The sequence below is a fragment of the Saccostrea cucullata genome, unplaced genomic scaffold (genome assembly GCF_032062105.1).
Source record: "Saccostrea cucullata isolate Sc308-1 unplaced genomic scaffold, CSIRO_AGI_Scuc_v1 ctg523, whole genome shotgun sequence".
Classification (NCBI taxonomy): Eukaryota; Metazoa; Mollusca; class Bivalvia; order Ostreida; family Ostreidae; genus Saccostrea; species Saccostrea cuccullata.
The window spans coordinates 85901-157989 of NW_026920820.1; the positions used below are offsets into that span (position 1 = coordinate 85901).

Genomic DNA, 72089 nt, shown 5'->3' on the forward strand with positions numbered 1-72089 from the left:
GGCACTTATTTATCATTTTTATATCTTTTATGATCTCTAATTGACAAGAAAATATTATATAAACATGTACTATTCAATACCTAGCAAATGTACATTTCTTTATGTTTATCTATATAGTTCTAATAAATTTGGTCAAGTTTACAGGAGGAAAACCATGGAAACTTGCCATACCAAATTCAATGACAATAGCATTGCAGACACATACTTATTTCGTTGTTCAACTAGCCTGAAAGCACAATTCTACTTCTACTAATGGATTTCATATGATTGGAAAGTGTATTCTTAAAATCTCTTATTCAGTTTACTACATGTATATAATGCACAGATTTAAAGAGAACAAAACAGTCAAAGACCTTCAATATTTTTACTTTCACATTCATCATATATTCATTTGATTGTACATGTATAAAAATTTATCCTGACAAGAATATATTAAGCACCATATCAAAATTCGTATTTTTGATGATGAAACACAAACAAAAATAGAGCGATGAAGTCTGACCATGAAATACAATACAATCCTTTTAGGCAACCGTAAGTTCATAAAATATAATATTTATTCAAATGCTTATAGTTGCACAACCGTAATAAAAATATTAAGTGGCATTAGGACAGTAAATTGTAGTTTTTAAAATCATAAATCATATGTTTGTTCCCAGAACTTCACTATATAATACAACAGCAAAAGTGCAAAAAAAAAATTAAAACAAAAACAAATATCTAAATAAAAATATAAAAAAAGAAATATACACGTACAAATAGGTTAAAAAGGGAAAACAATGAATCATGAATTAGATGTACATGATATTGAAAAAGTTTGACTTAACATATGAGCCAAAGGTTATATAGTATACTGTAAACCAACTTTTATTCGCGTGATGGAAATTTTCGCGTAGTTAGCGAGAGACTTGCCATCGCGAATATTTCTCGCCGCGAACCAGTCCTTAAAGCCTCTGTGTCTATTAATAACAGATCCAAAAACCTTGATCGCGAAAATCAATCATCGTAAACAAGTTTACCCTAGGTAAAACGCGAAATAAAGTTGGTTTTCAGTATGCAAAGCAAAACATATACAAAAAAAATAATTGACGGTAAAATTATGATTTTAAACTTGATAGATTCTTCATACTTAGCTCAAAATAAACATCATCTGACTACAACTAACTACATTCAATTCGAAAGGTACATTTTAATGGTTTTTGCCCTTTCAGTCTTGCTCTACAATTATTCACTTTACTGTGGCGTCACCATCAGTGAGAGTCAATTCAAATAATATTTTCACATCTAAAAAAAATTAGATTATTTGTTAGATAAAATAATTGTTTGCAGTTATTTAAAATGCTGTTCTCTAGAATTGGGTGATGTTTTATTTATTTGTTTAATATATTTTCATTTTTTCTAGTTTGATGCATAGTTGAATACAGATAAAAGTACTTTGGAAGGTAAGTAAGGATTCCAATCAAACGAAAAAGTCAATACATCCTCCTATGGATCATAGAAAAGTACTTCCTACTTAAAAAAGATTAATTAATTCTATGCCTAATGTAGAAATATATATATAATTTCGTCAATGAAATAAAAGAATTTATAAAAGATCGCATCAATTTTCACAAACTAAAATTGATTTTAGATGTATGTAAATATTTACCTAGAATTTTAAAATGGTAACGTCCTCTGAATTCACCATTGATATATTTGCTAATTAATTGATTGCCACATCACACGAAAAAGTTGAAAAGAATTTTGAATTTAATTTTTCCTTTTCATTTGTATTTCATAATTAAATAATATTTGTTGTAATCATTAAAGAACTGAAAAAGAGCAGACATCCTGATTAATAATTATTTTTTTATGACATGGCCAAAACCAAAAATTTTTCTAAAACGCACCTTAGCTGTAATGATTATATACTTTGATGAAAACGAAGCTCCAGATTTATACCTGATTTATATTAAACATATTATAAAATTTTGACACATATTATTTTGTTATTTTATGCAATTTTTTGCAATTTTCAAATTGTTTAAGATTTTTTTTATTCCTCTCTTTGATTAGGCGAAAAACGCCATTAACTTATCGTGCACATTTAAGTGATTTATAAAATATATTAAGTAGGTCACACTTTAATAGCCATTCTCTGTAAGCATTTAAACTCATATATAGGGAGTGTGGCACGCATTTTTATGAAACTTACATACATTCCTATATTGACGTATGTACCTAAAATTCATAATAAAATGGATGCTATGGTCCATGGTTACCATGGCAACCAACATACATTTTTCATGGCCTAAAAATCGCTAAATTTTTATGAAAAATGACACTTTTTTGACTTATTTAAAGTATTTAATGGAACAAGCTATTAACATGACCTTTACCTTTTTGCCAAAATACATCATTTTACAGTGCTTTAGAAAATTTTTAGCATTTCAGTAACTTTTTTCTCATAGAAAAAATATCCCTCCTTTATAGGTAGTATTTTTCTTGTGGAAAATTGTAGATTTTAGGCTCTTTTGAAAAGCCTGTTATAAATTTTTGCGGATAGTTTGGAAAAAATGAATACACTTGTTTGAAAGTCCATATATAGTTCTAATACAAACTACAAAGAACTACTTGGTATTCATATTTAGTTTTCATGTTACCATGGTTACAAACTTATGCTTTTTTAAAAAATCCTAAAAAAGTACAATACGTAGATACAATCAGGATTGTATAATTGCCTGAGTATTTTAAAATGGATTAAATCAAATTTAGTTATATGGTTAACAATAGCAAAAACAAAGCGAAAAAAATCTATTTTCATGACTAAAGGTCAAAGGTCAGGGTCAAATGGCCGATTTTCATAGATATTTAAGAAAACTAAACATTTTGTCTGTGTCATATTAACTAATACTTTTTTAAAACAACAAATGAAGAAACAAAATTACAGTTCTGGTCAACAATAACTAGCATCATCTGAATGTGTGCCCATATGGACAGAAGGTCAAAGTTCAAGGTCACAATGGTATATAAAGGACTATGCACGCTAACTGTCAATTCCTGCCTACATTTTGCGACCATTTTATTCAATATTAATAATGGCAATTTAGCCATAAAATCTTTATTTAATATAAAAAACAGTTCAATGGTATTTGAATCACTATTTTAATACCAGTGCTAAATAGTACATTATCCCTTATTCCAACTCTTGAAATAAGGGGGTGGGGTGGGGGAGGGGAGGAGTCGATGAAATAGGACTTTGAAGCTTTACCATATTTTGAAAAAAATCTTGGATGTAATTAAATGTTACGTAGATTTTTTTCTCATGTTTTACGCAAATAAGTAAAACACACTAGTATATATATATTAATAAAATACACAGTTTTAGCTGTAAATCACCTTGAAATTGGGTGAAAATAGGCCTTTTATTTCCGTTTTTTGTGTCTATAAAAATACACCCCCCTGTCTGTTTTAACATTTTATTATCATGGGATATCTTAAGAAGCCTATGATCTTTTTCAATTTGAGTTTATACGACAACTTGCTTTGGCTTAAAAAGACCCCTATTTATTTCTAGGTCAAAAGGTCAAGATAGAAAAAGACATTGTTTCTATGTAAACCACTCATTTCCGAGCGATATCTCAAAAAGCGTTTCAGTTAGTTTTTTTTAAATCATAACTCTCTATGGTCCAGCCCGCCCCACTTTAAGTGTCCCATCCCCTACCCCACCACCCTCCGACACCCCCCCCCCCCTCACTCCTCTTAATATACACAAATTCTTATATCCTTAAGCAGGGGACACATATTCTTTGAATTAGCTTGTTAATAATGCATTTATACTCTGTTATTCGGAATACTGGTATTGTAAATGTTGTATTCTGACCTCTATCCCGTATATTGAATGTATTTTATTGAAACAGCCATGGTTTTACATTCTCCCTTTAGCTTGATGCATAATGTGAAAATGCAGTACAGTTTTAAGGTTTTATTGTTAGGCAATTAAGAATATTGAACGACTATACACTTTACATACTTAGTGCAAGACTTCTTGAATGTAGAGAATTGCGCTACAAACATGTAAAGACACTCTTCTGCTGTTTTAGTAAACTAATCCCTTGCTCCTAAATGTACATTTTTAAAGTAAAACTAACGAACTTTTCAAGTGACAGTCAAAATGTGTTTCCAGTGACTTTTTTTCAGAGAAGTTGACGGAAAAATCTAATTTACTTTGAAATATCATTCTTTAAAAAAATTAGATCTTAGCGATGTTGATGGTAAATATTTCAAAACAAATATGCCTAGATCTACGCAAAAGATCTGATATTCCCAAAGTTTAATCAATAATAATCTGTTGTAAAAATCTGCTGGACCTGTTCAAATAATCTGCTACTGTGCTTTAATTATTTTTTTTGGGGGGGGTGGGGGGTGGGGGAGTGGGTGGTCAAAAAATTATTTTTTATTATTAATAAAATACTGCTAGACAGATTTAATATTGTACTGCTACGTATAAGTTTAAATCATGATGTATCTTAGTCCAGAGAAATGATAAACCATTAACTTTAAACTTGATTCACAGACAATTTGTATTTCTATGCAACTACCCCAATCATCATAAGTATATTTTTGACTGGTTAACAAAATATTTTATACTTGTTTATCCTGTTTAAAAACTACATAATATGACTGCGTTTACTATGGGTTAGGGGACGACCTTTGATCCAGAAAGTTAGGGGGTGTTAAGTTAGGTGTATTTTCATGGCAGGACATATCATTTATTTCCAAGATGATCTTTAGGGAAAATTATCAATTTTCTTCTTCACAGAAAAAAGTCTGAAGAGCAAAGAAAAAAAAACAATAACAATAAATAAAATGCCCAAACTCTTTTTCATTTGGGAAGGGGGGGTTGTATAGGTAACAATATTTTCTAACCCATATATAATACGTATTATACCATGGGTTTCAAAAAATATTGCTGAATTTGAAATAACGACCTGTGGATGGGAATTGTAGCTATTCTTCAGTATAATTTTTTTCATTTCAGCCAAGGACATATTCAGTTTTAAAAGAATTATTAGTCTCTATAAAAACATTCAGTGTAAAAATTCATAGGTTTTTAACGCCGTATTCATTGCTGTCCTCCAGTTTATCACTCTGACTCATCGTGAGACACAGTAATTCTTTAAAAAAACAAATTCATAATACTAGTAATTCTGATATTTCAAGATTATCTTGAATCCCATTTTGAACTCCTTAGACCTTGAGACTAATGCTTATGTACAGAGCTGATTTCCTGTACTATGTAGTCTAGCTTGTACATTTCACCATTTTTTCACATATCAAAAGTATTCTTTTGCATATAGTAGGATATAAACAGAGGATAAAATTTGTATGCACATTAAATAAACAGGAAAAAGCAGTTGAGTTTACTCGAATTCAAGGATATACAGAGCTGTATGCTGACAATATGTAAACAACTTCCAGTCATTTTTGTATAATGATTTTTTTTATCTCTCTCACTGAAGAGCTCACAATTATCAAAGGGAGATAATTCAATTTCAAAATTAATGTCTGCTATTTTAATCAAAGAATTTTCATATTTATAGAGAGAATACCACCAACGTTTTAACATGCCTTTTAAAGTTAGATGTTATATGTCTTATTTCTGTGAGTAGCATGAATTGAAGTAGCCGCATTTCTTCAAAAAACTTTCCCAAATATTGCATTTTTTCAGAAAAAATCAACTTTAGACACCGTTTCCATGGTAACTACTCAACATTCATATGATCTAACTATATTCTTTGAAGTAGGTTATGAGGTGGTACTTTCCAGCCAAATTTGAAAAAAATATGTGACTATGCATGCCAAAAAGTTTAAGTGGTTACAGAGAATGGGTATAAATTGTTACACTTAACCTGTAATTAAAATTTAAAAAGATATAAAATCTTGTGATTAAATTATAGATCTTCTTTTGTTTTCAAACAAGTGACAATTAGGAAAAAGAAAAGTAGGTCAATTAGCCGTAACCAAAAACGAAGTGATGATTCTAATATTAATATAAATTATACCTTTATTAGTCAAAAACAGTCATTCCAATAAAATGCTAGATCAAAGTCCTTTCAGTTCATGAAGTATTTCATTTATAATCACCTAATTTAATTGACTTTGTTAGTATCGACCGTCAAGGTCACCTTGGATTCTGTAGATCTCATGGAATGCAATATTATATTTTAGTCTCAAACGTTTTATTTTATCTACTGTGGAATCATCATTTTTCGTGAGGGGCCAATGTTCGTGGATTTCGTGGATCATCATTACTCTCGGATGAATTCACATCCTCACAAACGATTATTTTATATACCTTTTTATTGATTGACTCAACCATATTTTAACCGAAATAAGGACTCAACGAACAAGTGTACAAGTAAAATTTGGTTTGCCCACGAGCATTGACTCCAACGATTTAAAATGATTTTACAGCTGTACGGTACAATTTTTAAAATCTATAGTACTTGTACATGTAAAGAGGCACGTATAAAAGCAAAGCTGTCTGTTTAGTCTTGAAAATACTTCTGCTTGACCTATTGGATGGCTTGGTTGTACTTGATGAAATGCTTAACGCATTGGAACTAATGATAGCAACATCTGTGTTTTTCTTTATGTTGCAGTCGATACCATATACTATTGTTCCATTACAGTTTTGGAAAAGTGACTTTCTACAAATTAAAGTAATAAGAATAAATGACATTTTGATTTAGGATGCATTGAAAGGAAAACAATTTGTAATGTATTTTTTCATTTGAAGTCTCAAAATTACGAAAGTTAGTTTATAAGGCTAGGTAAAAGCGTTTCTTTGAAAATGAGTTAATAAAAATGCACAAACGATATATATCTCAAAAACAAAATGTTAACTTTGGTTGTTATTACGGAAATTAATGTTGCGGTTGCAGAAAAAATAAATAACCCTCGTAAGAGGATTATGTAAAAAAAAAATAATAATAAGATAAATACAACATCAATTTCCGTACTAGCAAGCAAAGAAGACTTTTAATTGTGATGTTTATATTCATATCTGTATAACTAATCATATAAAGTGGGGTAAAAAAAATCAATAACTGTAAATTGATATGTACGTCATAGTACGTTTCATTGTTGGAATAGCCACTGATAGAGAAATGTGTACAGTGATACCCGGTATGCCTAGTGTTGTTCATGAAATGATAACAATAGTTTACTTAAGAACAAGAGCAAGGGAAAAGATTTAGTGGTTATATATATTTCATAGATAAAGCTTAAATTCATTTTTTTAATACATTTAGCTCGGAGGAAATTTTATAGCTTGTGCATATTATGATCATTGTTCGTTAGTACTCAATAAAATAAAATTTATCACCAGAAAAATTTGGCACAAGGGCATACCCTATTTACTTTAACAAAAATAATGTATTGTTTGACATGTTTGACGTAAAATATTTTAAAGATGAATAAAAGTTATGCGCAAAACCTATGCACAGTCCTGTTTGATAAGAATTTAGGGCAAATTACGTTTAACGAGGCCGAGTCTAATTCGAGTGGGCATCACTTTGCGCAGCTTTCTAATTTCATGCAGTCATTTGTGTGACAGTACACCTTTGAAAATTAATTTAATTTTAATACAAAATTATAACATTATTTGTAACTCCTACTGATCTGAAAATGTGATTTTACGACAATAATTGGAAAAAGAACGTTGAAATGGCTCTAACAACGTCACCATTTTCGGATTTTGTAAGCAATGCATGACGCTGAAGAATGACGCTTGACTCGCCTATATGTTCAAGACGTCCATGGATATTATGATAAAAACTGATGACATATCTTCCCAAGAAACATACTAGCAATCTAAAAATTGCTATTTTTGCCGAAAAAAAGTATGCGCCGATAATTCATCTGCAAAGATATGTATTTATACCGTAATATGCCAATTTTAGAGGTATTTGGATTCGAAAAAATAAACTTAATAATTACTATCTAGACCAATCGAGATGGTGAACTTTTTTGAAATTTCACTGTTTGGTGACTTTTTACATTAACTTTCATTTACTTGAATGAAAAAGAAATCCCTAGGGCAAAAGTACAAAAAATATGAAAAAATGTACTGATTTGGCGATTTTCCAACAAATTCCCATAGGGTCCAATTGTAAAGTTTGACAACACTTGAGATGCCCCCTTAAGAAATCGGGGTGGTAAACATTCGATTTTTTAATCCTAAAACAATAAATATAACAGTAAAAATTAATTCTCAAAAAATTATCAAAATCCCTAGGTCAGAAATAACTAGTGCTAATTGTAACGGGAACCGTTACAGATGTTCCCCAAACGCTCCCCAACTCCTTTTTGGTGCCATATTCCCTGTAAGCTTCATTAAATAAGACTAACTCGATTTATTTGAGACTTTAACAACGTTTACCCAGAAGTGTACAAAGTTCATTCAAATTTTAGCATTGCACGTGTGCGCATGTGAATGCATGTGCGTAATGACCATATCATCTTGTCTACACAATCTATATATTTAAATATACTAAATATAATAAAGTATTTAATCCAAAAGTATTAAAAAGATACGCTCATTCAAGGTTTTTTTTGAGTTTGCTCATTTCACATGCACGCACGTGCATACATGAGCATGGTGACCATATCTTCTTGTAGATGTCCGTTACATCTATCTATGTTCTAAATCTCACCCCGTTTGGTTGAAATCCAAGGGAGTTATAGCTGTTAAAGTTTCAGTCAATCAGCGCACGTGCATGCACGTGTATGCATCTGCATGGTGACCATATTTTCTTGTAATAGTTCAGTATATCTATCCATTTTCCAAATCCCATCCTGTTTGGTTGAAAATCAAGGGAGTTATAGCTATTTAAAGTTTAAGCCAATCAGATTGCAGCGCACGTGCATGCACGTGTTTTCATGATAATTGCTATATCATGTTGTAGGATATACTAATGCATGGCTATTTTCAAAATTTCAAAGGATTTCGTCAAAAAACAAGAAAGATATTGAGACTTTAGTTTCAGCCAATCAGAACAAAGCGCACGTGCATGCGCGTGAGATCTTGCTATTTTGACCATGTCATATTCTCTATGCTTCTAATATGTCCTTATATTATAAGTTTCAAAATATTTCATCAAAAATTGTAAAAGTTACGCCTATATCAATTAAATCGGTCATTTCACATGTTGCACGTGCACGCTCTTGCAAGCACGTGCGCGCAAAATGACCTTCGTTCCGCAAATCTACATAACATGTCTACTGACCCTAAAAACATTTCACCTTAGTCGGATGTATAGTTTACGAGATCATTCCCGGACAAAAAAGTACCCAGGAAGAAGAAGAAAAATAATAATAATAATAATAATAAGAAACAGAGTAAAAACAATATGTTCCCCAACTTCGTTTGGGGAACATAATTAGACTCGGCCTCGTTAAGTTACCCTACACTGTGAATTTTTACCCGGTTCAACTGAAAACTAAACGTCATTACATAACGTCACAATGAGCATTGGCTATCACTTGTTGTCGTTGAGGATACATAACAAGTTTGTATTTGAACAAAAAAAACTTATCTGTATTATAAGTAGAATGTACATGCACAGGTGTATTACCCTTATGCGCTTTAGTAGATTCTTTCGCCCTAGCTCATTTGTCTGAGTTAATACCGTCAAATATCCATCTAAATTTTATTAAAGATTATAAAACCTTTTTTTCTCTATCCGAAGAGTTTCGACTTACCCTGCAGCATTTAATTGTACTATTAGTATAATACATATAAACATCCAATTACGAGGACCAACCTAGGGGAGAAAAAAATCAAAATCATTTTAGTTGATATGAAAATAATAAAATTTAACATCAAACAAAAATCTGGCACTAAGAAATAACCATAATATATATTTTGCAATATCACTTTTATTCAGATTTTAAAAGTTTTCTTAAATTACATTTTATTTTTATCTTTTTCCAAGTGTATGTCTCTCCTTTTGTTTTCATTTTTTTAGCGGGGAGGGGCTTGCAGAAATGCATGTAGAAGATTGAACACAATATTAAAAAATTACACTTTCATTATATCTTCGGTAATTTTTACTTGCATGACTTAGAACCAACACTCTTCCAAAATGTATACATACACGTACAAAGCCGGACATTCGTTTTCTCGTTTATCTCACGCCTTTAAATATATACATGTAACAACCTTTTATGAAGCAAATCTTAAACTTTTTATGTCGCATGGCAAGAGCATGAAAAATCAATTAACCTGCAATATCAGTCGCCCCCTGGAGCAGTGGTAACATCGTCTTATCTAAATTCTCGAAATAAGGAGTTTACCCTTAAGACACGGGTTTGAATCCCACAGTGGGACATGAAAACCGGTCCTTCAGATGAGACCGTATAAACTTCAGTCTCGTTTGTCGCAGTAGATGCTGACACGTAAAAGATCCCTGCTCAATGTCTGAAACTGCCAAGTATAGTACAAATTTTGCAGCTTTCCAACGGCAAGAGGTGGCGTATTCGAATGCGTGAAAATATTATCGAGACGGACGTTAAACAATATACAATTAAACGAAAAATACATGTACATGCTTTCAACAATTGATTTTTTTAGCAATCTTTTCTGGAGGATATTGAACTGTTAAACATATGTGTACCGATTTGATATCCTGTGAATCCATGGCAAGGGCACAAGAAACGTAAAAAATATAGAAATCTTTTTCCTTCAGATTTAATCCTTGGAATCATTTCCTTTAGCGCTAATCTAGTGCATAATAATATATTTTGATTACAAAAATAGTAGAAACAGCTATCCTTTTTTAATCCAAGCTCTAATCAATTCAGTTATATGTTGGACAAGTTTATCTGGTAATTCTACTATTTATAAAACATTAATATTCATTATGCATACATAATTAGTGTAAATACAATAATTACACAAACTGGTATAGTCTCAGTATTTGGAATAAATTATGGATGATATATTTGTGGATGAAGGTCACCAACTAATGTCTTCCATATTGAGCCACAATAAAAACTATAACAGGGTACGAAACATTTTATTATATTTTACATGTTTGAGCAAATGCTAAGATAACGCTTCTAATGCTACTCTTTACGGTAAATTATGCTCCATAGCAAAATTTAAAAACAAGAATTTCTTATCGGACTAGCATGCAAAACTACATGCAAACATGAAAGCAGATTAAAATATGATGCATTTGCTTTTATTGGAAAAATATTATATACACCTGTCAGACACTATGAAAAATACAGTTGATACCTTTCTTTCATTCGAATGTTTTACTTGTAACTTACCAAAATCTAGATCTAATTTATTTAAATAAAGAAGTCGTGAACTTTGAGTCATTTTTTATTTATACATTTAACTTTGATAAACACAGTACACAATTTCATATGAATGTAAAAAAATGATTACTACATATAATGTAGTACAAGAATCCACATCAAATGTATATACAAGTATATTTATTACATTAGCAATAGTACTGTGTATCACTCTATTTTATTGTTAAGACGCAATTACGTGACGTTGTGATTCGACTTTTCGGATCAACCCTAGCTATCGCTAGCGTTTCATAAATAAAATATATGCCTAGCTGCAAGTCTGTGTGATTAACACACCAGTAATTTACACTAAACTTAAAAACTTTATTTATATTTACATTTTACACTTTTAAAAGCACCAAAATATACTAAATATATGAACTTATTGTTGCCCTATATCGTTGTATTTTCACTAACGTGCCGTTGCTGTAACCTCAATGTGACGTCACATTAGCGCTAGTTTTTCCGCTTATATCTCAACGCTTGAGCAAACAAAAATTGGTATTCAAATTAATTTTACAATACTTGATATCGCGATTACTTAACTTAGCGGAACTCTTTCGCGAAGGAGGTAGGAATCGTCTGTTTGGTGGGGGCAATGTGCTATTCAATACAATGCAATTTCGATCGTTGTAGCATTTATAAGGACAGATAAGTAAAATATATTGGTAGAATACCTCGCTAAACAATCGCTGAACCAGCCTAATATATTTTTGAGAGGAGCTAATCCTAAATTGTCACATTTTTAACGATATTTTTAATTGAGCGGACTCTTCTCGTTAAATTTTCATTGAAAATCGTCACATTTTTAAGCAGATAAAATATTCTAAACTTTCCTTATTTGACGATCTACTATTTGAAGTTCAATATCTGGCAAAACGTCGTGATTTCGGAATTAAATTGTTCGAATCATTCGATTGTCACTACTGTAAACAATGTCGTTTGCCCCCAGAAATGTAGACTTTTCTCCACTCCCCCGCAAAAGAGCGGTAGTAAGTTAGATAACTGCGAGGTACTCATTGGTAGTCGCAATATTACGCATTGGCTTAGTAGAAAAATACAGCGATTGTAAATTTTATAAGATATAAATGATTATACATCGAATTCTCTTATCTTTCTCGTCTGTATGTGTGTCTGTGTACATGTGTAAGAGAGAAGATAGGTTCTTGTTGAGAAGCTCTCATTGTTATCATCAGATCAAGCAACTTCTTGTGAATTGTCTCTCGATAGAAAACCACTCTCTATAACAAATTTCTACATTCTTGTCTGTATGTCCAGGATGTCTGGTCTGTCCATTATATATAAATATTAGACTTAAACGTTTGAATTGATTAACACAGAGGTGATTATTTTTTTTACCTGCATGTGCTTCAAGTATAGTGTTGAAGGTCCCTGCAATTATTTAAGTTTAAATCAAATTGTTTCTTCCTCTGCTTGTGTCTTGCCAAGCTTGCCCGTTCATTATAAAATAAAACTTATTTTTTAAAGTTTCGTAAAATTGCATATAATTTACAGGTCAAGATCAAGCAGTCAAATCTCAAAATGCAATCCTAAAAGTCTTTTCTAAATGTAATGAATAGTTGAAAAGTGGGAATCCTGTATCTGCGGGAACAGGGTCATGTCAAATATGAATGCCCAATTTTCTCATATTCAAAAATTATTTCAAAGAATAATGAGCTTTGTTTCAGACTGAAAGACGAAGGATAGGTATTTTACTTTTCTCCTATTAACTAAATTAAACATATGGAGATAGCAAAAAAAAAGTAAACCAGATCAAAAGTCCTTAAAACAATGCGAAAAAAGACCTGAGCAAATACGGACCTCCAAAAAATCAGAGGTGGGATCAGGTGCCATGAAGAAGTGAGCATCCCTGCTGACCGGTCACACCCACCGTGTGCTCCTTATTTTGATCGGGAAATAACAGGAAATTGCGTCGACTATTTCAGTTTATAAATAATCGACTAACAATTAGTATGAAAAACTTGAGTCAACATTTGTCTCATGGTAAATTGTATTTGCTGACATGGTCATTGTATCGACCATAGAAATTAAAAAATGATGACTCTTCTTAAAGATATTTTGTTAGTCTCATCTGTTACCTTCATTTGGACGGACTAGAGACTAGGAAAAATTCCACTTCTTAGTATCTACTGTAACTTCTTATGCTCTGTAAAAACTGTGTCTTTCTGCAATGAAATTGAATGAATATCAATATGAGATGTAATAAAAATACAGAAATATCTCATGTCAAAATATATTTTTTGGAACCGTCCGCGGAAAAAAGTTCTTGTCTCATTTTGACAAATGAGCGTGGAAATTACTATTGAAATGATATTGAAATAATTATATCAATAGTGGTTGAATGTGCATTTCAAAAGCAAACATACACTGTAATCACCTTTAAAATAACGTTCACTATTGAACAAAGACTAAGTATTTCAATACTGTTTGAATGTGCATTCAAAGTTGCAACCATACATAACGTTAAATATTGAAATAATTATTTCAATAGTGGTTGAATGTGCATTTTAAAAACAAATACAGGTTGAAACCGCTATTGAAATAACGTTCAGTTTTGAAAAAAAAATTAAAAGTGGTTGAATATGCATCAAAACTGAACTAATATTACATGTACAACCTCTATTGAAATATATAATATATTAATAACTATTTAAATAGTGGTTGAATGTGCATTTCAAGACTCAACACAGGGTGTAAGCCCTATTGAAATAGCATTCGTAATTGAAATGATTATTTCAATATAGATATGTAGAGGGCATTTCAAAACCGCTGACAAATAATTATTGTAGTAATGACCATCAGTTCATGAAACTACTGTTAAACAATATCCAATACTGAAATACGTAAATGTTGGAATCAATTAAATTTTTATATTTTCAGCGAGGATAAGTGTCTAGTAGACTGTGGGACCAAATGTCCATAATAATTATTGCCAACACAATTATACATACATGAATACAGTTCGAATCGAAAAATAAGAATTTTTACAGTTTTTTTTTTTTGATGATTTTGTTGTTACTATCATAAGCTGCACTAGGTTATACAATATTGGGAACTCTTTTACAATTTTTTACATCATTTCTTATCATATTCTATTTCAAAGACAATGTAAAGGTAGTGTTTATTAAAAAATAATTTACTGAAGAGATTTTTACCCAAAAATATTCTTGATTAATGTATGTATGAAAAAGCAATGTCAAATATTTTGTTTAGGGGAGATAACCTTTTATTAAGCCTGATTCTCAAAGTGTTGAGTCAATGCATTCATTACATTCATGATAAATGTTTGTTCTATATTTTGAAATATTTACATTTCCGGTGTCTTTGTCCGAGATAAAATTACTAATTGTAAAATTAAATAAGTGTATTTTATTTAAGGAATATAGGTTTTATTTTTCGGTTTCAAGATGTGATTAGCTTGCGTGCCTTCGGCGTTTATAAATGCATAAAATTATTACTCAAGCCAACCGACTGATCATCGTCATGAAATCGAAAAAAAATCTGACAATTATTCCTTATACCGGTATTTAAATGGAATGGATTTCGCCAATCAACGTGCTTCAATTCCCGCTTCTTATCTCTATTTGTCCCGATCTGCACTTGATTTTTTTAACCGCGCCTATCGACGATCCAGTACAGTTGATGGAAAAATAAAGTACATAAAACATTTGCAATTTTATCTCGAACAAAGACATTGGAAATGTATATATTTCAACATCAATATACTGGTTACTCGAAAGGCGCGGGCGAAAATAATTCACGTGTGGGACAGACGGAGACAGTAACAGGGCTTAGAGCACGTTGATTTGCGGATTCAAGAGCATGTAAATATAATTATCAGATTTTTTGGTTTTGTGACAATGATCAAGCGATTGGCTTATCCTGATAGTTAAAAAAAAAGTCTTTTATACAAATTATCACACAATCCACTCGATTAATCACATCATGAAACCATAAAAAATTGTTTTGTTACAGTAATTATTCCTCTACTGATTTTTCACCATATAAAAGTAAATTTTTATAGTTTGCTGATTCCCTAAAAATCACCGGAAAAAAAGCCTGGGGAAAATAGACTTGCTCTTGGGGAACTGAAATAATGCAGACTCCCTCAGTCATGCATATACTTTAATTGTAATGTAATTTTATGGATCAATAAAGTTGAATATGAACTGATTATTGCATATAATATAAAAGTACCACATCTCTGAAATCTAATACGTCACACATGTAGTTCCTGCACAGGACAAAAACAATTTCCGCGATGGTTGACCTTGATGCAAAAAGTAAAAATTTTGTTTCTAAAATTACATCAGAAAAAACCGTTGTTTTTCGGAATTTATTTTTAGTGCTAAGTAATGCCTTTTTTTTATTATTTTTCTTGGATTATATTTAAAAGAAAATATTCCGGGGACATGTAATATAATTTATGACAGTAATTTATTATTTTAGTGCAATTTTAGAAAGGAGAAATTACATAATTATACGTGTTTTTTTCCATTTCTCATATAGGCAATTTAAAAGCATAGGGCTTGAAATTGTTCAAACTAGTTTTTTTTAAGTAAAATTGCGGTTATTGTTAAATTTTATGTTATAATTTGCTCATCTGGCATTTAAATGGGTATTCGAGCTTAAAAACAACATCGTCTTACCTACAGAATTTCCAAAAAGTTTCTGGGTGTAGTTTGAATTAAAAATGTGAAATGTAAGGAGCTAAAGCAATCTCAATAAATCCAAAAGCAATACAAATCTGGTGGGATCCGGTGCCTTGGCGAAGTTAATATCCCCTTACACATTGTATATAAAGCAGGTCATAAAAATGTTGTATTTGCAAAAGATTTGGAGATTAGTGCTAAATTTTAAAGACTGGGGTGTTTTTAAAGGTGTTGAAAAAGAAAAGATATTAGAATGGATTCCATTGAACTTTAACTCCACTACTTTTGATAAATAAAACCCTAGGGATTTATAAGAAGTAGCTTGACGGAAGAAATATCATAATAAAAGCAAAATAAATTGTAAGACTTAATTATTAGGCTGTATTTAATTCATCAAGTCCATGCTTCATTCAGTGCCCTTTAAAACCGATTGTTTTAATATCATGCAACAAGTAAAATAATAACTATCACGTCATATATTTTCTGCTACACAGTCATATATCTAAGATCTAATAAAGGAGTCGGACTTATAAATTTGAGTATTTTAGTGATAGATATCATTCTACACAGCGAAATGTGCCAAGTACGTAATATATGTGTAATATTGTAATGTGTGTAGAAATAAATAATATCTGCCAAGGTGAAATACTATTGAAATTAATATAACATGATCTGAAACCGGCTTGTATTTTTCTTTATGAAATGATCGAGCTTCCGGACTTGTTAATTTGTGGTACGTATCGAGCAAAGCAACTCTAAATTCTGCGTTTTGGTCAATTTAAAGATGTGCATTTTTTTTCCAGATTCACTGGCTATCACACTTTCTCTCGACACGTTTTTTTTCCTTTAAAGAATTGCAAATAATCAGTTTTTGAATGGAATTGTTTTATTTAAATCAAACAATTAAAACTGCACTGTAAAAAATTAAAAGTGGCGAATATTTTACTTCCCGACTGATTTATCTACGACGAGTGTTGAGTTTTTTTTTGTTTTTTTTTTTGAAAAGGTAACAGCTTATAAGATGTGTTTATTTCTTTGATGAATAAATATAATGCCTGACGAAATAAATCAGCTCAGGTATTATAATAAAAATGTTTGTCTTACCTATCAGATCGCCTTAACCTTCTGTCATTGATCATTTACAACTCAATACATTAAGGTAACACCTACTCAGATGTTTTTATTTAAATGCATTATTATCGTTATCGGTAATCAATACACAGGAATTTATGCTGAACCACTTAGCAGACAAAACGCCGTGAATGATCATATCTGATTAAAACTAATTACGTGCATTTGTTTAACTTTGTTTATCCTTTTTTTTTCAAATATCTTCATAGATTTTGTATATTGTGTAATTTAGCTTTATAATAGATTGATTTCTTGTAAGAGAATCAAGCCAAGTCTAAAGACTTTAATTTCTTCCTATGTATACATGATGTACATGTAGCTAATAGTAAAAACACATAGCTGACAGTTGCTACAAGTGCACCTACTTCTATTTCTTTAACAATGTACCTATCGTTGAAATAGATATATAAAAATAATCACTGTGATTCTTTATAACAGGTCTGACTTGTTCGTTATTTGCTTGTTGTGCATTTGCAAAGCAAACCTGGTGTTAAATACATTTAATATTACAGTTTTTAGGACCAAAGCCAAAATATGTTCCAATATTGAACAAAATATTTGATGAATTTCCCTTCTTCGTGCATAAATTCGTATACCATTCTTGGTCCTTCAACATGTTCAAGTCGCTAATTTTTTTTTCTCCCCAATAAATCAGTGGAACCCAAAACCCCCAGCCCACCCAAGTTTCTTTGAGGAACATTCAAAAGTTAGTCTTATACCCAAACAGTAAGGAAATACTTTTTTTCTTTAAAAAATTTAAATTATGAATTTGTCCACCTCTTTATTTTATATGAAAATATGAGGATTTACTAACAGTACATAAATCTCGTCTGAACGCATAGCAAATTAACTTTTACTTACGTGTGTAGATTAACGTATATATGTAAATTTGCACACATAAGCAAATTTTCGTTGTATGAACCCAGCAGGCACACAATGTTGTTTAAACGTTGAATATTCGTTGAAGTTGGGTTTAGACGTTGAGAAATCTAGATACAATATTGATTGAACGTTGACTTTTCAACGTTGAAAAAACGTTGAATCAACATTGAATTCAAATCGAGTTGATTTGCCAACATTGATTCAACGTCGGATCTTCGCTGAGCGGGTCAATCCTATTTTTCGCTGATAGATAATTTGGATTATGATAGTGTCGGACTATAACACTGTCGGACCATAACGAGGTCGGACTTGACAAAGTCGAACTACCGTATATCATTATTAACTATTTAATAACAAGGATGGTTAATATAGAAATTTTACACATTCAATGATACATGTAAATATGAATTCAGTACGAATTTGCCAAAGTACGAATTAAGAGGATATACGCAGTAGGACATCCGGAAAATATTCCAGAAGACAGCATAACACAACCCTCGGGACACAACACCAAGATTAAATAATAAAAAATACTCTTTAAAGAAAACATTTCGGTATGTCAGAGTACTAGTATCATTAAAGAGACATAATTTCTCGAAATGCATATCTAGTGCATCAAAAGTGGTACCGTATAAGATTTGCATCTTACCTTGGAATGGTTTCATATGTTCTGGACTTTTTGATGACCACATGTGAAAATACAAAACGTTTGTAAATGCTCGGGTTTTGTAACATGATTAATTTATAAAATGTATTTTGGTGAAAATTTTTGTAACACAATTAACTATTGATAGGAAATTAAACACTTACTGTTTACAATATATAAATTTATTTTTATATAGTGATATACCGTATGTTTTGATTTAAGAGGTCCCGACCCTCTGCTATAAATTTCACCTTAGAAAGTATAAAATTTGTCATATTGATTTTCATAAACAACAAAAACATTAGAGCCAAATGGAAAATAGTTTGAAGTATAAAGCGCTGCTTATTTTTTCAGAAATGATTTTTATGTGCAGATCATGAAATGAAGAAATTGAACACAGAGAATAGACAGAGTAACAATTTATTACCACAACATTAAATATAATATATGAGGTGCATATGAAAATAATACTTACTATTATACCTATTTAAGGTAGGACAAAACACACATGGATTTTATTTTAACCCATTTCTTAAAAAAGTACTGGAGGAAAAAAAGAGTAATATTACTATACTGACAACAATGAATGATCCCTGAAAGAAAAATAATAAGTTTTTGCAAATTTGTGTTATATTTTGTGAAAAAAATCAGAGAATCCTATATATTGGTCATTTGGGAGCTTACATTTTGGAATGTGTTTACGCTATCTAAGTGCAATAAACAAGCATGTAACAGTCTGTTATAAAATGCAGTGCAACTTTTGTTCCATAAATAATAGAGGGCTGATATTTGGACACGTATATAAGGAGTCTCTATTGTTTATGTACTACAAAGGTCAACGTCATATAAAGAGGTCAAAGGTCAAATATTGTGACGTCATCTACTGAATCCTTTAGTTTTTTGCCATTGAATTTTTTTAAATCACCAAAATATCTGAAACCATCGGTTCAATTTTCTTTATTTTTACACATTTTATTCTAGGACCTATTTGAATCATTCTGTTAATTTTTTGTAAAAATTGAATTATACATTTTGTCTTACGAAAACTTAAAACTGTCGGATATATACATGTGAATTTTCAGTTTCTGACACAATGTATATTCCATTTTACTTAATATTTTACTCAAATTTTCCAGTATCAATGTGACTTACTGATCTAAAGTGACAAAAAGGTTATCTTTATTAAAAGTATTACACAAATTTGCAATAGATCAATAGAAAATTCTAAAACAAGGCTCACTCTCCAGTCGAATGTCTGATTTCTCAAACTTCTTAAAGGGGTCTGAAAGGCCATATTTCAGACTATGTGGGCAAAAAATGTGCGGTTGAATTTCTTTCATATCATATATAAAGAGAGATTCTGTATCCAAGAACAAAATATCAAAGTTTCAGAAAAATTGAATTTGAGGAAAAATTTGACCTATCTATTTGGTCCTACCTTAAATCATGTTAGAAAACATCATGAAGCGATGTTTCCTAAGTCAGAAAATCACAATGTTGTATGTGGTTGTAAGAAAAAATAGATATCTGTGATGAGGAGTTATCTTTCTTCTAAATATTTCTTCATGTGAAAAAAAAGTCATTCTAATTAAAATACTGTATTAAGTACTTGAAATATTAACCCATTTTAAAATGGTACTTAAAAAGATAAAACTTATTCGATTTATAAGGCATTTGATGTTGAATTTAAATGTTTTATTGTTAAATATAATAAAACAATTACAAAGAATTTTGCAAAAAAAATAAAACGTAATGTTTCCATTATATGTGTGATCTCATCAGTTTGACTACTCAGAGGTCTCAGGAAACTGATTAAGAAGACTGCGAGTAGTATTACGAACTATTTAGTACTTAGAAAGATATCTGTCTTATCAGAGGGTCACTATCCCTTCAAAAAATATGAAGGTATCTTAGCAACCGTGCAATAAAACGGTTTAAATTTTAAGTAAGTATATTATTACTATATGACACCCCCTTTCTTAAATAAATAATTGAATAAATGTTGAATCAATTACCTGTTTTTCAACATATAATCAACGTTGATTATCAATGTTGATTCAATGTTAAGACTTCAACGTTGATACAAATTTTCAAAATCTAACATAAAATCAATGTTGAATCAACATAGAAAAACAACGTTGATTCAAAATTTATTCAATGTTGTGTGCCTGCTGGTAATGGGGTATTATTTGAAAACTCATTTACAGTTTATGGATTTTTGAGCTCGAATACTGTTCGTTATCTCCACATAATAAGCTTATCGATAGGCCTATACCTGGTACTTAGAATTATTATTAATATGGCCTGATATATGCATGTACGTAACTTGTTGTTAGAGACAACTTCATGTATTTTGAACATGTTGAAAGAGCAATGCTATTTTTAAAATGTCGTGCAGGTGTGTATAAGCCTAGGGTTATCGTTCTTAGAATAACCCAAACAGCTGTTTAAACTCGGTGTTTCTGTTGATCATATATGTTCAAATTATGCGGAGGATTCTGTTCTGGGGATGGGCTTATTCTGAACAAAAACACCACCTTGACCTTTTTAAAGGTAATGCACATCTATTTATTTATAGTTCTCGTATGAATCCGTTAAAAATCAATTTTACTGTAAATTTCTATTAATATGCAGGAAAATTCCCTTGTCTTATTTTAGAACATCACAATGAAAAGATATGCGTCTGAATAAATTTGTTAATTGCTCTCTAAAAACATACAAGAATTTAACGTTACCTGATATAATACATGTACATTGTAACATAATCCTAACGACTTAATTTATTCTTATTAATTTAATTTATTGTGAGTGGATAAAACGAATTTTGAGATCATAATTTAAATTAAATATTTTGACGACTGCACACTTCAGTATAGTTCTTTTTTATTTGATTTAAAAATTCTTCGACAAAAATATTGATATCAGATCTTATTACATTTGAATTTGTATTTTTGCTTCTCTACTATCAAAGCGTACGTTTAACCTGATTTTTAATTAGATTGAATTTTAAAATCATAAATTTTATGTATCCTATCAATATCAATAATAAATGTTTCTCTTATCTAATATCCTTGTGGCTATGGTTTGAGAGGGTGCGAGAGGGTGTGTGTGGGGGGGGGGGGGGGGGGGGATATATACATTATGAAATATATGGCACGCCAAAATTCACAAAAATGAGCTATAAACATAGTTCCACAGCTGATAAACTAGGTTTATCAACTGTAAAAACTATAGTTAACAATTCGTAAACTATAGTTAACAATTCGTTAACTATAGCTTTCGTCTGTAAAACTACATGTATATTTAACAGTTGTTTATCTGCATCTGTAATAAAACTTTAACAATAGATTTTGTTAATTAACATAGATTCACGTCTGTAAACTATAATTTACAATCGTGAATTATGGTTAAGACATGTTAACCATAGTTTACAAATCGTGAAACTGTATTTATCAGGTAATCTATGTTTTGCAATTTTAAATAATTGTTTTCAGTGTAAAGTATAGTTTTCAGTTCTGAAACATAGATTATCGCGTTTATTATGGTTTACAAATGTAAAATATAGATTAACGTTGTAAACTATGGTTTACAATCCGTAAAATATAGTTTACAACCAATAAACCTAGTTTATAGATTGAGAAACTAAGTTAAGCTCATTTTTGTAAATTTGGCCTGCCATAGAAATATTTTGATTGTTCCTTACTGAACATTTTTTCTGAAGTTTAAACTGATAATTTTCTTTCATTTTAACAAATGCATGCCGCGTGATAAAATATTATGCATTATTCATATTTGTTTTCAAATACGTTTTACGTGATCTATCTCACTTGAAATTCAAAAGGGTTTAAAGAAGTAAGTAGAATATTCCAGTCTAGGATATCTGTAATATATTACTGAAGATTAATCTTGATTTCTAAAATTTTGGTTACCTACTGGCTACAACAGTTTTCGCTCTTTTTTTCTATTAATGCATGATTAATATATATATAGTTACATGTAAATTTAGATTCATTATTTATCAATAATTTTATTGTACATTCAACATTTCTGTCGTGTGTAAACTCTTCTTTATAGCACACACACAAAAAAAAATTATTTTCAAAAACATTGTTTTCGATCATGTTAATAGGTAATGCATAAACCTAAAATATGTTTGTTTTATAAAAATGATATAGATATACAAATTCTTTTTACATGCGTATAAAGGTGAATTTTGAATTACTGTAAATTATTAATATAAATGATACCACTTATGATGAAAGGATTGAGCCATACACATCCTTCTCTCTCTCTCTCTCTCTCTCTCTCTTGAAATCTCGTAGACCTAATTAAGTCTCGCTAGAGTGATTGTTGATTTGCGTGTGTCGGTTTTCTAAAAATAGCAATATTGATTTAGGGGGTTTCCGTATTGTATATTTAGCACCAGAAATGCAAATAAATAGTATATATTTATATTATTTCTACATCCTGTACATTTAAAGCTTTCCTTTTGTCATACATGTATTATACAAAGAGTGCCAAAATATCAACAGTCTCATTTTAGATAAGATTTTGCGAGATAAATAAATATCAAATTAAAATAATTAATATTTAATACATGTGTTAGAAAAAAAAAATTGGATTCAACCAAATATAATTTATATAATATTTGAAAAATCTTTGATCTTTGAAAATAAATTAATCTAAAGTTGCAAATTTAAACACGTTAAAAGTTACCATTTACATAATCCTAGATTGCTCTCGTGTCACAAAAATAGAATAAGAGGAATCTCGGACCAGATTACCATTTACAGAACTTACCAGGCCACAGATTTACAAAAACTATATAGGGCCGGTCTTGGTGTAAAATACTGAGGATGGAGTCTCCAAAATGGAGTGTCACTATAAGTGCAAGGGGTGGAGCTTCTTGGGTCAGGTAGTGCAAGGGGTGGAGAATCTTAAACAAGAAGTAAGCTCTAGATCTTGCTTAAAACATATGTCAACACAATTTCTTATTTTCCATCAACATTTCTTATTTTCCATCAAAACTTTTAGAATAATCCCTTTAATTGATGTTATCTGAATAAATTTATTCTAAACCAAAAGTCAATTTTTTGTAGATCATTTGACAATATCTTTTGGAATATGTCATGAGAAACAGCTTTGAAACCGTGAAACAAGTTAATTATGACCTCCACATTTCAACAATGTCTGCTTTTGATGGTATTTTTTTAAGATGTGATAAAGGGCGAATGAAATACCTTTAGTGCATTGTTGTCATTTTTACGATTAAGCCAACAACAATTCAAGATTCATGCAGTACATAAAGTGGCATTTACCCGGTAAAAATCAGAAACAATAGGGGCATACAATTTAAATTGTAAGATATATTACATTTTTTTTAACCGCATTATATTTTTTACTTAAGTTTAAATTCTAATTTTTATCAATTTTGAACTTAAATATCCCCACCTTTCTATCAGCTAAATTGTCAATAAACTGTATCTGATATTTATTTCCGAGTCGAAAAAAAATCGTTTTGAATCTTGGATATCTACGAATCGCGATATATTTAAACTGCTTAATTTACAGGAAGTCATATTTATATTTATTATATATAGTCTATTTATAGTCCCTATATAATCTATACAAACGCAAACAGTTCATAACAGTACATATGCACCGGATTTTAGCCCGTATTCACCGAAGGGTCAATGCGCGTGCAGCGGCATTGTGACGTCACAATCAAAACATCGAACAACGTTGTAAACAATGGTTGCAACGGCCACAGCGAGCTACGTATCTGAGCAGGAAAACAATTATTTAAACCTATTTCAGGATTATTTTTTAACATCTTGACATCTTACACATAGCGAAACTCGGAAAGGAAAACAAGGAGGTTACAAACAGTAATCTGGAGATTTTTTTTTTCATTTTTAACAATGGAATATTGCTAATGAAAATGGTGTCATACAGCCTTCAATGTCTTATCTATGCAAATCCCGACTATATAATAAAACAATTATGGACTCTTTTGGTGCAGTGTGGTGTTGAATATGGTTTTGTTATTCACCAGAAAAATATCCATATTGACCTCGGCTCCGCCTCGGTCAATATGAATATTTTTCTGGTGAATAACAAACCACATTCAACACCAAAAGAGTCCATAATTATGTTCCCCAAACGAAGTTGGGGAACATATTGTTTTTACTCTGTTTCTTATTATTATGTTCCCCAAACGAAGTTGGGGAACATATTGTTTTTACTCTGTTTCTTATTATGTTCCCCAAACGAAGTTGGGGAACATATTGTTTTTACTCTGTTTCTTATTAAGGTCGTCCGTCTCCAACGGAAGACCTTATTGTTTTCGTTCGGTTTCTTTTTCCCTATTATTATTATTATTTTTCTTACCGATTTTGTGCACGCGATTTCTCAGAAACGGCTGGGCCGATTCTCACCAAATTTTCAGATCTGATAGATATTTATCTGAACCTTGTCGGAAATTTTTCGTAAGTACGTCGTCACTTCCGGTCGTGAGATATGGACGATTTTCTGATTTTTAGAGGGTCAGCTTGTCCTGAGATCTCCTCCTAAACGATTTAAGATATCGACTTGAGATTTTCAGTGAAGGTAGAGGAAGGATAGTAGATGTGACATTTTGCATATAGAGCTTTCCAGGTAAAAAGGCATCGACGCTCGCCTGGGATCGAAAAATAGCTTCATACTCATCTCGCAAAAATTGACACGTTTTCTTTTATATCTTTTTACCTGTTAATATTTTGTTAAGACATATATAATAAAAAATGTGCAATATAGTAAGACCTTTCATTTGATATCAAGTAAACGGGGTTAGTCCTTCAAATTAGGGGCAAAGAGGGGCCAAAAGTCTCTCGTCTTAAACTTTTTTGTTTTTCAATATTTTCAAATTATATTAGTATAGTTGATAGAAACATTTCTTATTAGGCTGAATATATAATTCGTTTGTAAATTTATAAATTCAAACTCGAGATATTAACATTAAAAAATCTGAAGCGGGAACGAAATGGCGGCGGTCTCTGTCAATTCCGACATTTCGCAATAGCGGTTAACAGAGGCAGCCGAGCGTTTGCTTGAACGAAAGTAACATAAGGAGCAATGAAATGTGTAGGGATACTTCGATTGTCACGTCGTAGGTTCGTTGCAATTCTGTGTCAAACTACATTCATAATCCAAGGTCTCCTTACAAGTCTTCTTTAATTGGTTTTGGTTGTTTCTCAAAGTAGAAAAAAGAAAAGAATTAATGTGCAAATTAAGTACGCATTGATGATATTATCTAAATCAAAAGGATTTAATCAAAAGAGAAAAGGCATGATCCCATGATGTTTTATCAAAGATCATAGTCAAAGTCATATCTCCTCTTATCGAAAATTCGGACGGAAGACCTACTCGTTGCTCGCAACGAGATCGCATCTAGTTAAGGTCTTCCGTCTTCAGCGGAAGACCTTCTTGTTATTCTTCGGTTTCTTTTTCACTTTTTTTCTTCTATATTATTATTCTTTTTTTTCTTACCGATTTTGTGCACGCGATTTCTCGAAAACGGCTCGATGGATTTTAATGAAACTTTCAGGACTTATGTAACATTACTTGAACCTGATACATATTTTTTTGATTTGATGACGTCACTTCCGGTTCGGAGATATTGCCGATTTTATGATTTTTGAAGGGTCAGGTTGTCTGCAGACTTTCTAAGAAATGGTTCTAGATAGAATCATGAAACTTTCAGGCATGATAGTCCTAAGTCTGTAGATATGCGTAAGGTATTTCATTTTTTTTGGAAGTGCCGCACGTCGGCGCTCGCTATGACCCGAAAAATGACATATTGCGAATTTCATAATTTTAACACCTTTTCTGCGATATCTTTTTACCTGGAAATAATTTGATTAAACATATAGAACAAAAGAAGTGTAGAATTCCAAGATCTTTCAAATGATATCTCGAAAAAAGGGCTGGCCCCTAAATTTAGGGGCCTAGAGGGGCCGAAAGTTTTTTCTTTATATCTCAAAAAGTATTGAGAATTTGTAATACAACAAAGAAGCAAAGTTGTTCAAAATGTCAAGTTTTATCTAATGGGGTCGTCAAAATACGTCCGGCGTCGTCACTTCCGGCCAAACCGGAAGTAGTCGGAAAACACGTTTTTTTGCCGTTCTGGACAAGTTTTTGGATAATATATTTCTCTGGTATCATAAAAATTAATTTTCCGTCCGTCGTCGTCACTTCCGGTCAAACCGGAAGTAGCCAAAAATAGCTTATTTTGAAGGTTTTGATGCAAAATTGAAATTATAAAGTCACTGGAGACAACTTAGCTCATTGCTTTCTTGTGTTGATGTCACTTCCGGAACTTCCGGTCAAAACCGAACGGAAGACCTACTCGTTGCTTTGCAACGAGCTTTGCTCTAGTTATTATTATTATTTTTCTTCTTCCTGGGTACTTATTTGTCCGGGAGTGATCTTGTAAACTACACATCCGACATAGGTAAAACCTTTTTAGGGTTAGTAGGCATGTTATGTAGATTTGCGGAACGAAGGTCATTTTGCGCGCACGTGCTTGCAAGAGCGTGCACGTGCAACATGTGAAATGACCGATTTAATTGATATAGGCGTAACTTTTTACATTTTTGATGAAATGCTTTGAAACTCATAATATAAGGATATATTAGTAGCATAGACAATATGACATAGTCAAAATCGCAAGATCTCACGCGCATGCACGTGCACTTTGCTCTGATTGGCTGAAACTAAAGTCTCTATATCTTTCTTGTTTTTTGACGAAATCCCTTGAAATTTTGAACATAGCCATACATTAGGATATCCTACAGCACGATGTACAGCAATTATCATGAAAACACGTGCATGCACGTGCGCTGCAATCTGATTGGTTTAAACTTTAAATAGCTATAACTCCCTTGATTTTCAACCAAACAGGATGGGATTTGGAACATAGATAGATATAATGGACCTCTACAAGAAGGTATGGTCACTATTCACATGCATACACGTGCGTGTACATGTGCTGCAATCTGATTGGCTGAAACTTTAAACAGCTATAACTCCCTTGGTTTTCAACCAAACGGGGTGGGATTTAGAATATAGATAGATGTAATGGACTTCTACAAGAAGGTATGGTCACCATGCTCATGTATGCACGTGAAATGAGTAAAATAAAAAATACACTTGAATGAGCGTATTTTTTAATACTTTTGGATTAAATACTTTAATATTTAGTATATTAAAATATATAGATTCTGTAGACAATATGATATGGTCATTACGCACATGCATTCACACGCGCACGCGTGCAATGCTAAAATTTGAATGAACTTGGTACACTTCTGGGTAAACGTTGTTAAAGTCTCAAATGCATAGAGTTTGTCTTATTTAATGAAGCTTACAGGGGATATGGCACCAAAAGGAAGTTGGGGAGCGTTTGGGGAACATCTGTAACGGTCCCCGTTACAATTAGCACTAGTTATTATTATTTTTCTTCTTCCTGGGCACTTTTTTGTCCGCGAATGATCTTGTAAAGTACACATCCGACTAAGGTGAAATGTTTTTAGGGTCAGTAGACATGTTATGTAGATTTGTGGATTGAAGGTCATTTTGCGCGCACGTGCTTGCAAGAGCGCGCACGTGCAACACGAGAAATGATCAATATAATGAATGTAAGCGTAACTTTTTACATTTTTGATGAAATGCTTTGAAACTCATAACATTAAGTTACTTTAGTAGCACAGACAATATGACATGGTCAAAGTAGCAAGATCTCACGCGCATACACGTGCGCTTCGCTCTGATTGGCTGAAACTAAAGTCTCAATATCTTTTTTGTTTTTTGACAAAATCCTTTGAAATTTTGAACTTTGCCATGCATTAAGATATTCTACAACATGATGTATAGCAATTTTCATGAAAACACATGCATGCACGTGCGCTGCAATCTTATTGGCTCAAACTTTAAATACCTATAAATCACTTGGTTTTCAACCAAACAGGATGGGATTTGGAACATAGATAGATATAATGGACTTCTACAAGAAGGTATAATCACCATGCACATGCATACACGAGCGTGTACTTGGGCTGCAATCTGATTGGCTGAAACTTAAAACAGCTATAACTTCCTTGGTTTTCAACCAAACGGGGTGGGATTTAGAACATAGATAGATGTAATGAACTTCTACAATAAGGTATGGTCACCATGCTCATGTATGCCCGTACATGTATGTGAAATGAGTACAATCAAAAATACACTTTAATGAGCGTATTTTTATTTTTACTTTTTGATTAAATACTTTAATATTTAGTATATTGAAATATATAGATTGTGTAGACTAGATGATATGATCATTACGCACATGCATTCACATGCGCACGCGTGCAATGCTAAAATTTGATTGAACTTGGTACACTTCTGGGTAAAAGTTGTTAAAGTCTCAAATGCAGAGTTTGTCTTATTTAATGAAGCTTACAGGAAATATGGCACCAAAAGGGATTTGGGGAGCGTTTGGGGAACATCTGTAACGGTCCCCGTTACAATTAGCACTAGTTATGTTCCCCAAACGAAGTTGGGGAACATATTGTTTTTACTCTGTTTCTTATTATTATTATTATTTTTCTTCTTCTTCTTCTTCTTCCTGGAACTTTTTTGTCCGGGAATGATCTTGTAAACTGTTCGTCCGATGTAGGTAAAACCTTTTTAGGGTTAGTAGACATATTATGTAGATTTGCGGAATCAAGGTCATATTGCGCGCACGTGCTTGCAAGAGCGTGCACGTGCAACACGTGAAATGACCAATATAATAGATATAGCCACAACTTTTCTTTTTTTAGATGAAATGCTTTGAAACTCATAATGTGAGGATATATTAGTAGTATAGACATGACGACATGGTGAAAATAGCAAAATCTCACGCGCATGCACATGCACTTCGCTCTGATTGGCTGCAGCTAAAGTCTCAATATCTTTCTTGTTTTTTGACGAAATCCTTTGAAATTTTGAACATAGCCATGCATTAGGATATCCTACAACATGAAATAAAGCAATTATCATGAAAACACGTGCATGCACGTGCACTGCAATCTGATTGGCTGAAACTTTAAACAGCTATAACTCCGTTGGTTTTCAACCAAACAGGATGGGATTCGGAATATAGATAGATATAATGGACTTCTACAAGTAGGTATGGTCACCATGCACATGCATACACGTGCGTGTACATGTGCTGCAATCTGATTGGCTGAAACTTTAAACAGCTATAACTCCCTTAGTTTTCACCCAAACGGGGTGGAATTTAGAACATAGATAGATGTAATGGACTTCTACAAGAAGGTATGGTCACCATGCTCATGTATGCACGTGCGTGCACGTGAAATGAGTAAAATCAAACATACACTTGAATGAGCGTATTTTTAAAATAATTTTGGATTAAATACTTTAATATTCAGTGTATTAAAAATATAGATTGTGTAGACAAGATGATATGGTCATGACGCAAATGCATTCACATGTGCACGCATGCAATGCTAAAGTTCAAATGATTTTGGTACACTTCTTTGTAAATGTTGTTAAAATCTCAGATGGAGATTGTCTTATTTAATGAAGCTTACAGGGAATATGACACCAAAAGGGAGTTGGGGAGCGTTTGGGGAACATCTGTAACGGTCCCCGTTACAATTAGCACTAGTTATTATTATTTTTCTTCTTCTTCTTCTTCTTCCTGGGTACTTTTTTGTCCGGGAATGATCTCGTAAACTATACATCCGACTAAGGTGAAATGTTTTTAGGGTCAGTAGACATGTTATGTAGATTTGCGGAACGAAGGTCATTTTGCGCGCACGTGCTTGCAAGAGCGTGCACGTGCAACATGTGAAATGACCGATTTAATTGAGATAGGAGTAACTTTTTAATTTTTTTATGAAATGCTTTGAAACTTATAATATAAGGATATATTAGAAGCATAGACAATATGACATGGTCAAAAAAGCAAGATCTCACGCGCATGCACGTGCGCTTTGCTCTGATTGGCTGAAACTAAAGTCTCAATATCTTTCTTATTTTTACGAAATCCTTTGAAATTTTGAAAATAGCCACGCATTAGGATATCCTACAACAAGATATGTAGCAATTATCATGAAAACACGTGCATGCACGTGCGCTGCAATCTGATTGGCTTAAACTTTGAATAGCTATAACTCCCTTGATTTTCAACCAAACAGGATGGGATTAGGAACATAGATAGATATATTGGACTACTACAAGAAAATATGGTCACCATGCACATGCATACACGTGCATGTACGTGCGCTGCAATCTGATTGGCTGAAACTTTAAACAGCTGTAACTCCCTTGGATTTCAACCAAACAGGGTGGGATTTAGAACATAGATAGATGTAACGGACATCTACAACACGATATGGTCACCATGCTCATGTATGCACGTGCGTGCACGTGAAATGGGCAAAATAAAAAAAATACTTGAATGAGCGTATATTTTTAATACTTTTGGATTAAATGCTTTAATATTTAGTATATAAAAATATAGATCGTGTAGACAAAATGACATGGTCAATACGCACATGCATTCACATGCGCACGCGTGCAATGCTAAAATTTGAATGAACTTGGTACACCTCTGGTTAAACGTTGTTAAAGTCTCAAATGCATAGAGTTTGTCTTATTTAATGAACCTTACAGAGAATATGGCACCAAAAAGGAGTTGGGGAGCGTTTGGGGAACATCTGTAACGGTCCCCGTTACAATTAGCACTAGTTGTATATTATTTTTCTATTTCATGATGTGATCAATCGATTGGCTTGGGTGATTATTTGCATAAATGCCGATAAAATTATCACGTTACATTGTAGCCAATCGATTGATCATCGTCATGAAATTGAAAAATCTGACAGTTATTCCTTATATTTACATGTACATGCTTTGATTCCGCCAATCCTCGTGCTCCAAACCCTGATTCTTACATACGTACTGTCTTTATCTTTTCATAATTTTCTTATTCATTGTGATATCATCATGAAACTTGAAATGTATGATCATAAAATGTAACTCCTTGCTATGACAAGGAAAGAAATTTAATTTAGCAAAGAAAAACTAGTTACATTGGCGGATCCAGAGGGGGGGGTTCCGGGGGTTGGACCCCCCCCCTTTATTTTTTGCCAAGTGGAGAGAGAGAGAGAGAGAGAGAGAGAGAGAGAGAGAGAGAGAGAGAGATAAAACGTTATCTGAGAAAAAAAATTGTTCGCTTAACTTATGTATTGAATAGATTGATTCCCATACATTTAGTTTCCTCAATTCACCTTCATTATTACATTTTTATGAGCGAATGGTAGAAAATATTCTACTTATTTTTATATAACATATATGACATGTAACATGAGAGGTTTAATTTTAAATGATATTCCCGCGATCTTTGGCTGTGTTGGCTATATATACGTACCTTTTTTATCAAATCTTTTGAAGGAACTAACATAAAACTGTTTGTTTTAAACCCAATCCGCATCTTACCCCCCATTTTTTTAAATGCTAAAAGAAAATTCTGTTTACTCTAATTCGGAAATGTTGCGATCCAATTTTATAAGGCTTCATTAGTTTTTGAAATGAGTTTTTTTTTATATTCTGACTTGGGGTACCTTTTCAAAGAAAGAAAAGGGATGTAAACAAAGATATTATTTACCACAACATAAGATCTTTCTATATGTGTGTGTGTGTGAATCTTTGCTTAAGAGTTTTTATGTGGAGGGGGAGAGGGGTGTTGCAGGGGTGGGGGGTTGAGAGACATAGCCCTTGAACCCCCCCCCCTTTCCAAAATTGCTGGATCCGCCCTTGAGTTACTCATGAAGACTTGACAGAAGACTGTCTATAATATCTAGGATATTTCTATGTCGTTCGAGTTATAAAAAAGAATGCCAGATAATAAATTGAAAAAAATTGATTTTTTTTTTTTTTTTTTTGCAGGAAGGAATATTTACATTTCCTTATAAATGTCTTTGTCCGATATAAAAAATCACAAATAGTTGATGTACTTTACAGTGTAATTGGTTATATAGAGAAAATGGAGAAATTGTTTGAAAAACTTCTTCTCTGCTTCTAGGTATAAAGCAGATGACCTACCTACTGTAGATCACTAAATTTTCGCGACACCTTATTTTCGCAAGAAAGTCATTGACTCTTGATTAGCGAGACAAAATTTTCGCGATTTGTGATAACTGCTCTATATACATGTATTTCTACATAAATATGCTGGTTCGTCGATATGAGCGGTTAAAAAATCATGTGCGTGGCGGGACAAATAGAGACAGAAGCAGGGATGTAGCACGTGGAATAGTGGAATCAAGAACATATAAAACTGTCCGATTTAAAAAAAAAATCCTGACGATGATCAATCGATTTGCTAGCGTGATAATTTTATGCATAATTCGGAGTTTATGCAAATTTTCACACAGGCCACTCGATTGGTCACATCATGAAATCAAAAAAAAAAAAAAAAAAAAAAAAAAAAAAAATTTAGTCCTTCAATAAATGCATGTACATTGTATTATCTGAGTACATTGGGCGTGCTATTTTAAATGTGTCCTTTCTGACATATTTTCTGCAACTAATTAACTATTTTAAGTAGTCATGTTTCAGATTTTATTTGATAAAATAAAATATGCCAGAAAGAACACTTGGAAATTAAATTTTTGAACAATACCAAATATTTTTTTTTCATTTTCCTGCAAAGATCATGAGGGATTCATCAGCCCATAGCAATTTATACATCCATACATTGTTTATCATGGGGCACATTGTTTAAGATAAGATATCTTGGAAAGTATACAATCATATTCCTTTAAAATTTTCAGGTCTGATTTGAAATAAATAAAGCTTCCATCAAGTATAATTTTGTTGCTTTACGTCGATTTATAGCAATTTTATCATGGTTGTGACATTACTTTTGGATCAACCCTCGCTTTTAACATTTATACTTTAATTTTATGAATTACAAGTAATTAAACCAGCATCATTAACCGGCTACATTCAAAATATTTTCAATACAAACAAAGAAAAAAATATTAGATCCTATTTAAATTAACAAGAAAAAGATTGCATGTGTGATGCTGTTGAATATATTGTGTCTTTGTTTTATCAGTGTTTTAGCAGTGTTTAAATTGTGTCTGTTTGTCTGCCCATTCTGTTGTTATAAATGTGTTTGTACATAAATTTAGTCTAGTTTAATAAAAAATGTCATCTTCCCCTGTAGAACCACTCAACCAGTGTCAACCAACTTGCAATAAAGAAACATCCTTAATTGAAGAGGATTGATTTGGATGGATATGTGCATAACATGCATATGCATAATATATATTTTCCAGTTTCCCCCATGGACGATATTACACAGTTGTTATAATATATGTTATTAAAATAAACCTCAAGAATTTGTGTGTTAGAATAGAGAGAATATTCGGAATTAGTTAACATATTTACACAGTGTATGTATGTTTATATTATATATATAGTATTGATTTAAAGCATTTTTATAAGTAATTCATTCATTTTTCTTCAAAGATTTTATGAGACTGAAATAAACAAGCAAGTGCAAAATTTACTGAAAACTATAACGAGAAAAAGAAAATTTGATTTAAATTATAACTATTCACGAAAACACAGAAATGCTTACTAAATTCTTTTTTAAAAATCGTGTCTTGCAACATCAATATTTTGCTAATGGAGTTTCCAGGAGCAGTACGTATAATAATAATATTTTAAATAAATATTATATTATTATAACACATGTTTAATGCAATAAAGTATAAATGCATGCACAATATAATATATCGAAAAGAATATAGAATAGAATAAAAGATTACACAATTAAATCTGTGCGATTTTTATACCCCCCGCTTGAAAAGCGGGAGGATATATAGTAATCGTTAATTCCGTCCGTCTGTACGTCTGTCCGTCCGTCTGTCTGTCCGTGCGTCCTTCCGTCTGTCCGTCCGTCTGTTACGCTTTGGGGTACCCATCTCTTATCCGCAACTCCTCTCATACCACTGAATGAAATTTGATGCAACTTTCACAGAATCTTTATTACATATTGCCATTGTGCACCTCCTATTTTACTTTTTGATCCGACACATATTTTGGGTGTCCCGGCCACAGGAAAACATGGACTTTTTCACCAGTTATAACCATATGGGAGGCGGGGGGTATCATTTAGTGAGCTCATCGCTCACAGTACCTCTAGTTTTTATCGGTCCAATAAAATGTCAAGTCGATTTCTTGTAGGAAGGAGCAAATCAATATATTCCAAACAGTGGGCCAGAAAAAAATATACTAATATGTAGAAATATCTTGGGTAGTGCAGATTTTAAACTGTAAAAATCATAACCCAACGGGGGGGGGGGGGGGGGGGGGGGGGGGTTGTTATTAAGGAATAAAAAATGTTACATTTCAAAATACATGTTTATTACGAATACGAATACGTTTAATATTTAAAATCTGAAGAAGAAAGCCTGGGCCAGGATTTTTTTATACCCCCGCTTGAAAAGCGGGAGGGTATATAGTACATGTAATCGTTAATTCCGTCCGTCCGTCCGTCTGTTACGCTTTAGGGTACCTATCTCTTATCCGCAACTCCTCTTATACCAGTGAGTGAAATTTAATGAAACTTTCACAGAATCTTTATTACATATTGCCATTGTGCACCTCCTATTTTACTTTTTGATCTGACACATATTTTGGGTTTCCCGGCCATGGCAAATCATGGACTTTGTCATCAGTTATCACCATATGGAAGGCGGGGGGTATCATTTAGTGAGCTCATTGCTCACAGTACATCTAGTTTAATGTGGAATGTATATTCTGAGTTTTTCAAATCATGACCCGGTCTGGGGAAGAGCATGGGGCCACAAAAGGGATTCCAATTAAATTTACATAGCTATAAATAGGAAAAATACTCATCTCAAGAACCGTGCAGTTGGCCAAATAATTTGAAACATTTAATGCGGAAACTCCCTGGGGTAGTGTAGATTCTAAACTGTTCAACTCATCACTTCCAGGAGTAGGGTGGGGATCTTGTCACCCTATTCTGTTGCATGCTTTTTAGCTCTTCGACCGTCTGTCCGTCCTTCTGTGATAAATTTTTCAAAGTGTTACTCCTCACATATTTTTTGTCTGATTTCAATATAACTTGGCACATATATAGAATACACTAATAAAAATACACAATTCTGTGTACATATCTGTATCAGTTTTTTAAATTAATTCAATAAACGGGGGTCGCCATGGTTACTAAAATTAGAAATGTCTTTGATTTTTTTTTTTTCAAAATGTTACTGCTCCTACAGTTTTGGTGTGATTTCAATAATACTTGGAACAAGTAGAATTCAACTTCAAAGATACATAATTCTGTGTATCGGTTTTTGATTTCAATGAACGGTGTTGCCATAGTTAATATTTTATTTAAAATGATACCGTAACCCCTCCGACAATTTTGTTCTGATTTCAATAGAACTTGGCACACAGTTAAACTACAATAAAATACATAATTTTTTATATCGGGTTTTTATTTTCTTGACAGGTGCTTCCATGGTTACTAAACAGAAATTTCATTGAAATACCCCCGGTATAATTTCAAAATGCTACTTTTCCTACAGTTTTGATAGGATTTCTATATAAGTAAACGTGGTTCACGCAAGTAGACTACACTACAGTACATAATTCTATCTTTTATATTTTGATTAAAAGGTGAAGCCATGATTATAGAAAATAGTTTCTTTGAAGTATTTTCAAAATGCTACACCGTTTATATTGGTCTGATTACAATAAAATTTGAATAGAAAAAGACTAATTTGAACCAAAGGCAATAATATTTTTTTTCATTGCTGTTGCAAAGTATCAAGTTTAAATGTTGTGTTTCTCTTCCTTCGTTATAATAAATATATACAAGTAAACAATGATGTAACCATCAATTGTCGCCCGGGAAATATATAAAGTAAACAATGAAAATGAGTCTTAATCATCAAACCGCTACAATATGTGTGAAAAGGCTTGCGTTTAATTGATGGAGACGATGGTCGAGAATATTTTGAAAACTTCTAGTCGGATAAAAATCAATCAAAAACGATACAATTTTAAACTTGATCAATGCCGCAAGTAAATGTTGGCTGCATAAAATGCAAATTGAAGTTAGAGACATGCATCACCTATATTAAAAAAATGTATTACAAGTTTTTATCCGAGAAGTAAAATTCGATGTTCTAAAAAAAAGGGACCTGTCGTTTTTTCCATAGTAAATGATCATGATGATAAGCAACTTTATATATTAAATATGAAAAACATATATATTTTTACAGATTTACTTTATGGAGGTAAATATATTACGTATCTCGTAATTTATAAACGGAAAGATTAAGAACATTCTGATTAACAATCTTTTCAATGTTTAGAAAAAACATAACATGTTTTACTGCTTGTTCTCTTTTTTCCATATTATGTCAAACAGGAAACGTCGGTTGTATTTTATTCGCAGAAAGATAGTTAAAAATAACCTATTTTTGAAGTATTTAAAAAAATGAAACAGGAAGAAAGCTACATAAATGACACGTTGCTCAAATCCAGACATCACACGTCATCATTATTTCTATCCTGTTGATCATATTCATCATGCATAATTATTACCATTTATGGATGTAGAGAGTCTAGAGATATAAATATACATGTTCAATATTATATTTATAATTCTGACGACCAATTTTGGTTTTTGGGAAAAAAATGGTACACTGCAAGAACGTGAAAGGTCTGAAAGCGATTGGGGGCGAAATACAGTTTACCCCTGGGTTTTACCCCAAACCCCGAGCCCGATGTGTTGTAAAAGCGTGCATGGCAGAATGAATCATGGCAGCATGCCGCATTGTTTTTAGTTCACCTGACTTGTATTGATGAAGCTTTTGTGCTCCTGGTTCCATAAGCAAGAGAAGTGTCATATAGCAAAACAAATAAGGTAAATTGGTATTGTTATTCATCTCTCTTGGCACTAAACTAGCTTTGTGCCACATTATACAAGAATGTTTTGTTACTTGTTTACATCAATACATGGATGAAATTAAAAAAATATATACAAATAAAGGTCCATTACAATCAAAAGGTTTGGTACAATCACTAGATTTACCTAGGTAGCTTGATTTCCCTACTTAGTTTTATTTACCAACCTGAGGTAGCTTTATTTTGTTACCAAATGAACAGGTTGGGACCAATCACCCAAATGGGATTAATAGAATCATTCATTACTACGAGTGTGGGATAGTGAAATTCCACCGAGGGGACAAGATTCACAGTCTAGGACGAGGCTTTGCCGAGTCCTAGACTGTGAATCTTGGTCCCGAGGTGGAATTTCACTATTCCCACACGAGTATGTAATGAATGATTATTTTTCTCGCATTATTTTATCCAAAATAACGGCCTGTCAATGACGTCGCCTTGATGGGGCTAAAAAAATATTTTAATTTTCCATCTAATCAAAAATCTGAATACACCATCGGAGAGACGTACCTGAAAATGGTTTACACATAGTGTAAACTGATAAAATAATTTTCTATCAGTCCGTGTAAATTAATCAGAAAGATAAAAACTGGGAATAAAAAACTTATCTATCCAACAGCGTAAAAGAAGAATCATTCCGCGATCTAAAAATAGTGCCATTAAAAAAGTGAAAATACGACAATATTTTGAATGAAAATAAGTTTATAATACTAAGTTAAATGATAACAGTTTAATCATGTGTTATATTTTTTTTACATTGTTACAATTTCTTTATATAATGACGGAATGTTTACGTTCTCGTTTGTGGCGTAGTAATACACAGTGTAACACAGAAAAATCTCACACTGCTGTCTCACACCGGACAAGTTAATCTTACACTGGTGATTATGCGAGAAATAATAGTCCGTTTGGGATATAATATCCCAAATGGGCTATAAATTAAATTTTAATTTACAGTGCAAAAATTTAATTTTTTTATTTTGGCTGTAAATATCATAAATCCGCATCAGGACACTTAAAAAGGAATAACTTTTGTTAACAAAATTTCCTGTATATTGCCCATCGTTTAGGAGATTTAAAATCCCTTGTAGGTTCCTTAACTTCTTAGGGATCAATCTTACAAACGGTAGGGTTGCAGAAAAAAAAATTCCTTTCCAAAAGTTATTCTTTTTTAAGTGTTTTGATGTGGATTTATGATTTCTTTACAAAATAAAAATTTTCAATTTTTGCTCTGTAAATTTATAGCCCATTTGGGGGTATTATATCCCAAACGAACTATTACCATATTTGGGGGAATATAGATAGTTTTCATATGACCTAAATTTAGCAAAAGTTAGCTCCCTTCGGTCGCCATACTGGAGGTCCAAATGCTCATATTCCTTCATTGTTCAACCAATTTTAATTTTTTATATTTGCGATTTTGAATTAGGAATCATTATTTTCTGAAGTATATAAATTTTTGGAAGCCTCCTTTATTCAGAAAAAAATATTTAATAAAGATTTTCCACCAAATATTTCTGCTATATTTCCTTAAACTTGGTAAGACAAAGAAGAAAACTCACCGAGTCGACCTCCAATATGGCGGCCAACGGGAGGTAACTTTTGCTAAATTTGGGTCCATCGAAAACTATCTCTAATACAAACTTTTTTCCTAAAATAAATTTCTGTGAGAAAGGGATGCATATTTTACATCACAATGGGATTTTGATAAGTTTTTCTTTCAGGTGAAACACGGCTATCATACGTACATACCATAGTATTACCCTGAGACATATGCAATTTCTTTTGTTTATCGCCATATTTTAAATTTTTGGAAAGTTATTGTAATTTGGAAGGTATGCTTGTTAAAAATGTCACTTTCATAATCTTTTGATACTAAAACATACATGCCAACTTTCCCGATTTAGGCGGGATCCTCCAGATTTTACCCTTTCATCCCGCCTTCCCGATCGGGAAAGAAAAATTGCCCTGATTTCCCGATTTGAAAAAAAACACCAAAATTTCCGATTATAAAAGATTCCCTACCGCTAAATTTTGAGAAGCGGGATAACAATGTCAAATTTGTTTATTCAATGCACTCAGATAAGTTTCATTGTTTATTTAACAATGTTAACTAGTGCTAATTGTAATGGGAACCGTTACAGATGTTCCCCTAACGCTCCCCAACTCCCTTTCGGTGCCATATCCCCTGTAAGCTTCATTAAATAAGACAAACTCTGTGCATTTTTGACTTTAACAATGTTTTCCCAGAAGGATATCAATTATATTCAATTTTTAGCATTGCACCCAAGCGCATGTGAATGCATGTGCGTTATGACCATATCATCTTGTCTACACTATTTATATATTTCAATATACTATATATTAGAGCATTCAGTCCAAAAGTAATAAAAATCACTCATTCAAGAGTATTTTTAAATATACTTGTTTCAAATGCACACACGTGCGTGCACGTGCATTATGATAATACCTTCTTGTAGGAGTCCCTTAAATCTATCTATGTTCTAAATCCCATCCTGTTTGGTTGAAAAACAAGGTTATAGCCATTTAAAGTTTCAGCCAATCAGATTTCAGCACACGTGCATGGGCGTAATTTCATGATTTTTTTAATATCATTTTGTAGGATATCCTAATGCATGACTATATTTTAAATTTCAAAGAATTTCGTCAAAAAACAAAGGATAAATAGTTATTTAAAGTTTCAGCCAATCAGATTGCAGCACACGTGCATGCGCGTGATTTCATGATTTTTTTTCTATATCATTTTGTAGGATATCCTAATGCATGACTATATTTTAAATTTCAAAGAATTTCGTCAAAAAACAAAGGAGATATTGCATTTCTCCAGATTAATTGATATATGATATACTAAGATTCAGAAACTTGTATTTGTAGAATTGAATATGAAATAACATATGTAGTACAATGTATTTAAAAAATAAAAATAATTATACTGATAGGAAAAAGAAACGCATGATAACATGGATAACACAATATGCAAAATAATTTTGACTGTGTAGCTGAAAATAATGAAAATTTTTCAGATATGTATTTTGGTTACTTTGCACTAAAATGACTGGTCAAAACTACTCAACCATGAAATGCATGGCGTCATGTAGAGAAGGTGATAAAAAGCCAAAAACGTGTATATTGAATGATGATGATAATTTTGTTATCACATTTTGTAGAGCCAAATGATGCATTAGAGTTATAGACATGGATTTCCATATTTGCAGTCAGTACATGTATACCGTATATACTTGCCTATAAGTCGGTATTTTGGGAGTTAAATTTTACTACAAAAGTCTATGACCGACTTATAGACGAGACATAAAAAGACTGGTATTTTTCTGGATGGCGATTTGTAGCATTCTTTAAACATTTTTCAACAGCTATTGTTTAAGAAAGTATTGATATATTATATCATTTATGTATTAAAAGATTACTGAGTATACATTAATTACGTATTTTATGTACATCTTTTTAATAATTATATTTTTTTAATCTTTAAAGGGCATTTTTTATGATTTAAAGTTAAATATTGACTTCATTCAAACAAAAATATTTATTGAAATCAGGGTAAATCATCAGAATTGTCATCAGATTGTGGCTAAAAGTTGTACCGACTTATATGCGGGTCAATGACATATCCCTGCCAAATAATCTCAAAAAATACAACCGACTTATAGGAGGACCGACTTATAGGCGAGTATATACGGTAGGTTTCCAACCAACCATGATGGTGACATTGACTCACAACATCACATCAAAATAGAACTTTTCATCAAGCCACCTCGCTTATTTCCAAGGCATTATATTTATAACTGAAACTGATATTTATACAATAGACAATCATCCTCATAATTTCCACTCTAAAATTGACGGAAACACTGTGCTCTAATTTGGGCTGTGAGCTTGGTAACTTTATATGTATGTCGATTTTACTCTGGTATGCGTGATGTTTTTATCATGTTCATGCTGGGAAAATGTAGCTAGTGTTTGTCGAGACTTTCTTACATTCACATGTACCAAACCAGCTGGTTTCTGTAAATTCTATCCTAAATTGAAAATTCATTGGAAGGGGGGAATTTTGTTGTATTTGAACTACCCTCAACCATTATGACTGCCTTTGAAAGGGTTGAATAATAATACTTTGAGAAAGATACATGCTGTGGTGATCTTAATTCACAGGAAAATCCAGGTTGTTACTGATGTACAAGGGAGATAATGATAATTTATTTTAAAGTTGGGGGTACTGACACATCCATTTCAATAACTCATGAATTATCAGTCCAAGTCGCACAAGATTAGGTAATTGTTGATTAAAGATGAATTAAAATGTTTGATAACAATGCTGGAAAACAGATTCGAAATAATAGTTTTAATTTAATTTAGTCCTTTCAGTATATATATATATTTTAACTTACTGTAGTGATCACCAATTTCCAACTAATTTTAATCAAGCAAACCAAGTAAGTGGTTGCTATATGGTCATCTTGTAAAGGTATGTAAATTAAAATCTTTTAAAAATATTCTCCAGAACAGCAAGGCAAATTTTAAACCTTACTGTACCATTTGGGGAACTAGGGAAACTATAATTGGTACAGAGATGAAAGATAAATTTTACTGAATCAAAAATGAACCTCCCAAAAATTCCAAACATCTTTTCCATGTTTTCTGAAGAATGGTCAAGATGATTCAGGTGAATACTGAGATATGGGCCTCTTGTATAGCTAAAATCTTTTTCTTTTGCAGACTGAAAATAAGCAATAACTAAAGAAAGATACTGACAGAGATACAAAGGGGGGAAAGAAAACTAAAGAAGCAAAAATGTTGGAGAAAGCGAGGGAATTCTTTCGTAAGGTGAGGTTGAAAAAGAAAAATCACAGGCAGGATGGACAAGAGGAGGAAATTACTTTTGAGATATCTGGGGGTAATTGTAGATTGAAAACAAAGCATGAAGAATTCAGAGTTGAGGTAAAACTATGTAAGTCTCTGTATAGGATTGAAAAAGTTCCTTTGGACAATTCTGAAGAGGTATACAGTGAACAGGATGAGAAAGATTATGCAAATCAGATGGACTGCTATAAGGATTTACATGAAACAAAAAGGAGGCATCATAATAAAACAAATGGCATTAATTCTTGTACTGATAAGTCTTGGGGAAGTGAGGTGGATTTTTGTATAAAACCTGCTGGTTCCCAGATATGTCAACCATCAGACAAACTGGTTTCAGATGATGAGCTTAAAACTTCAGTTACACCATGTCAAAATGAAGATAAGCAAAATCTTCATGATGTAACACAAACATGGAATGATCTTGATTTGGACAAAGATAGCATTACATCAGAAAGAAATATTTCAGTAGATGCAGTTTCCCTCTCAAGTTGTTCAGTTGGGTTTGAAATTTCCAATGAAAATGGTGATTCTGTCACTGATAATCTTCTTGAGAGTGAGTCAGTATTTGTTAAAGAAGTTCATTCCGGGGGCAATTTGCCTGAAGAGAGAAGCACTTTATCTAAAAGACTTTGTTCACAGAGTGGAAGTTGTCGGCAAGCAGGCACATCACAATGGGTGAGTGAGAGTCAAGTTATAACTAGGAACTCAAATATGCAGCAAAATTTAGATACTTTTGGCAGTCAGAGAGTGGAAGCAAGGTCACAATCTTATGAATTCTTAAACTTGCAATCCCTGAAAGAACAAGAAAAAAGGAATGACCTTAAATGTGAATCTACAGAATGTCAGAAAACAAGTAGTCATACGCATAAATGTATGGAGAATGTGCCTCAAATTGATTTTAATATTTGTAGTTCTTCTAGAAATTGTAGTTTGTCACTTGAGGATAATAATTTATTAAGCTGTGGATCACTTTCTGAAGATCAAATGCTAATAACAAAGTTACCTAAGGAGAATAGTAACCATCAACTTCCAAATTCTGAGAATATGGTGGCAAGAATGAAGTCTTCTTCCGAACAAATAAGCATAATTGACCCTGAAGAGAGCTGTCAGCAATTTACTTTAGATTTAGTGGAATTGCAAGAAAATTCATTGCCAACTGACAGAGATGAAATCCATAGCTCCTTGGAGAGTTATCCTCCAACTGTTGTTCATGCAGAGGAAGCCAATAGAATTTCTTTAAATTTGGACCATCAAGAGAGTTCAACATGTGAAAATCTTGTAAAATATAAAAAGCTGGGAGAGTTGGAACTAAAAAATTTACAAGAATTTACTGCAGTTTCTGTGGATAGAGTGTTCAGTGCAATGGAACAGAAAATTCTTCTTACTTATCAAGATGGAAGTAGAACAGAAATATTTGCAAAGTTGAAGCTTAAGATTGTAATAAATACATTTGTACACATAGCTGATGTATGGACATGCTTTCTTGGACAGAATATTTATAATTGTTTTACAAAGGACATGGATCCTAAGTGTGGGAATGGTGATCCTTGTTTGGAGAATAGTAGCATCCCTTTAATTGAAAGGAACACCACAGCAGGCATTGATGTAGAAATCTGTGAAGATGTGCAACAATTCTCTAGGAAAAATAGCATTATATCATGTCAACACTGTGGAGGAAATTTCATGGAAATTTTCTGCAATGAAATGAAAATGAAAGCTGCTCTCTCTACCGGTAATCTTATAAATCATGACTGCTTGACACTGGAAAATATGATAGTTTCTAAGAGCAAAGGTCCTGAGGATTATAAAAGCTGGAATAGCTTAACTTGCTTTGCAGGATATTACAATGTTATATATGTAAATACTCAGAGGTGTATAGAGTTTGAGAGATCAGTGTTTTGCAATCTGAGAATGGCTGATATTGTGAAGTACTTGGATTTTGGAGCAGTACTACAGAGAGAGTCACTGGAAAAATATCAAGGGCTTCACAAGAGAACCCTCCAAATTATTGATGCAGACGATCATATGGAGAGTAAACTGAATACAGGAATGATGCTTCCAGAAATATCTTTATTGAGTCCTCTATTGCAAGTCAGGATTCCAAATCTAATGGTTCCAAATTGTAACACTGAAAACTGGAAATGCTATGAGCCAGGATCAGAAGTGAAATCAACAAAAGGGGCAGCTAATTGTATGCTTACAGATATGGCAGATACAGATACATTGTTAAATGTTGACTGGTGGCTGTCATTGTTGTATAAAAGCTATATACTTGGTAAAAAGATGCCTATCTGTAATGATACTTGGGATCAATTTGAAAGCAGGGAGGACATTTTACTTTTCTATGGACAGATAAATTTAATGCAGGAATACCCTTGCAAGGAATCATGTCTACCATTAAAACCATCTACATGCTGTAGACAACAAATTATGATGTGCAGAAGCAACACTATTTGTGAATTAATGTGCCAGCCACTTCATTTGAATGTAAAACATATTGTGGGCTCTAAAAAAGAGGAAGAGTCTGAGCAAGACTCTAAAACGGCTTCAAATGATGAGTCAGACACTTATTCGAAATTTACAGAGACTTTGAGAAGTTTGGGTGAGAAAGAGGTAAAAAAATTATTATCTATAATATTAGGAAAGAAAATTGAGAAAGTGGACTTTGAAGAGATCACTTCTGTTCACCAAGATAGACAACAAATAAGTAGTGCAACATTAAATTGTGATTCAGGGGAGGACTTACATAAAAGAGTTTGGCAAAATAACCATATTGATTGTGTACAAAACAATGTTCAATGTGGAAATCCTGGTTGTGTTCACTATTCAAATGGGACCCAGTCACCCACTAATGAGGACATTGAAACTAGTTTGCATATTCAAGAAAAAGTTCCAACAAATCCACATTATCAAGAGGGAGTTTCACCAAGACCACATGTTCAAGAAAATGTTCAAAGGAATCCGCATATTCAAGAGGTTGTTTCACTTAGTCCACATGTTCAAGGAAATGTTCAAACTAATCCACATATTCAAGAAGGTGTTTCACGAAGTCCACATGTTCAAGTGGAAGTTTCACCAAGTTCGCATGTTCAAGTGGGTGTTTCACCAAGTCAGCTTATTCAAGAGGATGGTTCACCAAGTTCACATGCTGAAGAAAATATTCAATCTAATCCACATGTTCAAGGGAGTGTTTCTCCTAGTACACATGACCAAAAGAATGTTCCATTAAACTCAAATTTTCTAGGAAATGGCCCATGTATTCGGCACATTCCAGAGGATATTCACTCTAGTCCACATATTCAAGAAGACATTGGTGCTCTCATCAGTAAATCAACAAGTCAAAATTCATCTCGTTCTTCATCAATCTTACCTCAATATGTTATATACCTCAGACTGTCAAAAAATTCTAGCTCATTGTCTCAGAAAAGTAGCAAAGATGTAAGAATTAGAGCCCCACGCAACCTGAATGTTGAAGAAATGAAGAGAATTAGGATGGGAACAATCAAATTCTTTAAAGATTATCAGAAATCTCAAAAATGTCACCACCATTCTTTACCCTCTTCAAAGGAAGTTGAAACCATGTCCATTCCAGACTTGCTGTTCCTTGTTCAATCCATACCAAAAGGGCTTTCCTTTCTGCACTCTTTTCTGAAAATCTCCAGAGACCTTCAGATTGATTCATTAATAGAGGTACGTCCAATAGAACAACAACAACAAGAGGCAGTCTTGGATACCTTCTTACAGCAAGTTATAAATGGAGATGAGGAGGCAATAGAGTCAAGGATGAGGTTGGAATGGTTCAGAATTATTACTTTTCAAACCTACCCAGCTAATGTTGGCATTTCTACCATAAAACTAGCTAACAATGGCTTCTACTACACAGGACATACCATAGAAACACGATGCTATTTCTGTCGCCAGACTTATAACGAATGGAGTGCAGAATCCAATATTGAGGCAGTGCACAGACAAATATCACCTGATTGTCCTTTCATTAATGGAAGACCAACCAATAATGTTCCTATTCATGGTTCTAGAAGAAACAACTCACCAGTGCCAAACAGAAACGAGGACGATCTACAGAGAGTTGCAACTGAGCATCTACGAAACCTAAACATTGGGAGTACTGGGGCATCATCTAATACCACGGATTTACCACAAGACCAGGCAAGGCAGTCACCACAGCCAGCACTTGCTGAGGCATCAGTTGATGATGCAGGTGTGGACCAGGGGACGGAACAGGAGCCAGGTAAAATGTTATAAATATCCTTATTTGACATCATTTTATGAATTCTGTTTGTTTAAAACTGCTAAATCACAATTTTTTATCTTAAAGTATTGCATTCAAAATCAGGGCTCTGCATATATATTTGTCTGTTTACTGATATCAAGGAAAAATTTTCACTGACGAGTGAAATTTAGGACATGGCTCCAATCTACTTTTAATTAACAGCTGATGAAAATTGAAGTAAACTTTTACTGAAAATTTTTTCTGGACATTTGCATTAAGGTATCCGATTCATATTAGCCTCAGATTCAATGGAATTGAATGCATAATAGATATGTATGGGCTGAATACTCGGTGTATTTAGAACTAATTTTCATCTTTGAGTATCGGAATATAAGAGCGGGACATGTCCTACTTTATTACCTTTTCCTGCTCTTGACGAGTTATCTCCCTTTGATTTTACTCAATAAAAATTAATTTTAAAAAAATCTGTTTGGTAAAAAAATTATTTCTTTTTTTTTTTGTTTATTCCCAAAGATCAAATACATCTTTCCACCAGAGCATTTTTTGACATTTGTAGTATTTATTTTTTTATCTTGAAAAACGTACTTCCTTCCATAGACTTCAATGCAATAGATCTTCAATAATTAATTTCTGCTTGGGTAATAAATCTTTTGAAAATTTCTCATGGTAAATCCATTTCTACTCTAAAATGCTTTAAAATAATATCAGGATATCTTACTAATAATTCATATAGTTAAGGTTAGAAAATTTGGTCCTAATGTGGGTTGGGTACCTTAAAATCTTATTTTGATCTTATTGAATAAAACCAACAATAAGACATATTTTGTTTGATTTACTACCTATTTACTGATCTACGTATCCAACTTATAAAAATATGGGTCGGAGTACACAAAACAAATTTTAATGATGGCCTCATCTGACTGTTATGCAGTCAAATAAAGCTACCATCATTTATTTCTTTAATAATGAAAAACAATTGTCTAAGATTGTTTGAATAAGCATGTTTTTAACTGAACTTGCAATAAAAATACACATACAGTGTAATTTTACTGGGAAAAAAAATGCTATCAAGTATCGATTATATGCAAAATTTAGATTTATTTGGGTTCAATTTGATTCTTATAATCAAACATCATTCTAAATTCAATATCCATATATCATGTCTTGTTTTGAAAAGCCGTGTTCCCCATTCAATTTAGTACATCTATTCAACAGTGTGGTTAGTGTATTAAAGAAGATCTTGTTTTATCATGTTTTATAGTTAGAATAAATATGGAATATTTTTTTCATTAATTTTTATTTAAGCCTCCCTGCAAACACCTAGTAAATCCAAACTCAAGAGAGACAAGAAAAAGAAAAAAAAAGAAGAACAAGCCAGAGCTAAGGCAGCAGCCAGCGCCAGTCAGGGAGCAGTCCAGGAGGTGCCAGGCACTGAAGAGGAGACGGTATCCTCCCTACAACCTGAGCCTTCTGTTACATCTAGTTCCTCATCAGAACCAGGATCAGCTCCAGGACTAGCAGGAGGGGAGATTCAGCCCCAGTCCAGACCGTTAGAACCAAGTCCTGTTGGAGGAGCACAGGCTACTAGTGTAACCATTGCTGTAAATGTGCCCCCAGCATCAACCCAATCCAGACAGTCGAGCCAGACAACCAGTGGTCAAAACACAACAAACACCAGTTCATCAGCTTCAAGTTCTGCTACCAGACAAGGTGGTGCTAATCCTCCCGGGCCCCCACAGAGTGGTGCCAACCCTCCTGCCCCCACCTCTGCCGAGAGACTGGCTCAGCTTGACCCATTGGGGATTAACTTTGACAAGCCTAAGTACCCGGCCTATGCTGTGTATTCCACCAGACTAAGCTCGTTTGATGGGTGGCCTTCACACATGGCTCAAACACCAAGGGAAATGGCAAGAGCTGGATATTTCTATGCAGGTTTGACATTACATTGCTTCTTAGATTTAAAAAGTCAGATCCCCATTTTTCAAAAGATTTATCATTAGGGGAATTAATACCTGAAGAATTTATGTAGAAAAACAGATTTTAATCCTTTTCCTTTAGCATGTTAAGGCTGATCCTAGAATGGGACACATTTTACTATTTGCAGTGTGTTTTGGGCTATTAATGATTTTAATCATAGAATGTATCATAGTATGTATACTTTTTATTTTAAGGTTAACCATTTGTTTGAAAATGGTAAATGTTAAATTCATGTTTTTTTTTTTTTTTACAGGATATGGGGACTATGCCAGGTGTTTTTTCTGTGGTGGAGGCCTAAGGAACTGGGACAGGACTGATGAACCATGGATGGAGCATGCCAGATGGTTCCCGCGGTGTGCCTTCCTACGGAACAACAAGGGAGATAAATATGTAGCCAGAGTACAGAGAAGGCATCAGGAACAGGTTTCTATTTTGTTAATGAATTTATTTTTGATGTCTTAGACCTGTGTGATTAAATGAAAACCTAGCATACATTTTGAAAGAACTGTGGAGTTGATTTAAGGAATTCATTGTTTTAATTTGTGGGTAGGCCAGGGCATTAAAGTCTGTTGGAAACTTGAGCTAATATGCTGTAATGCAGGAATTATCGCATATTTCTGCATTTATTTTCCTGAAATGCCCAGCAAACTAGACAGTGATTCCTAATATTTACATCTCTGTGTAAAATAGAAAAATTAAAAAAAAAAATTAAGATGCTATCATCTCTGAAGTTTAAATGCAACTGCATTCCATGTAAGTTATGTTCATAACCCCCACCCCAGAGGAACAGATGAAAACCTGTGGAATTGACTTGCATATTAGGCACTTGACCATTCACTTGGAAAAATTAATATTATGTTGCAAATATCAAAGAAATACATACTACATGTACACAAAGTTAAAGTAAAACTTTTGAAGTGTTTGGTAATGTAAATGTCATCAATTTATTGTAAATTCTATTTATTTCAGGAGGCTGGTCTCCAACCATCTTCACAACTTCCACCTCCAGTTGGTAAGACATCAAGCGGGACAAAAAGTAATCTGTTTATCATTACATGTATTATGATTTCCCCGTACATGTACCTACTCCAAGGTCATGATCATGCATTGTACTTGATAGTATATTGCTAAAGATATTCATGATTATTTTTTTTTACCTAATTTTGCAAGAGGAACTACTCTTATTTAGCAAAAAATTCTTGTGACCTCTGATAAATAATACACTGGCAAATTTGTTAACATTTTTACTATAATTTGACATCTGGGGTTACCTCAAGATAGTAACTACTTGATAATACTAAATGAATAAATTTCTTCTTCTTCCAGTAATGTGCCTGGTTCCAAAGTTTGGCATTATTGCACATGTTTAAAAGATTAAAATCATGCTGAGGAAGATCTCGTTAAAATCTGGATAAAATCTTCAATAATTTAAATGGGTAGGATCTGGGGCTAAATTCTGGCTTTGAAGGCCTCGAGTGAACTATAACTGGTGTAAGTGAGTTTGAGATTACTACTCCGGCTGGAAAGAAGGAGTCCTGATAACATTTTAAGTGACAAAATGGTTGTAGGAATCTCTAAATATTTTCTCTAGTGTTACTGCTGTTTACAGGATGTAAATGACTAGATGGTGTCGATGTATCCATTCACAATCCTGTACGTCATGGTGGCTCGTGATGTTATCCGCCTGGACTGCAGGGTATCAAGATGGAGATGATTGAGCATGGATGTTATGCTGCTCTCCCTGCTATAGTCGCCCATGATGTAACGTGCAGCTCTTCGTTGTACCACCTCTATCTTATTGATGTGGGTCTTGTTGGTATGATCCCATACTGTAGAGGCATATTCCACCTGAGGTCTCACTACGGTTGCCTTGATGGACCGTGAGAAACCAGAAAGATTACGACTCAGGAAAGAAGTGGTGGTGTTGGCTTTTGCTGGTGATGCGTATAACTTCACATTTTCTGGGTTGAAGCTCATCAGACACTCAGACTCCCATACTTGTAGCTGGTTCAAGTCTTCCTGGAGAGTGCTTGTGTCCTCCTCATAACCTATCCTACGGTACAGCAGGCAATCATCAGCAAATAGCCTTGTTGTTGATTTGACTCGGGATGATAGGTCATTGATGTAAACCAGAAACAACAGTGGGCCAAGCACTGTGCCCTGAAGTACTCCAGATGTTACAGGAGCAGGTGATGACATCTCTCCATCAACAACTACTTGTTTTCTTTTGTCAGATAGGAAGCTTTTGATCCACTCCAGGGTCTGTCCTCTCACACCATAGTGCTCCAGTTTGATGGCTAATCGATGGTGGGGGACTTTATCAAAGGCTTTGCTGAAGTCAAGTAAGACTGCATCTATCTGTTGGTGTTGGTCGAGGCTGCTTGCTAGATCACAGATTGTTGTTATCAGTTGACTTTCGCATGATCGTCTCTTCCTGAAGGTTACTAAGTCACTCTGTATAGAAGACAGATGAAAACTTTTGATTCAAGATATCTGCCTTATTCTTTGGACAGGAGTGAAGCAAACCCTCTTTCCGCAAGGGAGAGACACCTGAACTGTCACAGCGATTATTCTTGATGTACGAGTATATCATCTTGTTGGAATGGCCCTCCTCTCCTAACATATTGTTAATATATTTGTGGTATGACCTTCTACACTCTTTCCTGTTGGTACTCTGGGCCTCACGATGTTTTCTCCAATCATTCTGGGTGTTTGTTATCCTATGTGCACGACGTTTCCTTCTACTGAGTCTGTCTATCTGGATGTTTCTATCACACCATGGTTGATTGAAGCGATTTGAAGTGAACTTTGATGGTACATGTGTATTAATGGAATGAGTGCAGATCTTCTTGAAGTCATTCCACATCAATCTACTGGTGCATTGTTGATGGCATGTTGATGAAATTTATCCAGATTCTCTGTTAAATCAGAACTAATAGTCTCGGTGTCTGCTTTAGACCAAAGATATACAAGTCTCCTCACTGGATGGCGTTGATGTGGTGTAGAGTTGATGTCAATTAATACAATGTTTTGATCGCCAAGTCCTGGAAGTGATCTTGCTTTATTAAGAAGGGATGGTCTATTTGTTGCAAAGATGTCAAGGATGTTATTACCAGTGTTGGGAAGTCGATGACTTGCTGACATCCAAGATCACTAAATGTTTCTATAAACTGTTGACTGATGGTAGTTGGATAGTTACATGTATATCCATCAATTGAATTACCAGCATGCTCCAGAATGCCTCACGTTTGGGTCTAATACTCTGGAAGTTTATCATGATTATAGATAATATCCTTGCCTTGTTATTGTGTAATGGCTTTTTGAATTGCTCTTGTTTTGGAGAAGATACGAGAATAGGATCACCAAAAAATGAAGTGTTTGGTAGAGTATGTATACTTGATGGTGTCGATGATATAGTGTCACTATTTAAAGATAAATTAAAATCTTCAAAAAGACTGGTGTGGAAATTAGGAAGGCCACATTGACAGCAGTACCAGCTTAAATCTGGGTTTTTCTCGAGGGGCAATATTATACCAATATATACATTTTTATCTTATATTATTGTAAACAGAGAGAGATGAGGAGACTGCAATAGCCCAGGCCCTGAGGGAGATGGGATACACCAACCAGATTATACAGAGATCCATGAATAACTGGAGGAGAAACCTCAAACCTGGTAAGATTATATAGAGTCCAGCCCTCTTAACCTATTAGTCAATCTACCAAGGTCAAGGTCAAAAGGTCAAAGTTGTTAAGAGTCCAAAGGTCTTGTCACACAGAATACAAATGAAAGTCCCAGTACCAACCATTTAAAAGTTATGGCAAGAGTGTGATATTTTTTAAAGTCAGTCAAACTCCAAGGTCAAAAGGTCAGATTTGGTGGTACCAAAAGCAAGGTCTTGTCATGAGGAATACTCCTGTGTCATATGCTCACCTACTCAAAAACTACAAGCAAGGTTAAAGTTTCTTTTCGGACAAACAGAGCATTAACTATGTACCCCTGAATTTGTTTACAAGGGCAAAAAACTACAAGTATTTTGGTCATTTTTTAAGGACAATGCAAAAAATGCATCCTGTTTACTGATTTTGTGTCCAATAGAATATTATGTAAAAATCTTTAACTTTGAAGGAAGAAGACACCCTCCACCCATGACTGCGTCTGCCATACTAGACATCATAGAGATACTGGAGAGTCAAGATCAAGAGAACACAGAGAGGCCGGGGGAGACCCCCTTAACAATACCAGGTAACAGCAGTGACTCTAATGTGGTCAAGTTAACTAGTCCATTGACTACAAATGATGTATGGAGCATATGTCATTGATAATTTCCTTCCCAGCCTTTCCCTTTAAATTCCTGCTTGAAAACCCAGACATAATTGCAGATTATCTTATCTTTGCATCTCACATTTGAAAATCTTTCTGAAAAAAAATTCTTTGAGTAATCCATCTGAAAGTAACTTCCTTGTAATCGAGTTACTTTAATTTTTATTTAAGGCAATAAGTATCAGTTCTGAGACAAGGTCTAGATATCCTGTTGTATAGCTTTCTTATTCTTAGAATTATTTTTTACTTATGATGTCATGAATTGTAGGAATTGACCCCTCTGCTGGGGAGGTGAACAGAGTGAATTCTGGGAATACCGCTGAGAGCATGACCTCTGTAGGTGCATCAGCACTAGAGGGTAAGACATTGTTTTGTTACAATGGTTGTGTATGATTTAATATACTATAAATGCAGTATCTTGTACATGTAGCAGCGTAGCTATACCTTTTTCGTTGAGAAAAGTTATTTCAAGTTTTGTAATTACGACTTTAATTTCATTTGAATGATAAGTGAAATTTAAATGAATTAAGTTTTGGGATTTCCAATTATATTGACATGTTATCCATTAAAATTGTTCAGGTAAATGATCTTGAAATGGGTAAATGCTCGGTAAATATATTGCCGTATATTGTTTAAAGTTTGATAACTCCTCATAATATCTCAGTATTACATTTAAATGTATGTGATGTGCTGATTTGGGAAGTGACTTATTATTGGAAACAACAAAAATTAGAATAAAATATTATTAATTTTAAATAAATAAATTGGATCCTGTGGAGAGAACAATTATAGGTTAAAGGTTACATGCTAGAATGAAGTAAATATATTTAACATGAAAGTAAGGTTTGAAATTATGGACAACCTAATAAATTATTTTGTTTAATTAGCAGAAATCTTTTATAACTTTGTTGCTTTGTTGTTGTAAAGGGCTGCTCTGTTTGGCCATACTTTTATACTAGATAAGTGTAACCTATTTAAATCAGGATGACATATTTGCCTTTAAAAACTGGAGAGTTCTTCCCCTTTACCTACATGTGAAATAATCTTGAATTGATGTTCTTAATTATGTAGAAAATCGGACAGATGCAAGACTGGATAATCAACCAAGAGAATATGGATATGATCAAAGAGAAAAACAAGGTAAAGATTATAGCTACATGTGCTACATGGCTTATAGGCTTAAATAGTCTAATTCACTACAGCTATCTCAGAATATGCCTCAATTGTATCAATTGAGCATGATTTATAAACCTGCAGTTGTAGGGTTGGTTGTTGGAATATTATTGAAATTACTGTGTATGTCCATATTTCTATCTGTCTCTCCTCTGTATGTGTGTAGAACAAAAATGTTAGAGTATTTAGATCATCTTCTGTCTGATGCTAAGTATATCAAAGCCAAATATCTGGATTTGTTACATATTTAGATAATGAAATTCAGGCTTTTATTGCACTTTTGAAGGATAGGGGTGGGTAGTTGAGTAGTTTGGGGGGAGGGGGTTGTTTCTGTCTCAATTCAAATTAATGTGCTTTTCCAAAAATCACATTTTATCAGAGTTTGCTTTTTTAAGGGGAATGAGGGTCCTCTAGGTGTTTTGAATACATCCATTCTAGTTCTTAATTTCAGGGTTTTTATGCACCCTGATCAATAGATTGGGGGCACATAATGTTTTTGTGCTGTCTATATGTGTGTTTATCTGCAAACTTTAACCTTTGCCATAACTTTTGAACCATGAGAGATAGAGACTTGAATTCATATTTAGTATGTGACCTTGACTGTGAACTATATGCTAAAAATAGCTTTTTGAATATTCACCAAAACTTTTGACCCATCGGATATAGAGAGTGCATATTTGATATTCAAACTTCACTAATTGAGTTCTTTCAAATGACACCAAGGTCAATGGCCTTGTGATCTTTATGTTAAAAATAGCTTTTTTCAACTTTGTTGCTGCTGTGCACTTCATGTTTTACAGATACTTCTTGTTTATTTTTACAGAGAAGCAGGTACTACAGGAGGACTTCCTAGGTCTGACAGAGACTATAGTGTGTAAGGTGTGTTGTGACAAGGATGTGGCCGCCGCCTTCCTGCCCTGCGGTCACTTAGTTTGCTGTCTGGACTGTGCCCCTGCCATGAGGAGGTGCCCCCTCTGTGCAGAACTCATCAAGGGCACAGTCAAAACTTACTTCGCTTAATTCATGACTCTTGGTAAGTAGAAATATACTGTAAGTTGGTTAGAAAAAAAGCTTGGTTATCCTATACACAGAATTAATGTTCTATCAAATTATCTATACTTTATTTTTGGCATCTTGTGGTCTTTATACTTACAGTTCAACAGACTTTTTAACATGGTTTTTTGCAAAAATCAGGGGGGTTAAATTTTCCATAAAAATTCTCTGGTCCAAGGACTATTAAGCTAGTAAATTTCACAAGTCCATATTATAAAATTACTGGTCTAAAGTTATCAAAAAACATGCTTAGTTTTAACCAGTTTTTAATTTGATTACAGTGGGGGTTTCTGTCAGTACTTTGGGACTGGGGGCTTCGGCCCTAAGAATTGGGAATTTCAGCTTCAATTTGGCTTAATTACTTGGGGAATCTTCCAGAAAACCCAGACATTAAAACAGCATTGTCAGAATGCTTTGTTTTTGTCTTTGTAGTACTTAAACAAACAATTGTTATCACAAATCAAGACTATTCTTGGTATGAATTATCTAATTACTTGCATCAAAAACAATAATGGTATGAATTAACTAATGAAGAAAACTCCAACATGGCTGAACAACCACAAAACCCTGTTTGAACTCTACTTTAAAACATGCAATAAACAAACTGAATTTGATCGCATATTTCGTAAGTTTTTTATGAGATAACTTCCATTACATTTAGGGAAAATATAGGCATATTTTCATTTGGGACTGGGACAGAATTTCTGAAATGGGCCCATTAAAATCATGGGATTAAAATTTTTTTTTCTCAAAACTACTAGTCCCACGGACTATTTGACTAATTTGAAGGTAACAATTAGCTAGTTCTCCCCCATAAACTTTGGGTCATGGAGCTTGGACCACCGTATTTTAAACCCCTGATTCGAATTAAAGTCACATTTTTCTTGCAATAAAACTTAAAATTATCGAGTTTCAGTAAGAGGTACAGGCCTTATATTATGAAATATTTTATGTTAAAGGTGCATATTCTCTAAAATCATTATCTTAAGTTTTAAAAGTCAATGTTCTAAAAGGAATTTGTTTATAAATCATATGATGTTAAATTTGTTTGATTCTTACATAGGTATTTACAAATTAATTAATTGAACTTTCTTTGATACTATTTTGGTTGAAATCCTCAAATTGACTTCTTACAGATGAGTATTTTTCTAGGTACTTTGCACATTTTCGATACTTGTCATGATTTTGTCAAAATGCAGTGCAGAAAAATGACAAAGCTGCATAAAGAAATCATGTGAAAGGATAGGATAATAAAGTATTGTTTATCTTTCAACAAAGTAGATTGTAAATATTGAAAAGTATTTTTTTTTTTTTTACATTTATGGTCTGAAACTTTGAAATTTTGTGTTAATAGGTAACTTTCATGATGCTAGATTTCAGGAAGTTAACCTGAAAAAATGTCATCTTCTTAACATGGAAAGCAGTCAAACAAATGAGAAATACTTCTATCATCTTGCACCTTAGTCAATAGTGTCATATTAAAGTACAGAAAATACAGAAGTTACATGAACTGCACTGTTTCTGTACGAAGGCAAGGCAAAAGTATGCTTTAAAATGAATGGATACAAAGATGGTTGCATTTGAAGAGAAACCATGAAAAAAAACATTTAACTCTCATTATATATATCATCCAAGAGCATATTAAAATTCTACCAATTATTATGTGTGAATTATGTTTAAAGTAATGGAATATGATCAAAATTAAGTTATAAATCATTTTAAAAATATATTTTGTTTTCACCTTTAAGTAATTCCACCCTCCTATGATCTCATAAGTTTTTGCAAAAACTGTATTAGTTTAAATTCACATCTAATAGAAAAATATCTCTTGGAAGAATGCTTTACAATAGGTGTTATGATAAATATAGTTCAGTTAAAGAATTCAAAAAATGCATATTTTCTATAATTAATCAATTATTCAATCTTTGATAAATGTTGACAAGGGCAATAACTCCTTCTAAGGTCTCTTCATTCTGGCATTTGCTTTACTGTAAATTAGTTTACCTGACATTCACAATTCAAAAGTATCTTTTAAGCAGGAAGTATTTAGGAACACTCAGCATCAGAATAATGCATTTTAACCAGTTTTTACATATTTTCTCAATATTGTTTACAAAAAATGTACAATTTTTTATGTGGACATACAATTCCATTTATTTATGTTTCGCATCTTAAATAATATGGTGACCTATACATTTTTTCGCAATAAATGAAAAGTTTAAAGTATATTGAATGAAAATAAATGCAGTTTTTGTACTTTGAACCTATAAAATTGTGAGGGTGGAAATTCCTCAAACAATTTTGCATTAAGACAATGTGACCTTAATTTGTGCGAAAAACCATGTGAGTTGCATTGAGCTGTAGTTTATTTAGTTTATAAGGAATATGTTATCATTATATGTTGGTATTAGCCATGTCTTACTTGAGCACTTGTTGAGAATCATTTGTGATTTTTTTGATATAAAAAAATTACCAAAATATGTCATTGAATTTTTCAAAATTTTGGGTTTGGGTACATATATTTAAGACCTAGGAACATGTAAAAGTATAAACTATTTATTTTTAGGTACATGCAAGTGTATATATATGCTCTCATCAGATCTCTTCATCACGATTATCCTACTCGATCATCTTCCACCTCCCCGTGGTGAGTAGGGGGCAATGGACAAAATTACAACTTGGAGGGTCAAACGCCCAGTAAAGTGAAAGAATTAATCTTCAAGGCTAAAGGAAATATAGGAGGAGTTATTAAAGATACATGTGTCTCTATGATGTAGAATGAAAGTAACTAGCATTGTGTGTGAAAGAAATTACAATCTCTATCTGGACTTAAAAATACCTAGACTTTGATCTACAAATTTACCAACATGGACAAAATGTAGGAAAAACTGATGAAATAGAACAATTGTTTCTAGCATAAGATGATAAGTTAATAGTTTAGTTGCAAGGAAAGAATGGCAATGTAAGAGCCTGATTGGACAATGGGTTTTACTGCTATAGCTTGGTTTATAGCTATGCTTTACCAAATATGCTAAATGTCCATATTTTAGCTATGAAAGACTATGTATGTTGAATGTTCAGTTTTGCTCAACTACAGACTAAATCCCTCATTTCAAAGAAATAGCATATTTCAATGTTATACATATTTACACATGAACATTGTAATATGATATTGTCTAAAAACTTAATATTTTTAACAAAACTATATTTATCAAATTTCAAGGCACTTTTACAGAAACCATGTTAGTCACTTTTTATGCACTTTTCAGATAATTATAATAACAAAACTTGATTTTTGATTTAATTGATCATATTATCAGAACATATTTGTCACTTATATCAATTTTATTTTGATAACCTATTCATGAAAAAAAAAATTAGAATTTATTTCAATTCACAGAAAAGGAATAAACAGATTTAGATAGGATTTATTGAATAAAAGGATGTTGTTTAGTTGACCAAAGAAGCAAGGTGATGGAATATGTAAAGTGTAATTTATTGTGAGCAAACAGGCAAGCTGACCGAATAACTTCAAACAATGAGTCTAGCAAAGAGAAGATGTACACATTTCATTTATCTCATGCAGATTTTAAGAACTAGGTATGTTAAGGACCTTTTTTGCCCCTTTTATTGAATGACATTCAAAGTAATCAGCAATTTTAATGCCTACTGAGGGACAAAATTTGGCCAACTATACCTTTTCTTTTCAATCAGTATGGTTTGTTTACACATTTGAGAAGGCTTTATGAATAATATGCTGCTTTATAGTGAACATCTCATTTTATAGTTATATATATCCATCATCCTTTGCATTGCCAAGCATTTACTCATCCTTGCTGCTTTGTACATAGGATACTAATGTTCATATTGCTACTAATCAGTAGGTTATTTTTTTTTTAATTTATTCATTTGTACTTGTTTAATTAGCTATAATTTCATTTTGTTGAATAGTTAATTGTTGTTTTTGTCCAATTTGATAGTTTTTCCCCTAATAAATTCGTGAAAAGATGCTTTTTTCACTGTACATATATGTTTATATGCTTGTTAATACAAAACTAAAAGTTATAGTATTCTAATGATATCCCAATTTTGTGAATTTATACATGTATATCATGAAATAGAAAAATTAAACTCACACAAGGGAAGAAGGTATTTTACAAATACACAGGAGACCATCTGACATATTCTCTTCTTTACATGTACACTTTTATCAACATGGAATTGTAGATGCTTTTTTCACTGTACATATATGTTTATATGCTTGTTAATACAAAATTAAAAGTTATAGTATTCTAATGATATCACAATTATGTGAATTTATACATGTATATCATGAAATAGAAAAATTAAACTCACACAAGGGAAGAAGGAATATTTCAAATACACATGAGACCATCTGACATATTCTCTACATGTACCCTTTTATCAACATGGAATTGTTATATTTCAACAGGAAAAATTATTTAAAAACTGTATTTCATGTGTTGATGTGTTACTATTATAATGTAATACATAGTTACATGAATAATTGAGTGTAAATTGTTATATAATTATACAAATGTACTTAAATATCAATTGTATAGTTATTGTGCAATTATTATTTTCATGACATGGTTGCAATTCTTCACAAATATGAGTGGATTGCTTGACAAAATAAAGAAGTTTGTATTTATTGATCTTGTTTAATTTATTGGAGAAAAGGTATACCGACAGTATGATATCAATAGCTTATAACAGATGAGGTTTGATGTAATGGATAAATAGCGCGATGATCACATTTTAAAAAGGCATTGGATTAGAAAATACCGATATTCCTCATCTGATTTCATGACTGTTTTCGTACAATGGAAAGGTTTAAAATGACATTAGCGCCTCTAGTTCATGAATAAAAGGGGGTGTTGAATATAAGAATGAGCTATATCATATTGTATTACAGCAAATATGGATATATGAATGAATGAAGGTTTCTCTAGGGTCTAAATTGTGCAATTTTCTTAAGTAAGATAAACAACTCAAAAGTATTGAATTCTTTTTTAAAATGTAAACGAAGGTAATGCGGGATAATAACATGAAATGACACGGATCACCATTTCACCTCAATACTCCGGTGTTGATATAGTAAATATACCGAAAATAGCGTTTGCCTCTCTAGCTTATTGTTTAATATATAAAGGGATATTCTATGAACAAAAGATGAAAGTCTTATATTTTCTAAAAAAAAAAAAAAAAGGATTGAAATAGAACAAGCATGTATCAAGTATAAAACTATTGTGAACTCACCAAGCTCTCGAGTTGATCAGAGGGGGATGACTTCTTTCCTAGATATATCACAATGGTCACACGTTAAGAATTCTAACCTGAAATGGATGGCAATTCACTCAGGCACTCTAACATGGAGTGGCTTTCTGGAAATGTAAAACACATGATTGAGTTCATGATATTTTTAAGAAATAGTTAAATTCTGAATTGTCCATTCACCCGAGGATGCTATTTATCTTCACCCTTTATTTAATAAGAGCTTTTTTTCTTTCATTCCAGGTTATTTACATGTACCTTTACCTTCACACACAGGTATACCAAAAGTATATATGTTTTAGCATAAAGCCTGATTAAACAAAACAACTTTTGTCTATTGTCAATTTCTAATTTAACCTTTGATACACATTGCTGTCTTTAAGATCCAATACCCGTGCTAAAGAAAAACTTGATATCTGAAACAGCAGGTACATGCAAATTGCCCTTATCGGTTCATGTTACTCTATAGCTAGATACTCAAAAAGAAAATATTGATCCAATCTAATCCATTTTGAATTGCACATCTTAAGTCTTTCATGCATTTTTTTTATGGATATCAGTAGTTTCTTGAAGATGACATCATAAGACTGAGACTTTCCAAGCTACCCACTGATTGGGGATTTTCAAAATCTAAATTTAGCTGAGTTTTTCCAGCCTAAAAATATCTCAATATAGTAGTGTTTAACTTTGAATGATTTTATTTTAAAATTTGCTCTAAATGTAAGTGTAGTAAAAATTTTGAGTGACAGTTTACTGTTATATGGATTTAAAGTGTAATGTGATCTTCATTAATTTAGAAAAACAACTATACGGAAATAAGTAAGTAATCATTCCTGGTCAAAAGTTATGGTATTTTTTCTCTCATAAAATCACATATATTGCCAGCGATCTTTAAATGATGGAAATTTATAACATTTTTATAGGGAATGTTTTACTGGGGATATTTAAAAATGAGTTCAACATGTTCAATCCTACAGTATATTTTAGAATCACATTTCACTTAGATACAAGCATATGGGAGTGTACTAAATGGTATAATTTATGGTGTAAAGAAAGTGTTGTTTAATTATTTAGCCTATTTCAACAGGACATAAGATTGTAGACTGGTCTTTGGCTACACTGATTGGCAGAGCTTTGCCTTTCAGTTAACTGAATGCCCAAGTTAAAAATTATATCTCTTATATAGACTTTGTTGTCACAATGTATCCAAGTTAAAAATATAAAGCTTTTCTAAGTATTTGTTGGTATCATAATCGTGCAGATGCGAGCAAGTCGTGGAATATTCATTGTTATGCAAATTTGTGCTAAGTGTTGCTTAAAGAAAATAATGTTCCATATGATATCTCCTTTTACAAAACAGTGCTACTTTTGCAGCAACAAAAGAAAATGCTATTTTTTTTCTAAACATTCCTATTCCTAACACAAGTTTTGCCTGTTTAATTTTTTTTAAATATATTTATAGAATTAAGACCAGTTATGTTACTGTATGGCTGCTCAAAGCCAAGGTTACAAATTATGTAGATTCAATTCCAAATACAATCATATACTCTGTTCAAAAATGTTGATACCCAAAGAAAGGTCGCTCCAATACTCATTCAGAAAATATGACCAATGTTGAAGTTTTTCCAAAGTAAGAAAAAAACTTTAAAGCTATGGTTTAGGATTGTTTTTTTCTGTTTTTTAAAGACACCATACTCTAATTTCTAGACCAAAAGTGTCTTGAAGTTAGATCCTATAGAATAGTCTCAATACATACTATTATATACATTAATTGTACAAAGGATATACACGAGGTAACTACAGTCAAAAGCCTCCAGATTTATTACAAAAGTTCAAAGTTTTTTTGAAGTTGGAAAAAATGTAATACTCTCGATTACCGCGGCATAAAATGTACATATGTACAATCATGTAAATTAGCAGTGCAGCTTATAATTATTAAAACTTTTTTATAATTAGATCAAAAGAAAACACAGAATCGAGAAACATGAAAGAATACATTTCACAGATTGTGCAACTTTATTAAAGATTTAAAGAAATATAACTTTTATTTTGATATTGCACTGTCAACAAATTCCACTATGAAGAGAGATTACCCACTTGGCGTAGTTGTATCGATCAATAAATTGCTGGTTCCAATCCAGAGAGGATAACATAGAGATATTTTGGTGGCCATATAAACCAAAGTCTCATTTCTAATATTAAGCGCTAATAGGTAAAAGGTCATTTCAATGGTCATCTTGGTAAGGTCTAAATTTGCAGGACCTGATCGAAAATATGAGGCATATGTTTAAATATTAAATGCATGTATATCGTACGAGATGAATTTAATATTAAGAAATGTAGAACTCGTTACAAGAACAGTATATTTATCATGGCCTTTTACTTTACCCTTAATTCATATGAAAATCAATAAAAAGAAAGAGGAACATTCTCAACTCAAGGTATGAACAGCTGTTTTAGTGACCGTGGATGTTTGATTTAGACGTTTTGAGGAATTACATCTATGATTTATCTCATGTTTTAATTTTTTGTGTGATGGACCTGTATACACAAATTCATTTGTAACATTTTCTTACGAGGTCTCCATAGGAAGGAAAACATTTGGTGTATATTTCACTTTTTGGTGTATTCAAAAATCTTATCGGCTAAAAAATACTGGAAGCAATTAAAACATCCTGTTCAGTAAGAAGAAAACAATCAATGATGCAGTTGTTCTTATCTGATCCTATCATGGCACTTAAAAACCTCTTAATCGATTCTACAAGATTCCCTGGGCGCTAACAACATGAACAATGAAATTAGAAAATGACAAACAGATCAGCCGAATGTGCGCTTGAAAAATTGAAACAAATCATCTATAATTTTCTATAGATTTTGTCATTTACTTGAAGTCATAAAGGAAAAAAATAAGTTAATTTAAGATATTTTTTTTTATTTTGTTAGAATATGTTATAGATGCTGTTGAGAATTTAACCTTAAATCACATTGAGACATACACCCCCTACCCAACCCACCAGTGCACGTGTGTTATACGATGTGTTTACACCTTGAAAAAAGAAAATTAAAGACTGATGAAAATCTTATGACAATGTTCTTCGTAAGATCAGAAGTTGATACAATCATAAAGTATTCTTTATTTATTTGATATTCCAATTCCTTTAAAATTGGCAAATATATGAGTTGAACTGCCTCAGAATTCAACTTGAAAGTAAATCAAACATATATGCAGACATATTACATAAATAAGACAGTGCTCTTCCTGCTTTAGACATGCTAGAGTTGACGAAATACAGAGATTATATTGAAATGTGTTAACACCGGCCGCTAGTGTTCCCAATGATGATCATTGAAACACTGGGGATTTCCATAAACACCTTGTATATTTGGGAAAAAAGAATTTTCTTATGATCATGCACATGTGCTTTTTTAAGGTTGTAGATTATGCTTTAATTAAAGAATGACAGTAATATAAACAGAAATCCATCAAACTGCACACACTTTTATTGGTATATTGGTTTGCTAAAGCTGGAATTTGCTTTAAATTTTTCATCATCATTTAATTATGAAGTTAAAAAATGTCCAACTTGTGAAGTATTGAGAAAAGTAAAGGACTAACCTGATCTAGTGTTGAGCAAATATATCTCCTTACAATCAGTACCTCATACAATGAGCAAATTATCCTTATGACACATGCTCATGTAAAAAACATATGTATTACACTTGATACGCCGCCTATTGGCTTTCTATATCCCCAACCTTGACATGTTCGATGTTGCAACTTTATCACTTTTTCCCTCACTCCCCAGTGTTACTAAAATCTTTTGACTAAAAAATGCAGGAAACAATTTAAAAAATCTTGTTCAGTGAGAAGAAAACAATCAATGATGAGTGTTCCTGTTTGATCCTATCATGGTATTTAAAAACCTCTTAATCGATTCATCAGGATTCCCTGGGCGCTAACAATGAAATTAAATAAGGACAAACAGATTAGCCGAATGTGCGCTTGAAAAATTGAAACAACAAGTCATCAATTTTCTAGAGATATTGTTATTGACTTGAAGTCATAACATACGACTTCTAATTAAAGGAAAAATTAAGTTAAGATCTTTTTTTTTATTTTGTTAGAATATGTTATAGATGCTGTTGAGAATTTAACCTTAAATCGCATTGTGACATACAGTCATGAAGTAATCTTTATTCGTTTAATATTCCGATTCATTTAAAATTGTCAAGTATATGAGTTGAACGGCCTCGATCAGAATTTAACTTTAAAGAAGATCAAACAGACATATTACATAATATATATAAGACAGTGCTCTTTCTGCTTTAGACATGCCAGAGTTGACGAATTACAGAGAATATATTGATATGTGTTAGCACTGACCACTAGTGTTCCCAATGATGATCATTGAAACACCTTGTTTATTTGAAGAAAAAGAAGGATTTTCTTATGAATTAACATGCACAGGTGCTTTTTTAAAGTAGTAGATTACGCTTTTATTAAAGAAAGTAATTTTAAACATAAATCCATTAAACTGCATACACTTCTATTGATATATTGGTTTGCTAAAGCTAAAATTTGTTTTAACTTTCTCATTCTCAGTTTATTGACATTATGAACGCTAAAAATGTCCAGCTTCTGAAGTATTGATAAAAGTCAAGGATCGACTAACCTGATCTAGTGTTGAACAAATATATCTCCTTTAAATCAGTAACTCACACAGTGAGCAAATTGTCCTTATGACACATGGTCGTGTAAACAATATATTTTACACTTGAAGCGCCGCATATTCACTTCTTTTATGGCTTGGTGTAAAACACGAAGGATGGAGTCTCCAAAATGGAGGGTCAGAGAGTGCAAGGGATTGAGCCTCTTGTGTCAATTTTAATACATTTGCCAGTTTTATCTTTCAATCATTTTAGAAACAGGATACAACTGGGTTGCTTGTAGAGCTCTCCATCGGTGATAAAAAGTGCCTGTCAGAATTAATTACTGCGTCTAGAAATGACCTCCTAAACTCCTAAAAAATTTATTGCATATAATTATATCTTGCATTACACACGGCAGATAACTTTTTATCACTAATTAAAAAGAAAATCTCACATTGCTGTAAAACTTGCGAAAGCTAGGTTATATGTAAACCACAAAAGAGGAAACAATAAAATGTCAACTGAATGTGAAATTTAGCAAAGGTGTTTTTCTTTACACTAATGTATCTGTTTTTTTAGTTTTCCTTAGAAGATTAGGTTATCGATCTAGTCTTTAGCAGTTAACTCTTCAGAAATTTGATACCAATACTAATAAAATTTGCCAAGACACAATGGCCACTGCGAGACAGCAGCAAACAAATCAGACCTAATTAACAAAAAAGTAAATTAGACAGAAGTTAACGTTTCTATTCACTTAGCATCCATTATACCCCATAACAGATTTAAATCAAAAGCGACAAGCTGATTGCCCCTCGTTTGTTTTCGTATGATAACTAATGGTCTAATTTTGATAATAAAACACCCTAACATGTTCTCATGAATATTCTGAAAATGGGATGACAGATCTTATAAGCACGTGCTAAATTTACAACAAGCACAGTGCTCCACCTCCAGCATCATCTACCTCAAGGTGCTCCACCCCTTGCACTCTCTGAAGCTCCATTTTGGAGACTCCGTCCTCCGCATTTTACACAAGCCTTCTTTTATCCCCAACCTTGACATGCTCGATGTTGCAACTTTCTCGATTTTTCCCTCACTCCCTAGTGTTACTATAGCAACAACAAGAAACAAGATGTGTTTGAGAAACACTGATGCCCCCTCATGGTAACATAGCAAATATTTAACTTTTTGCAAAAGTAAATTTAATTACTGTAAATCACTTTTTATTCGCGAGAACTTAGTCTTCGCGTAATAACGCGAGACGGCATGCTCGCGAAAATTTCATATTCGCGTATGATAAAATTCCTAAAGATTATATAGAGCAATTACCACAATTCGTGAAAATTTTGTCTCGCTTATAAAGAGTCAATGACTTTATCGCGAAAATAAGGTGTCGCGAAAATGAAGTAATCTACAGTAATTGGTACCAAAAAATATGTTATTCTCACTGGAAAGCAATTGTGAAATTTGAAAATAGGCCAATGTTAACGTTTTTTCAATAAGCAGAAAAATCTCCAAGGTAATATGTATCCAATGAAATGCCTTGCCGCATAGAGTACTTACATGTATGTAGAATATGGAAGCCCTAGCCTAGCCCTAACCGTTCAGAAGTTATGGCCAAGGTTTTAAAAGTAGGTCAATCCCAAAGGTCAAGGTCAGAAGGTCAAAGTTCTTAGTAGATCTTATATATGTGTCCATATATCAGCCCTCTACTATATATATATGGAACAAAAGTTACTCTCCATTTCATAACAAACTGTTACTTATTTGTTTATTGCACTCAGAAAGCTTAAACTCATCCGAAAATGTAAGCCCTCAAGGGATCAATATATAGGAGACTCTGATTTTTTCCATTAAATACGGTGCAAACAATGCCAAAACTTATTATTTTACTTCAGGGATCATTCATTATTGTCAATATAGTAATTATATTTTTTTCTCCAATACGTTTTAAAAAATGGATTAAAATAGAATCCAAGGGTGTTTTGTCCTACCTTAAAAGTCTTCTCAAGAACAGCAAAGCAACCACTATAGTGTTTTTAATTTTTGAAAGTATTTCATTCAACATACAATTATTAATATTGTTTTATAATTTCGGTCAACATTACTTTTTAATTTGAATATGATTTTGTAATGTGAAGAATAATTAAAACATTAAGATGTATTTCTTTGCGAAAGAGAAAAAAAAATCGATATCTTAAAAGTCAAAATGCAATTTTCCCCATTGACCAATTATATATACTTGCATGGTCATTGGGCACCACTGTTTTTAAAGTCTGTTTACGTTTCTTAATATATTTTTTACATGGTAATGTTGATCATTTGTCGATCTGGAACAATCTTAAGAGAAAAAAGTTCTTTAGTGGCAAGCCTTGACAGAAACTTGTATGCAACAGATGCCAGAATGAAACCTGATAAGCTAAAGGAGCCATAGAAAACTGACACTGTGATCATGACCTCTTCATAAATACATAAATATTTTCACTTTTGTCCCAGAACATATCTATATAGAATGCTTCGTTGTGGCATCTGGAAAGTGCATATCCTTAAGAAAAACTGATACTCATCTCTCGACTCGACCTGATGTGCAAATTATCCCACGTCTCCACTTATTGTTGATGCTCCTTGTATGCCCGACAAACTAGACAGTGATTCATGAAATATATTTTTTTCTGACATTTTATCTGACTGGGTTATCTAAGTTACTATTAGGAATAACTACTTGTCAAAGTCTGACGTCTTTGAACAAATTAATCAGCATAAAAGTTTCACCACTGACCTTGTGATTTCAAGCTCATGCGCCTTCTAGATTGATTGGATTTCTCAAGATAGATACCGAACAATTAACCGACGTAAAATCTCAATTTTTTAGAACCCCCTTTTGATATAGTTATAATAATGATGTAAGAATCAACACAAGTGACATTAAAAATCAAATATGAATGAATTTTCTCAAAATAAAATTCACAGAGACTTAAATTGTTCATAAGTAATATCACAAACCCGTGAAAACTTCTAAACAGTTCTCATCACTAGTGTAGTAAAACTCGTTTGTTTGTATAAAATGTACTTAACTGATTGTGTGGTATCAAATGCACGTTGGCCTTACACAGATTGATTAAGAGCAAGCCTTTCCTGTTTATCAGAGTTTACAAATTAGATGCTGATATTCGTTTTTTTATATGTCAAAATTACTACAACTAAAGATAAATGTGTCAAACAAAATGATTGCACATGTGTAGAAAGAAGCTAAATTGAGTGTAAGACTGGTATTTAAAAAAAATCTAATTTTAGTAATGCGATACATTTACATTGAGTTGGGGATTTTCGATGGAAGCATCGACATGTGTAGACAAACAAAAGTAACAAAGGAAATGATTGTACATATGTAGAAATTTACACTTGAGTGTAAGACGTTTTCGTTTTCATTAAAATCTCTTAATTGTATTTTTATAAATTCAAACCTAGATACTTAATTGAGTTGGGGATTTTCTATTTTAGGCGCGTACATTTTGACGGTAATAGGGATAGGGCTATCGCAACTGTTTGAATCTACAGTACTAGCTATAGGTAGCCAACTGAACATTTATATGCATTACATGAGATTTTAATTGTTTACAGATAATATCAAAAACTGCACAAAACGTTATTCAATTTGCGTGTACCTTTCTTCTGAATGATTCATGATTATGTTGAAAATGTATGCATAATGTCAGGATAAAACCCGAATAACTTAATTTAGAACAGCCACTTCCTGACGGTAGGTTGGTAAAAGGGAAGGGGACATTGCACAATTAGTCCAAAATACGTTAATATGACCCCCGGCTGGTCACGCTTCATTCCTCTATCCTTGATGGAGAGGAGAGCGAAACGTTATCAACCGTGGATTTCCCACGATTGTTTTTTTAAATGCACATTGTGGATATACTTCCTTCTCGTATTTTTATGATATTGTAGTTAAACCCTTTACGGAAGGAACCTGCCGTCAAGTAAATGCAGGGAAAATCAACCAGCAATTACCCTGTTCAATTCAAAAGATAAAGTAATAAAAAATAATGTGGAAAGTGGTGAACTAGCCTGCTTCAGTGTCGAGCTCCTTTATTTTTATCGATCCGTATCTCTTTCACTGTTAACACGTTCTTATTATACAATGGAACGAGACTAGGCCTAAATCTGGTCAACATGCAGGCATAAGCTGCGCCTCCTGTAACAAGGAGATGATTTAACTTCAGTAATTCGTCAATTGGTTTAACCCATGCAAGGTTTTTGGTGTCAAATTCTTGCATAATTATTCCAACTTCTTAAAGAAACCTGAAGTGTGAGAGTGATCTATTCAGTACAACAAAACAAATTTATCTGGACATTTGATATGTGCATCATATAGCATAGAACGTCTAATGTGATACAAGCAATCTTCTTTCATGCCCTTAACTGTAACTCACACAGCATCACCCCTACTAATGTTATTGTGATTTAAATTCAAGACACGTGGTTTAGATTTACCTATTCAAAGGTTATAGGGTAGATCCGGTTTTATAAATAAAATTGGCAGTAAACAGGAAATTGCTATAGTCTGTTTCTTCTGAAACATGTCCTGTGAAAAATGTGTGTTTGCACACCTTTCTGAAAGACTTTCATGATTTTCAACAGAAATGAATGGCTTAAGGGGGGGAGGGGGGGTAAATAACAAATAATACATCTTATACTTAACTGCAAAAATTACAGCTCACTAGCGACCGAGATGCTTGTAAAAGATATATAATATCATTTACACTGACAAACCTTTGTTTGCCTTATATGGCTATTGCTATTAATGCGCACAGAGGATCTTACCACGAGCAACGCCAAATACATGTTTACATGTTACTTCGAACACGTGGTTCAGGTCAATCTATGATCATATCAATGGAGTGCAAAGTAAAAAAAATGTTCCTATGAAACATTAGAAACTATTAATAATATCACTGGCGTTTTTAATTTGTTAATAACTATAGAGAAAAATATGCTTAATAAAACGTTTACGTAGTTCGTGTCAAGTTCAGAACACCAGCAATTCAAGGATAAGGAAAACGAGCAGCTTCTCCTATGCGTTTAAATGGACAAAACATTTTTTACATATACATGTATACTCGTGATCACGTGTGTTGGCAAGGAAATCCACCTGGCAATTGTATTCACCGATAGTACAATAAAGGAATTTATCAAGCGTAAAATTCCTGTAGTATTCGTATAGTAACCCATAATGCAATTCTCATTCATCTGATTTGTCAGTTAAAGTCACATTGGTGCCCCATTTGCTAATCTGACGCCAAAAAATATAGTCCCGGTTCCCATGCAAAATATTTGTCTAAAAAGAAATTCTAATTCATGACAGCAGAAAATTGTATCATAGAAAAAACTTTAAAATAATTTAAACTTGAATGAATTCAAGAAAGATCGATTGAAGTACATTTCTACAGAATGATATTATAGGGTGGTGAAAACTAAAACACAACATAACTTTTCTGTTTACCATGTCTCCACGTGCTAGTCACTTCCTAGCCACATTTCCGTGAATAATTTACTCTATCTCGCTGAAGTCTCGCTAGCTCTCGCCAGAGCCAATGTCAGAGCTACTCTGAACTCATCGGGTTTTATAATATGCAGAACACCGACAAATAAAAGGTTCCGAACACATTAGTAGGGGTGAGCATGAATAAACAAAATATCGGCCCAGGAACATTTTTCGAGAGCTTTATTCCTTTATTTGTATGTATCATATGTATAGCAGGGAAACAGATTTAGATATCTTAATCAGGTGTCTATAGATAGGATTTTCAAATATGATACAAGCAATCAGAATTAGGAATTTTAAATTTAGTTTGATAAAACTATGTGGGAGCATTTTAAATGTAGTGTAAAAAGAAAGCTTCTGAGTATTTAACTATGGTGTAAAAAAAGTTACAAAATTAATCATCCATTCAAAAGGGATTGGTTATAAAAGCTTAATTTCGTTCGAAAAATAGGCTAAGTATTCTCCTGCATTCTTGGACTGATTTGAATAAAACATTTGTACAAAAGTGCACTGAGCTAAATTTATTATAAAGTTATGACTTCTTTGATGACAATAAGCATGTTATAGCAAATTTTGAAAATCTTTAAATTTCACTCCTTTTTGTTTAAAAAATATGAAATAGAAATGAATATAAAGAAAGCCAAGAAAAAGGTTCGCTTAAACAAGTTATAATTTCAGTGTAAATATTTTATACATAGTAAAGGTTAACATATTCTGTACATTGGTGTTTGAATCAATTACTGGACATTTTTGCCATGATTACTAGAAGAGAACAATCTGTGCGCAACTCATTTGAAATGCCTCAGAGTCTGTTTTTATAATTTGTTTAGCCTCATATTTAATTGTGGAGATATGATAAGTGCTAATAAAAACCCAGACGTTAACACCTGGGCATTGCCTATTATTAAACGAGTATGTGGCCAGGTTCCCAAGAGACATCTGATCATTTGGGTTATTGAGTTTAGAGATTTGATGTCAGATAATGCAAGGAGCAAACCTCCACAAATCTTTTTTTAAATGACGACTGCAAGAGTTAAATCCATTTCTTAATTTTTTCAGACACGTGTCTATATCAGATAACAGAAAAACTTGGGGAATCATTGGCCTTTGAGAAACGATTTCGTAACCTTTTTAATGTTAACTTTACTCCTTTTTTGAAAGGTCAAAGCGTTTTTTTCACA

At 32.7% G+C, this 72089-nt stretch overlaps 1 protein-coding gene and 1 long non-coding RNA gene across 3 annotated transcripts; one reads left to right on the plus strand and one right to left on the minus strand.

Moving 5' to 3' along the window:
- Nucleotides 1–803: 803 nt before the first annotated feature.
- Nucleotides 804–13551, minus strand: LOC134258338 (uncharacterized). The gene is made up of 3 exons (XR_009990150.1): nucleotides 13452–13551; nucleotides 9748–9809; nucleotides 804–1284 (listed from the first exon to the last, which is right to left on the minus strand). It is a non-coding gene; the product is annotated as an uncharacterized LOC134258338 (long non-coding RNA).
- A 7606-nt stretch (nucleotides 13552–21157) lies between these two features.
- Nucleotides 21158–60082, plus strand: LOC134258339 (uncharacterized). Of its 2 annotated transcripts, none has more exons than XM_062740861.1 (11): nucleotides 21158–21237; nucleotides 42487–46879; nucleotides 48188–48814; nucleotides 49113–49282; nucleotides 49829–49871; nucleotides 52431–52535; nucleotides 52989–53105; nucleotides 53452–53541; nucleotides 54255–54323; nucleotides 55180–55389; nucleotides 57976–60082. In XM_062740861.1, exons 2-10 carry the CDS (start codon nucleotides 42562–42564, stop codon nucleotides 55374–55376), a joined length of 5736 nt encoding a protein of 1911 aa, XP_062596845.1. In that variant the 5' UTR covers nucleotides 21158–21237; nucleotides 42487–42561; the 3' UTR covers nucleotides 55377–55389; nucleotides 57976–60082. The 2 variants fall into 2 exon arrangements, with proteins under 2 accessions (XP_062596845.1, XP_062596844.1); XM_062740860.1 differs by lacking the exon at nucleotides 21158–21237 and adding an exon at nucleotides 37564–37693.
- The last annotated feature ends 12007 nt before the right edge of the window (nucleotides 60083–72089 follow it).

Bases quoted from the DNA above. Each gene is read 5' to 3' on its own strand.
- LOC134258339 (XM_062740861.1), top strand. From the start codon at position 42,562: ATGTTGGAGAAAGCGAGGGAATTCTTTCGTAAGGTGAGGTTGAAAAAG. The intron at 52,536-52,988 runs GTAAGATTATAT...TTAACTTTGAAG, and splicing joins GAGGAGAAACCTCAAACCTG to GAAGAAGACACCCTCCACCC. The intron at 54,324-55,179 runs GTAAAGATTATA...TTATTTTTACAG, and splicing joins TGATCAAAGAGAAAAACAAG to AGAAGCAGGTACTACAGGAG.